Below are 72,089 nucleotides of genomic sequence, written 5' to 3'. Positions count from 1 at the left end.
CTCAATGGGGCAACAGTCTGTTTGCATGGAACAATTTTCATTGTAGTAGGAGAAGCACTGATAAACATGAAGATGTTATTTAATATACTTCAAACCATGTCAGCTGAATAGAGTTCTGTTAACTCAGATGTCATTACTCGCAAAGTAAAGGGGAAGATAGGGTTTTTCTGAAACAAGAGAAGAAGAATAGTAAGGATACATGAGTTTAATTACCTCCATGTCTGTATATATATTTGAGGAATATGTGAAATGATCAAGAGGAATGATACAGCATCTGACAATGATTATGGCTTTGGAGGCATAATGGAAATTCTGACGGGTGGATAGTGAAGTGAAATCTCAGTTCAACTATAAGAAAGAAATCAACAGAAAGATGAGATGTCCTTATTGTCATAACTAAAAACAAGCTCACAGCTATAATCTGACAATACAAGTGGAATATAATACATAAAGCTGAATGTAAAGCTGAATATAATCAGCAATAGGTGTGAAAATTGAAGGCATCTGAAAAGGAGTGCTCAGTATATCACTAGTAAATATTGTGTACGTGTTGTATACCACCGGTGTATCAAAGTATCCAGAGCCACATGGCCATAGCCAAAGCCAAAACAATTTAAATGTCAAGGTAGTTACAAATATGACCAAATCTGAACTGAAGAGTGCATATAAGATATGAGCCACTGTAAGGTGCAACAAATTACACTCTCCATGAAAATGACAAATTTGAAAATAGTAAATAGCTAAGGTCAGTATTGTATAGGGATGAATATCGGCAGTGATAAGGATAAGAGGGAAAGAGAGGGAGAAATAAGTGCAGTCCAACAGAAGGTCATTTAAAACTTACAGATGGGGAAAAAAAGTTTTCTTCCTAGAGGAATTCAGAAGAAAATATTTAGATTTCACAAATATATGAGGAAAAGTGGTTCTTTTTAAATTAACAGGGGATATAAATTGGTAGTAATCTTCACAACATTAGCTATAAAACTTAATTTCCTTGTTTAGACATTAATAAGAAAAAATCACTGAAAATGGAAGTACATTAATTTTAAATTATTCCTTAAAAATAATAAAGAAAACATATACATGAATGAATTTGGGAGGCACTAAAGCCGCCAATATTAGGCTAACTTTGCTAACATTAAGGCCAATGGTAAACCTACAGATGATTTTGACAGAACTGAGGATAGGTCAGTGCTGAATGTTTTTAAAAATTCCCCCCTCAGAGGATAACTGAACCATCAACCACAATTGCTTGGCGAAGAGTAATTCTTGCCAGACAAGTTGTTTTTTTGTTTTGTTTTGTTTTCTTTTCTTTATGGAAAGCATAACAAAATTAGTGAATGATGAGAAAAGTGGGGGAGGATACTGGAGTCTTAGTGGAATGGTCAGCACGGTTCCTCAAGGACTCTTCCGGTTAGCTCAGTTTGGCATGAAGAGCAGCCCTGCTCCACTGACTGCCCAATGGCTGTGATCAAACAAGAGGGAGAATTTTCCCAGAGACATAGCAAGGCATATGGTGGTCTGGCTAGAGGAAAATGGTGACACTTACGGAGCTAGCTAACTTTCTTGAAATTTACTCACACATGGAGATGGACAACACTTCAGCACAGTCCTGCCGTAATGTCAAGGCTTTGTACAGCACCAGCCACGCTCTCAACACTTACCAACAAACACAAAATGATGCTACTACTTAAGAAGGATATCGTGTTGGAGACCGAAAGGCTAGAAATACAAGCAAAACACATATTTACCAGGAGAATATTATTTTACCATCCAGTAATATGAGAATACTTAATCCTATATTTGCTAGGGGTTCATCTTGAATACAATTAAAAAAAAAAACCAACAGCTTTGAAAGCAGTTGTGCTGAGATCATGGGAAGACATAATACTTAGCAAACTGGACATTACATTGGAGTTTCTAAGGCAATATGTCAGCAAAAAAAAAGGAATAATGAAATTCAGTCTTAAGCTCCTAGGCTTTACTGAGAAATAACAATATTTGATAAAGAATAGAGCAATAAAACCCTGTAAGATTATAGGACAATTAAACTTTGTGATACTGCATTGCCAAAAAGATGCATAAGCTGCATAAAGCACAAAGAAAAGAAGAATGATAACCCAAGTAGTGCCATCTAGGCTGCGTTTTACAGAATATGAATTTAAATATGCTAAGCAAACAATTTCATTTCTTTCATACTGGCATGCTCTGGCTTGGACATGTTACAGAAATTATTATGAAGAGATGATTTAACAATGTATTTTGCTTGACATTTTTGTCTTTTTTGTCTAACAAGCTAGCTTAAGATGCTAACTCAGTTAAAAATCCCAATCCCTTGGAATGAAGGAATAGTAAAAACATACTGGAGAATATTATGCTCATGATAGGCTGCAAAGACAAGGCAAAAGATATGGTTAAATAAAAAATTAATAGTTATCTCCTTTTTCTGATGCTGAAATCAGGAAGGGAATTCTCTCATATTTACCCCGAGCTTGAACAAATTCAAATTTCCTAGCATTGTTGACATCTTTTTTGCTGGTGACATGGGCAAAAAGGCAGAAGAATACCACATGCAATAGGAGTTATCCCAAGATGTTATTGGGATGCAAGCTTTTTCCAGCACTTCATGGGGTGAGGGCCTTTACATGACAGTAGCTGGTTCAAGTCACAGTGACAATCTCAGAAAGTGTGTACTGCAGATTTTTATTCACTGTGGTTTAAGTCAGTTGTGTCTATACTGCTTAACCCACCCCTGAGTTTCTCTGTTTGGCAAATATGCTTCCTCGCTCCAGATCAGAGCCAAAGTGTGAGACAACTTATAGAAGCAGTATAGATGGCTGGGGAATTTAGTCTTGCATGCTAGCTTGAGCCATAAACTAACATGGCTGTATAGACCTACCAATAAAGATCAGTATTATGATGTCAGCCAGTTAGTAGCTACAGATGCTGAGCCAAATGACCTCATAGAGGCCTGCATCTTGACACTACAGACACTTATAAATAATTACCAATATGATACAGGACACAAAAACAGTAGCATTTTTCCCATAGACATTTGTGCCTCAGCCAGGAGAGGGATGGCTCAATAACTTCTAAAGGCAAGACCGTTAGATTTAATTTTCCCTTATCCTGTCACCAACCACTAATTAGGAGTATTCCCTGTTCTTGTGATTTTTATCATGGTCATGACATTTGATACTTCTCTGTAAAGCCCCTGTTTTGGAGCCATGTGATTACATCAGACAGAAAGTTTCCAGACCTTAAGGGGTTTTGTTGATTTTAAAAAAAAAAAGAAAAGAAAAGCTATAAACCAAAATGACAAATAGAAAACCTCCAAATTCTTAGGTTTTCAAGCGTCGTTATTTCTGTGGCCTGACATGACTTTAACATCTGAGGTTAACAATATGAAGTTAATGTCGTGTTAAAAAAAAACAAACAACAAAACTGTGTTCCCCAAGGAACCAAAATAAATTGTTCTAACTTTTGGTAACCACCAGCTGAGTTTTGATCTGAACCAGGGACATCTATTTACTTCCAGTCTTTTGTTTTACCTTTCCTCCCTCCCCAAAATATTTCTAATTATCTCTTCTATTAAAATTGTTTGCTTCTTTAAACAGCCCTCAGAATAATTCAGTTTTGTTGATGTTACATGGTATTTTCCATGTAAATAAAAAGAAATGTTCAGTGCAGAAGAAATGTTAAGAAGGGTAGTTTAAAATATTTTATGGTGAGAAATATTTGAAACTTTCCTTGTTGGCTAGGAATGTGCAGTTTCTAAGCCAAGTGTCCATTCTGGATTATGTAGTTAAACTCTCACTAATATAAAAGACATGAAGACTTTTCTTTGGGAGTTCTATGGCCCATCATACTGTTTTCTGAACTGATTGTCATTTTGTTTTGTTACACAATTACTTTCAGTGATTCACCTTTTTAATGAGAGCAGAAGGGAAACAGCAAAGAAAACATTTCTTCAAAATGTTTTCAGAAAGGCCCACTGGAATTTGAAATGGGTTTTATTTGGTGTACTTTGCATAATTTGTTACACTAAATATGAAACAGATTTCAACTGCAGCTGTAATGCATGTGTTATTCAGAAAAGCTCAAGTCTCCCAGAACACAACCATTGGCTTATTCAGAGTTTGTAAAAATTGTAATCTCTGGGCAGAAAGACACTGAGTAAAAACACCATGCAAAAGGGAAACGAAAGAAGCAGTCAGGAGTAGGCACTGTCCACTGAGGATTCACACAACATTTGCTCTCCCTCACCTTTGTTTTTGGCAAACTACATCATTACTTCATGTTAAATGTACTGAGGGAGGGAGCAGCTAATATTTTACCGATCTGTCTCATCAGCATTATTGTTATCACATGGGGACATGTGCAATGAGAGAAACATACATCTTCCCCTGCATAGAGGGTTTCGCTAGTTGTATCCATCAGGGACCAGCCACAACCACTTCTCTGTCATTGCAAACCTCCTCTGCAGCCAAATAAGCCTGTGTCAACTTCAGTTTGAGCTAGTGAAATGGCTTCAATTAGGCGTTACACTTCTCAGGTGCAAATGGTGACTTGCAGTAGGTCTGTTCTGTCTGCCAATGTGGTTTCAATTTACAACTCTAACAACGAAAGTAACTAGAACTTGTGTTGCTGTGTTGATAGCAGCTCCCCAACATTCAGTGCCTGCCTTCTGAAGTGGAGGGTGATCAGTGGTGTCTGCAGGCACCACACTGAGATAGCAATCACAGCTGTTTCATATATATATATATGGCTATCGTAGCAACTAGATCTCAACCGTGAAAACCATAATCACAGATGAGCTGCAAAATTGAAAGAATTCTCTGTTTCTGAGTAAAGATCTAGATTAAATAATAATAAAAGAATAGAAGATTTGTAATTTAGCTTTTAGGAAACGGGAGCTGTTTTTTAACTCGATGTTTTCTTCTCACCTGGAGAATTCAGTAATGAATCAAGATGAGTCTCCTTTGCATTACTGCAATGCAAGCACATAATAGAAGAGGGAGACTCAAGACACTTCTCACTGTTAAGGTGCCTACTATGTCATGTTATAGAAGCCTAACTTTAGTTGCTTATTATTTGGTTTAATGTTGACATCCAAGCAAAACTCTCCCTGTGATTTTCTCTGCAATCCTTCTTGGTCCATTATGGACATCAATGATCCTGTGCATGGGAAGTACATGGGGAAGAAGAGCTCTTTTTCATGTTGTTACCTAGGTGTGACAGAAAGGGGAATAAAAAAGGGGCTTGAAGCTATGCAGAGTGGATATGCTCCATGAAGGTTATAATGTTCAAATGGAGGCAGAGGATGTGGGTAAGGAGACATAAGTGCTAGTTCTGTCAGCACTTTAGAAAATGGGGAAAGTAATCGTGTAATTAAAATCTCATATAATAAGTGGCCAAATTAAAACTATAGGAGGAACTTTGTGGAATCTCTTAACTGTTTTGATCTTCTTTAATGCAGTTTAATATAATTATTATCTAGGTTCAAGAAATGACATATGCTTAAGGAATGACATATGCTACAACTAAAACTCTAACAATGGTTGACTCAAACTTCAGACATGATTTTATAACTGCTTCTTTCCTATGTTTTAAACTGCTATAAAGTTTACTAGTTAAAATCCGCTAAGTATCTTACTCTGAATGGATTTCTGTAAGGTCTATTCTTTGATCTACTACTATGACACAACATGGGATTTAACAGTATTCGAACCTACAGTTTTCACTGAGTAAAACATGAAACTCAGCTGGCTGATCAATTGAAAAAAAAAAATTAAAAAGCTGACCCTCTAGTTTTCACTATGTCTGTGCTAAAAGGAAAGGACATATTTATTTTTGTTGACAAAGTCCACTTTCTGAAGCAAACAGGCATGCAGTTTGAGATGTAAGTCTAAGAGCAAAAGTTTTTTTGGACCTTTGCTATGCCTTTCTCCCTGGTGTTTTGGGGCTAGGTAAGTATTCCACCACCTGAGAAATGTTTAAGTAAGGCCTGATCTTACACCAAAAGAATTCAGTAATAATGCTCCTGATCAAAACCAAAACTTTAATTTCCAAGCCAAACCATTAATTTCCTGAAATGCCTTAATCTCCTCTCCTCCTAGCAGTTGTTCCCCTTTTAACCTTCCTTTATCCTAAAACCATCACAAAGAGTTTCAGTTGGCATTATGGAAAACGAACTAGCCATTGCCAGGTAGGAGCAGCTGAGTTACAAACCAGGATTCAGTCACCTAGATCCTAAGATAGAGGGCCTAATGGAAGGGAGGCATTTGAAATGTTGGGTGTCCAGGAAGAAAATGAGGAAATAGTTCCTGCACATAGCTATCTATACATAGTTTCACTCTTCCCACATCTAGATGACAGACCTTGTCAAATATTAAGAGGGAAGACCTGTGATGGAAGAGATTCAAATACATAAATGAATCTTGCATATTCATTTTCCATTTAAAAATTTCAGGTCTTTGATTCTTATTTGTGATTATTTTTCACATCTTTCAAATGTGAAGTGAAATATCTTTGATCAGTGGGCTTTATAAAAGCATGAATCTGAACTTAGAACATCAGAAGTAGTCTTTGAGTAAGAAAGGATAAGGTGATGAGAAATAAAAGGATTTTATGAGAAACCTAAAGCCAGGCGCTGTCCGTAAGATTATGCTGGTCCCCAGTGTTGTGAAAATAGCAGGGCTCTGATTGGCTAGGGAGATTGAAAGTTTCAGAAAGAGAAAAATAGAAATATTGCTTTTGAAATGCAATTGATAATTTTCTTTCTACCTATAGAGGACAACACAAGGTACTGTAAGGTTTAGAGATTTCCAGTATCAGTATGTTTACATTTGCACACATTATTTTAGTCTGTTCTTCCCTTTGTTTTTAATTAAAACTTACAAGCTGCAGAGGGTAGCTGAGAATTTCATGTATACCATTCCCAAATAGCTTTTAGTGCCCCAGAAGAAATGGCCAAATCTACTTCATTTGATCTGCTCTGTCATTATGGTACAAACATCTGTCACAGATGTTCTGTGCAAAGGAACTGAATGCAGTATGGTGTCTAGGAAGTAGAGAATACAGAGAACTGATTTTAAAGAAATTTAGAACTTAGCTTGTTTCCCCTGACTTGGTACTTGTCTGGAAATTAGGTGAATAATTTAATTAAGTTCCCCATCCAGTTAGTAAAAACAAAGAGGTAACTCTACACAATTATTCATTCCTTCCTAAAGTAGGGTGAGTTACCTGCTGGAAATGCTCAGCTCTTCCCATTGATTAGAGGATTATCAGGAGTAGGTACCTAACATTTAAGTAATGGTAAGTCACAGTATCAAATAGCTCTTGATTACTAATAAACAGAATCATGACCATGATGTGAAGAAATAATGAGCAGATCATATTTTGGTAAAAACAGAATTCTGTCAAAGTCAGTGGCTCTGCTGACTTCAAAATCGCTATGTGCCTTCTGATTTTATTACCGAGTACAAGTATGAGAATCAGGAAGAACGTGTTACAGAATTGGATGTCTTCAGTTATAATGGTATGTCAGGAGTAATTTCGCTTGAAGTCAATGGAAATGCATGAGTGTAAAACCTTGTGGAAGCAAAGAGGAATTAAGGAATGGGATCTGATCCAAAACTCACTGAAATCCCTGTGAACTTTTTCTCTGAATCCACTGAACTTTGGATCAAGCTCCTAGTTCCCTGGATAACAGCAGTCCAGCTGCTTAAGGTTGCCAACATTTCTGCAGTAGTCAGCCATATTCTGCTCCACTGCATCTAGGGTATTGAAAGTAATGCATTGAGGGTATTAAAAATAATGCTCTGATGAATGTATCTATATAAATCAAAGCCACAGTTTCTGTGGACGTTTCCTGTCCCTTTACCACGTAAACAGAGGACTAAATTATATATTAGAGCAACTGTGGTTATGACATATCCTTTTATCTGTCTCTTGTACGTTTCTAACGCTACCTGTTACTATGCAGTAGAAATGATGAGCTGCCCTTCCAACTTAGAGAGCAAAGATTTATACCTTTCTTGTGGTTTGAAGATCCAGGTATCTGTTCACCTCCCCAGGCTTTAACAGTTTATAAACTAAGTTACTAGTAGCTGTATGAATAGAAGTTCTGCCTTTGCTTTGTATTTACATTTAGGATTGATCTCCCCTTTTTGTATCAAATTTATCATTGCTTTATTTAACGAATTTTACTGTAAAGCTTGAAATCCAAAATTTTTAGCCAACTCTTTAAAATTGATGTTGACCTAGTTTGATCTCAATGAACAGGCTAAAATATGCAATAATGCGTAAAGCTGGCAACAATTAAAACATTTCTTTTTTCTCTTAAGGCTTGGAGAATAGCAAACAAGAAGAGCTAGAAATTTCAATGATTTAATGTTGTTTCAATGCTGAATTTAAGTATAAAAGAATCTCTGAGTCTCTTCAGGATGTGCCAACAGGTCAAAGCACTTTCCAGTTGCTCTAACTACTTCTTAATAAAGTGGAACTGTTTGAGGCTTTGACAAGTCCCATGGGTCAGGAAACACATATTAAACAGCCTTAGAGAATTTTGCTCTTTCAGTGTTGAACCAATATTGTATGACACAAAAAGTGGTCCTCCATTCTCTTCTGTGCTATACAGAGATCTCTTTCAATGTCTTTTTTTGAGTGTGAGAGCAGGAGGACATTCCTTTTCTAAATATAAATCCTACCCAGTTCCAAACTGAAGTAAAAAAAAGACCTTCCATCAAGAGGGAGAGTTAAAAGGAGGAAGCAAAGAGAAATAGAAAAGAGCAGGATGACTGAAAGAACAAGGACAAAAAACAAGGGAAGGACAAACTTTGTTTTCTTCTTTTTTTTGCTTTCACTATTATTTTCTCCCTTTTTCTTTCAGTCTCCTGTTGCATTATTTCACCTATTAGCACCTTTTTTCTGTTCTGTAATATCTCTTATTTTTTCTGTTCATTATTACTTATTTTACATAAATGCCTTAAAACATATATGATGTTTTAAATACTTGTTCCTTGAATCCAAAGTCATTGTGTTGTTTTCCTGTGAGAGAAGATATTTTCCAATTTCCTATCACTTCTACCAGGAAAAGGCAGCAGATATCTAATTCACAGGCTGCCATCTGAAGAACTTCATCTCATCTCCAAGCCTCTGTATCACTCGACAGTCATCTCATCTGCCACAGAACATCATCATTTGACCAAACTGTCATATCCAGAGGTAAGGTAAAAACTCAGAGACAGAGAAGTTTACTACCATTTTTACTTCATAAAATTGCTAAGTGAGTTGAAGCATTCCACTTTTTTGCCACAAGTCCCTTATTCTCAACCATTTTATTTAGTTTATTTCAAGATTTTGTATTCTATTTCCCTCTTTTTTCCCCTCTTTTTTCTCTTTTGTTATCAACACCTTTCCACTGTGTTCTAACAAATTTTAACATTTCAATGGATTCTTCTTTCTTTTTAGAAAAAGAATTATCTCCCCATCAATGCTTTCCTATTCCATCTTCTCCAATATCCTCAGGAAATAGCCCAGACATCAGATGAAATGTCTTTAAAGTAATCTTTCTTTGCTGGTCACTAAGAAATTTCTGACCCTAAGTGATTTTTATACACTGTTACATGCCCACTACCATATGGCTGAAGCTATTGCTTTTTTATATATATGTATAATTACATTCGCAGGCCATATAATCACTCCTTTCCCTAAATTCTGCCGCAACAGTTTGTACGTGTAGAGCACTAGAGCCAAATATGTGTCAGAGTGGTTGATCTAGTGTTGTTCAGTTTTAAGATCTGTGAGTAAGTTGTAACATAGAGTAGGGATAGTAAAAAAAAAATCCATTATGTTATTGCTTTTTTTGTTGTTATTGTTCCTGGTAGAAGGGAGAATATTTTCATGTATACAAGTAAGCTTCTTTGCTGAGCTAGCTTTCAAATGGAAGGATTTAAAGAGGAATTCTTACAATAGAAGAATCCTAATAGCAATTGATATGCAGCACTGACACTTTGTATTTCTTCCAATTTTTACCTTTTTGGTATTTGGAATAATTTTATATTGAAAAGCAGCTGATTTGGGCTGATGAAACACTGCCACTGTCATCACTGCTGAAAACTGTCTTCTTTCAAATCCACCTCTTGTCCATTGGATGCAAGCCCTGCTAAATTTTACTGTAAATGAGCCATTTCCGTTGGATAATCATATTTGCCTAAAGACTGGAATTCTATCAGAATGCAATTTTTTCCAATCTATGTACTGTAATACTGATTGATTGTGATAATGTTAGTCTGCTTTTCTGAAGCTATGGGAAGAAAAAACTTTTACACTATGAACATCAGGCATTTCTGTAGTCCATGCCTGAGGCTTGTTATGTGGACAGGAATTTGGCCATTCAAGTTGTGTTTCTGTTACTTTGTACTACTTAAGGCAATAAATGACTCCTGCAATTGATTAAAGGCTAAAGATCAGGGATACATACAATCTACAATGCCATTAATTTTGTGCAAGGCAGAATGCAATGAAGGATATTGACAATTACGTAATAAGATAGTTATATGATGAATGCCTAAAAAGTTTAAGCATCTTTTTCTTGTTAGGCTTTGACGTCCTGTACAGCTTTGCATCAGATTCTAGGGACAGAATGTAGCTTGTTAAGATAAATGAGTGTCAACAATATTACACCTGAATAATCCACTAAGAGCATGGCAGATGGACCTTTAGAGGTATCAATCCACTCTTGTGTCTTCTATGAATGAATCAAACGGCCTGATTATATATTGTGTGAATCAGGAAGTGTTTACACTATCATTCCGTCTAGCTGTCCCTTTATTTGGGCACTCAAGACTATGATTTTTTTTTTTAACAATATGCAATGCCACTGAAATAACACAAGTTATATGAATCCTGAATAACTTGTAAGTTTGTGGTTTCATAACAGAAGCAATTTTGCATTAACTAAGGAATACACAGAAGAATTATATTGGTATCAGTGTTTTGCCCATAAAAATCATGAAGCTATCAGCTTCAGTTAAATAATTGTTGAAGTAATTACATAGGACATTTTAGTCATGTCCCTTCTTGTGACATATCACAGAATTGTGAAATAAATGAACAATAGTATTTCCATTAATTGACATATCACATATTAATTGGGTATGAGACCAGTGTGTTTCAATCAACATCATCAGCACATGCAATAGCTGTTGATATGATAGAGAGGAAACAAATATGAAAAAGATAAAATAAGAACAGAGACACTTTCCTTTTTTATGCACAGTGTTATAACACAGGCACCTAACTTGATCCTATTAATACAATGGTCCTACAAATAGCATGTTGAAACCCTATATGACTTTATCAAATGTACCAACACCTTAGAATGATCAGGTGATTTACTGACTTTTCATATTTTCCCAAATCAACTAATTCTTAGAAATGACTGTTTAGCAAGACATCAGCTGCTGAGTGAGAATCTTATACTTACTTATTGTACTCAAGCCAGAGTCTGTACTAAAGACGTCACTATTTAATGTAACTGTTCTTTATCTTAAAGTCATGACCTCCTCTAAGATTTTCACTGTATGTTTCTCCCGATGTCACAAACAATCACTATTTCACACCTTTTCAAGACTGACTCCCCAGTTCCTGACAGTCTGCCCTTACATCCCCCAAAGCCCGAAGAAAGCTACAAATAGAATCCCAGAAAGCTGTATTTTATTTTGACCTGTTCCTCTTTTCTTTTGGAAAAAATCCTAAAGAACAGACTAGCAAGTGTAATATATTACCTCTGGTGGCTTAGCTGGACAGCAGCAGGGGCTTGTAATAAGGATGTGGTAATACACCACATGGAATCTGTAGACTCATAAAACTTGACCTTATAAATCTCTACGTTTATCAATTCCATACAGCAGCCACTCCCTGTGGTGGAAGTCTCAGACCAATAAACCTGCAGTTGATAACCATACAACTTATCCTCAATTTTTCCCTCCAGGCCAGCTAATCATGCTACATTAATAATGTCTGTAAAAAATTGGAATGTCACTTGAAAATAAAGATACCATCTGATTCTTGTCATTACTTTGCATATAATTAAGATATTAAGCAAAGTAGTTTACAGTGATAGCCAGAAGTCCTAGATTTTTTTTCTTGTTCATATCTCTTTGTCTGAAGTTCCTACTCTCCCACCTGAAAACTGCCTTCCTGTTTGTTTTTTTTTTTTTGTTTTAAATTCACTTAGCTTCCTAAAGTGGATAACTACTTTCTCTGGACAGTAAACACTTGAGAAACATGAAAAGATGTTTCTCCTCCTGCAGGGACCACTGCAGTGCTATGCTATGCAGAGGTGTATCTTGTACATCAGCATCTTCTGGGAGCCTGCTTCATGTAGAGGGGACCTGGATTTAATGCTTAAGACCATAGTCTGAATTTCTTTTGAAAACAGGTCTGTATGCACTAGTGCTTCTGACTGGGTTCTATATTCACCTGTAAAAAGCACCTATACAAACACAGTAATTCCTTCATCTGATTCTCATGCCTATGTCCTCCACATGGCACTTCACACTCTGGATACACTTATGATGTGCAGTGAGAGTGATTTCAGATTAATTTTGGTTTTCAGTAAGAAAACTGATTTAGAGTAAACTCCCGAAACCAGAATGAAACCAAATTTAAGATATCCTGATTTATCTTCTGATGCAGCGTTTTATCTTGGATGGAATGGGTGCATATCTGCACTTGATAGCTGACTCCAAAGAATATTGTAAAATGGTTGTGAAGTGCACTGAGATGAAACAAGCTATAGCAATTTAAAATAAAACTAATAAGAAAGTAGTAAATATAAGTGTTTTCCTTTTTTAAAACGCTGCTTGCCACTGAATGCCTACAAGAACTCCCAACTGCAAGCAAATTAATTAATATTATGCAAGGTAAAGTAAGAGGATTGATCCTAAAAAGTCTAACGTCAGTGCATTACTCCAGAGAAGATAATGGATCCATCAGCCACCAAAACGCACTCAAATCTGCATGTCTGTCTTTGAAGATGAGATCTGAGATCATCAGCAGAGTTTACCTTACTATGTTTTGCAGAAGAATTAAGTTTCTTCTATCAAAACTGTTGCCAGAAATACAAAACTAAGCTAGCTGCATATTTGATCTGCATGTCCTCACAAAGTAGATCACTGGACAATATCCCATATTTCTTGCCCAAGGAGTATGTAGCCAAGGAGAAAACAGAAAAGAATGTTGGCTCTCCACCACTTCCATGCACTTGAAGGAAAGAAAGGAAATATACTGCACCAAACAATAAGGAAATACAGTTTATTTTCTCCTAGGAACAACAGAGGAGAAAGGAGGAATAAAGAATTATTCTTGGAGAATTCTCTTGATGAATTATTCTTGGAGGAATTTCATGTCCAATTATTTGAATGACTAGGATTATGTATGTAAGATACACAACACTTGTCATCATCATAAAATTTTTGCCAGTTGGTTCATACAAAATATGTCTACACAGCATAAGAGAGAGGAGTGAAAAGATCCTTGAAGTACTACTGCCTAAGAAAATAAAAGGACTATCTAGTGCAGGGTATTGCTGGTGGACATGCCAGTTCACCTACACAAAGATTATTCTCTTTAGCAAAGTTCCTGGCAAATTAGGTAAGATTGTTTTTCCACCTGAGCTGGCTTATGCAGAAACAGTACAGGTACCCATGCACTATGCTCACTAGTCTTTCCAGTGCTCAGGTTAACTGTCAGACATCCATCTCTGGCACCTTTGCCTTGCCTTGTGGTCAGACTGAAGGAGCATAATCATTCAAGTATTTAAGGAGTCCTGTTCTTTGGCAGCGATAATTGGCTTTATGCCCTCCTGAATCACACTTTCCTTTCATCTGCACTTCTGCAAAAGTAGTAGTATAAAATGCCACCATTCCCCTGAAAGGGGGTATTAAGACCATGCAGCAGTTTATGCAGGTCCTCAGAAGACTGTATGAGTTTAGACTGCTGAGGCAAATTAGTTCATAGGAAGAAGAAGAGATTTGGCAATGGTTCTTTATTTGAAAAGGCCCATGTCATTGTAGCTGCAGCCTTATTTTCAGACATTCTGACTCTTAGCTTCTGCACTGGAACCCCTCTGGTCCCCTCAACTCCACCAGGGCCTGTCTCCATAGGAAAACCACTGAAATAGTTATGGTAGAATGGCTGCTCAACGGTAGTCTCTTCTAGCAGAAAAGTGATTTAATCCTGGAACAATCACTACTTTTCCAAATAAGAGTCATCATTCTGGAATAAAACCCTTACTCCAGAAGAGGAAGTTCACATGGGGAATTATTTCACTATAAACATTGGTCAATATAACCACATGGGCAAGCTCAAAATGTCACATCTAGAGAAATAAATGCCATCTCTAAAGACTTTGACATTTTTTTCTTGTCATACCATTTATAGTTTGATTCCTGCTTTAAAGGTTTTCTTAGCAGACCTTGTAGAGGGATTGGGACATAACTGTGTATGTTCATACAGTAAATACAATTAAATCCTAGTCAAAAGATTTTATGCTTTTTACAGAGAAACTGATCTACTCTCCACAAGTAAGAAGAAGGAAAAGCTTTTCGTGTGTACCATGATCTTCTGAGTTAGGTGGTGCACATGTGTGAAGCTCTGTTTCTTACAATGGACACCACAAAATATGAGAATTACTCAATGCTGATCAACTTGCAGGGGGGCAAGGAAGCAGGGCTTCCTGGCAGATGGAGCAGCGGGCTGACACTGTGGAAGGAGATTCTATTTCTGGCTCCCTCAGTGACTTGCTGCATAGGGTTTGTGATAACGATCATAATCATCGCCTTTGTAACATACTCAGAGACCTCATGTGGGATGCAGATAACTATCTTTTAAAACAAATTGAGTGGATCTATATAATTTTTATGTTCAGCAAGTCTTGAAGACAATATACATTAAACATTTTTGATTCTGATTATCTTTCAATATGTCTGTAAATTAAATTCCTATTAAATTGCTTCCTGTAATAACAACTGGCAAGTTTTTCAAGATACCTTGAGCCTTCTCAAAGCAGAATAGTTGTTTCATTTATATTTGTGCAATGGAAATTGTAGTGACACTTTACATTCTCCCATAATGTCATCAACTAATAATAACAACAGCAGAATCACTATTTGTACAATCTCTTAGTGATTGGCTATGGTGAATACTACTTGTAAGTAATTTTGCTAATAAAATAAATAGATTTGTAGAAAAAAAATCCCTAATTATTCCTTTCAGGCTTTATTGGCTTCTGTGGCTGGGTGGGGGTGCTAAGTCTTGAGCATAACTCCCTGTTACTGTTGTACAGAACTGTGTTCTAGGTCAGGAGAGCACTTAAATGTCTGTAAAGAGCTGCTTTGGACCCCAGTGAATAGACTAGAAATGTGTGCTTAAAGTTAAACATATACTTAAGAGAACAGCCTCCTAAATAGATGCCAATTCTGAGCAGGTTCATTGGTCTGTAGTTAATATAGAGAAAGGGGAAATATATAATTTCCCTGCATGAAGAGACAAAGTGGGAGAGAGACAAAATTGTTCTGTCCTCCTCACAGGGGAGGAACAAGGTAATAGGAGAAGCACTCAATACCGGTTACAGGCATGGTCATGATGTAGTGGCAGAACAAACACTATGTCTGATGGCTGGCATAGCAGAGCAGATCTCTGCACAGCAGAGGTTCGGCACATCATGGCAAGAGAATAAAGAGATTCTTTCACATCTTCTAGATATTGGAAAGAGTGCAGAGTGGTCCAAAACCGGCCTTTCTATCAGGAAACACACTGGGCTTGCCCTAGAAGGTATCAAATAGTGCTGTTACTGTCTAGCTGATGTGCAAAATCTGCATGTTTTCTTCAAATTTTCTTCTCTTTCTACAAAATATAGAAAAAACCACGTGGGGTTTTTTTTCCTGACAGAGTTCTAAGGGAGGCACATAGGTTTATTTGTTTGTTTTTAGCACCAGGTTACAGAAAACTTGTACCAAAGGAAAAGAGTCTAGGCACAATTCATGAAGGAAAGTTGTTTTTTTTTTTGTGAATGTAAATTCCTAATTTATTCAGCATATTTTTAGACCTTGTATTTTATCCTTTTTTAATTAACTAATTTCTAAGCTTTAAACCTTGTACAAAAATATTTTATTGGAATTTCATTACTATTGTTTTCCTTGGGAAGGCAGCTTATAATCTTCCTGATATTATTGTAAAGCCATCACTAAGCAACATGCTTTGGCATTTGTATAAGCCTTTGTCCACCTTCTTCTCTTCACCCAAATGCACACATTTGCATTTACTGTTAAAATATTATGGATGCTGACACCAGTTTAGCCACAAGACCTGGTGTTAGACTGTCTCTAATTGATTTAATTATTCATAATTGCTCAGCTGGGGCTTATGTGTACTTCAGCATGATTAAGGGAGAACATACAAGTCTGCAGCTAATGATGTGTTCTATCATAATTTACAACCGTGAAGTTGCTAGAACTAAATTGTATAGGCATAGTACATTTCTAATCCTGTTTAGAATGCTTTTTCAGCCCTTGCCAAAAAAAAAAAGGAAGAAAGAAATAACCCAACCACACTTCTGATGTTTTTCATAAATGAGTTTTAAGGAAGGATTGGAACAGCATGCTGTCTTTTGGTTTGTTTAAAATAGAATTATTGATAGAATCAGAAGATCAACAGATCTGAGTCCATTGCATATGTGATTTAATTGCAAAGCATTTCTTTTTGTTGCTTCCTTTCTTAGTGTATTTGCTCATCTCTCCTTTCTACTTGCTCATCTTGTGCTAAATATGATGAAATTGTCTGTGAAAAATGTTGTCATTTGTGATTATTAAAAAATAAAAGTTACTTCTGTCAATATGATGCATGAAAATGATCACACAGTGGTTTCCTTAATTCTCACCAAACATGTTTTCATAATTAGTTCAAGACAAACAATTCTGACAATGCCATGTACATTTTATGAGACAACATCCCTGAATACTGTTACTGAGGGATAGTACCCTTGTCTTTCAACAGTTCCTTACACATGGTGAACACTATTGGGAAAAAACACAATAGCAACAATACTAAAATGAAAATTATTTCCAGTGTAACTGGATAATTTCAGATAGGGCCTCTTTCTTTCTCCCGACTGGAAAAAAAAATAATATTTTTTGGAAGCATATGTGTCAGAAAAGGAAAACGAAAATGTGGATTGCTGTGAAAGAGGAATATTTCTGAGATTTCTGTAGTCTTAACATTGCCAGTATGAAGTTCAGCATTTCTTAAGAGTTCACTCAGACTAGTGCCTTAAGCAAAGAGAGAAAGCACCGCTTACAGGATTATATTCAGTTTAACTTAATGTTAAACCAGACCTGCTGGTGATGCAAGCTAGAAAATGCAGCATCATTGCCCTGATAGCAAAGGCAGTGTGGCTTTGTCTGGAGCAAGTTTCAGTTGCTGCTAACATGGCATTAACTTTCTGTCGTACTTTGTATTTTGGATCCCTCTGAACAAGAAAGTTCCAAAAAAGAAGGTTCTCCCCCAAGTCCTGGTTTCTAACACACGCTTTTTTGGACCTTGGAGAGACATAACATGCAGCATTTAGAACTGCAATGTATTATCAGAAGGATGTAATTACAATTATTTATTTAAGCTGGTTCTGAACCAGGGAATCCTGATATGAAGCTGGAGCCAGTAAAGGCTTGAAAAACTACTGACAATAAGCAATTCTTCATGGAACAAAACTATTACAATAGAGGGTCTTTGATCTTGCCTGTCTCCTGTTGCCAATTGAACTTTGTCACCATGCACTGTCATCCACAAGGGAGCACTTTTGAATTAAGCAGTCTACAGCAATTTAGTCTGTTCCAGCTTTGAAGTGCCAACATCAGTCAGGCCAGTACTAACTTTTTTCATTAAATTTTTTTTGAGTTCTCTTAGGAGTTTAGCAGTCCTGGCATTTAGATAACTAAAGTCAAGAAACCAAGGCACTAAGACATCAAAAGCAAGAGGGGCCCCTAAAATACAAATGTGAACAATCATTAGGCTCTAATGGTGCACTTCATTAATGTCCACTTCAAAGCAAAAGTTTACTGACTTTGGGATTGACTAATTTACACATTGTGGGAAATTGCTGCCAGCCATGCATGTAACCACTAAATGTTTCTGGAATAAATAGAAACGCCCTCTTCCTTCAGAAATCAGGAACTGCAAACTGAGCCTTTAATTGCAAGATGGCCTTTCATTTGAATCGGAATGGAAAACCTGTCTAGCGCATAAATCACTAAAGCTGTGTGTAGTTATCGTACAGACACACAGATGTCAATCAGCATCCTTTTGCAAATTTCTCTCCCTCCCCCACACTCTGCAGCCAAAAACCAGCATAGTCTGGTTTTCTTTTGGATGTGTTCATCTACTTAGAGTCTCCAGAAATTCTCATCTTACTTTGGAACCTAGAGCCTGCTGAAAAGTCAGTCTTTTCTAAGTAAAACCGGTTACTACACCGCTGAGACTGAGATTCTTTGGGAGGAGGGAAGGAGCTGTACTACTTTAACTGTTAGTGGTAACTCTTACATGAGTAAACAAAGTACCACTGTGCTAACAAACTGCATTCACATTCAAAGTTGTACTAGTCCAGCTATATAAATTAAAGAAAAAAACCCAAAACTAACCACCAGAGTTAAAAACATAATTCAGATAATCAAAACAAAAGCTTACCATGCTAAGAAACACCTACAGTACACAAGCTGTCTAATCAAGACCCTCATGCAGAAAAAGTCTAAGATGATGCAGGCCAGTTTGTAAAAGAACTGAGCACATGCAAACTTTCATATGCTGTCAGTAAGGATTCCCTACGTTACAAAATGTGGTTGTGTTTGAATGGAATTGTGATAACTGAGTGAGAGGACGGGAGGCCAGTCACAAGTTAGAGGTCAATAGAAGCCAGGAAAAATTGTGTTCAGCTGACGCTACGGTGAATATAATTTGTCCTTGTCTAAACACTAACCACTAAGAGATGGTAACGTCCTGCCATCTAACTAGATTGCTTCCAATCTTGCTCAAGCACAATCAAATCTTTTATCTAGACAAGCCTCACAGTGGCTGTGAAATCTCAGACCCTTTGAAAAATCAAGATGTTGGCTCTTAGCGCATAAAAGAGCCTAGAAAAATTTTGCTTAAAGTGTATCTGTATAGGATTGCCAGAAATCCACGCTTTAGTGTGAATGCTTAGAAAAAGAAAACTCATGGTTGTGCATTGGGCAAAATATGGAGAGGTGGTTGCCAAAGGTCTTGATGAAAAATAAGGAAAAGAGTTATAAAGTTTCTGCTTTATATTTCAACTAACTTCCTTAATTTTTTGCAATTACCTTCTTGTTGCAACATTTTAATAAAAGTCTGTGCCTTCATGCCTGGTAGGGAAGCTAACTTGCCATGGGCAAGAATGGCAAAAAAAAAAAAAAAAAAAAAAAAAAGGAAAAAAACCCACTTAGCAAACCACAAATTTCAGAGACCTAGTCACATCTGTGTTTTATCAGCTTTTTCCGGATAGTATTACACCAAACAATTGTCTGCAGATCGGTAGACAGCTGAGACTTTAAAGTGCTGAATTACTGAGAAAATGCTAGAGATAAAAAACAGCACATGTATCCTATCAATGTAATGAAACCAACCTGCTGCTAGCGCCATAGTGCCTTAGTTCTAAGTACCCTGTAGAGGAACGGAAGGCTTTCATTTAACTCTTAAGAGGAAAGCAAGGGAAAGAAGAGTAAAGGTCATCTAATACCAGCCTTAATCACAGAACTGAAATACTCTCAGATATGTGAAGGGAGGAATGCTTGGTGTTCAAAATAAAACACCAACTGCAGACAACAAGAGTGTGTCTGATCATACTGGGGGTAGCATTTCCTGTTGGAAATTCCCAAGACTTAGCCTGGTGTCAAGTGGAGTTACAGACATGGAGCATGGCAAAAACTGAAACAAAAAAAGCTGGGTACTCAGGCACTACCACATAAAGGCCAGTTCAATCTAGTAGAAAACTTTCCAACAGAAGGTAGATTCAGTACCTCAGCCAGAAGGTACACTGGAAATGAATAACGGATATTTCCTGAACAAAGCATGGCTATTAAGTATGAGAACTACTGCTCAATGACAGATGTAAAATTTGAAGTTATATTTAGAACTCAAAAAAATACTCCACAATGTACTCTAAGTATAAAGAAAATGGAGAAATGCAGAGATCTGAATAAAACTCTTCAGTCACAAAAAAGTAACTGTTGAATTTCTTTTTTTTTTTTTTTTTTACATTGTGTTAGGATTGCATTGTAGATTAGATGTCAGGTTGCCTTGGCTGAGCATAATACCCAAGTGACTGAGGTGAAAGAACTCATGTACCAGTACTTAAGGGGTAGCTACAAAGAAGGTGGAGACTCCCTTTTTACAAGGAGTCGCATGGAGAGGACAAGGGGGAATGGACACCAGTTGCTGTTGGGGAGATTCTGATTGGACACGAGAGGGAAATTTTTCACAGTGAGGACAGTCACCCATTCGAATAATCTCCCCAGGAAGTGGTTGACTTGGCCACGTTGGAGACTTTTAAGATTTGGCTGGACAGGGTGCTGGGCCATCTTGTCTAGCCTGTGCTCTTCCTAGAAAGGTTGGACCACATGATCCCTGAGGTCCCTTCCAACCTGAGATTCTGTGATTGTGATTCTATTCTCTGACTGTACTCACTGACAGTAGTGATAAACTTCAAGGATTTATTTTTTTTAATTAAAAAAAAAAAAAAGGAAAATCACCAGGACTTTGTGACATTTTGTTAAAGTTCAGATTTTACTCTGGTGACTTCTACTGGAATAAGAGCTAGCCTAAAATGACCACATAACATGGGAGAGAGCTTTATCCTTACTGTTTCGTCTCACAGTTCTGCTATAGCAAAGCCCAGAAATTCCAACAAGAACCAACCTGTTGTATGAGATGCTGTATAACAGAAACTAAATATGCCTCCTTCCACAAAGAAATCTTAAAAAAAAACAAGAGGTGGTGAGTGAGGAAAAAAGCAGATAATTAATATAAACCTTTTTCTATTCATATATATTTCAATCAGGTTTTGGTTAAATGTATGATAGTATTTCTCCATTAGTCCCTCAGGCTCCAAACGACTCTCAATTAGCCATTTAAAGTTAGCTAATTTTTGTCTGGTTTGTGGTAGAACCATAGAAGAGAGACATGAAAGAGGAGCAATATTTACTTTGGGCAAGAAGTTCCTAGCTTTAGGAGTAGTGCAGGGAAAAGCACAAAGGCCACAGAGACGTTTATGAGCAAACAGAAGATGTCAGCTGAAGCAGGCAGCATGGGGAAAGTGTGAGAGATGAGAGTCGATAAACAGAAAAAGTAGAGGGAGGATCTTTTTTTGATTAAAAAGTGACTTTAAAGTCTTTTGCATTAGAACATATTAACATACCATTAATGTCACAAATAGCCATAATGCTCAACACTTGAATTTAATGAATGTTTTCAGATGAACTTCTTTACTGGAACACCCATTTTTTATGTGCATATGAATATTCTAGGAACTGGGCGTACCATGGATACATACTTCAACTGCAGTTCCACATGTGGTGTAAAAGAAATTATGAAGTACAAAGTACTCATTTAATGCATTTCCAGTTAGTCCCATTTTAATTCAGTCTACTGTGCAATCAAGTATAAAAGTGAGAGAAAACTAATATGTACAAAACCTATAAATTCACCTTATTGTCACCTAATTTAATGCATTCTCAGGGGAAATATAGTGAAGAACTGAGTAGTTTGTACTTTATTTTTAAAGCTCCTTAATTAAATGCCCAAATCCCACAAAATGACATGGAAGTATATAAACGGGCTTTTATACAGCAAAATCCTTAGTAAGGATTGGATTATGAGATTGAGATGTCATGCATAAATTAATTCTAATGAATTACTGAACTCTGTCCCTGCTGAATACTCTCTTCTGTAAACCTATAAGGACACTTCTGCAATACTTCATAGGTTACTGTTCATCAACCAAGAGGTAAACAGAACTACTTATAAATTCTATGTCAGATAGATATTCTCTGCTAAGAGAACAGAATATTTAGGTGTATAAAGACTAACCAAATATTGAAAGATGGGAGTAAATTTCAAACAGCTTTATGAATAGAATATGATTGGAGTCACTCTGTGTATTATGGTTTCAGGGGATGTAAGTGATGAAATTAGTCCCATCAATACACAAATATAGAAAATTTTCTTTTGCTTACAAAGCTAAGATTTCAAAAGTTTCCAAGCAATAGCGCATGTCATTCACTTATTGTTCCAATTCCTTTCTTCTTTAATGTTGATTGATTTGAAAAGATTGTCTTTAATTCAAAAGCTGTTTTCATTTTAGTTTTCATCTTTCTGTCATGTTCCAAATGAGATGAAATTGAATTACTCTCAAGTATAAACAAAAGAGTTTTGATTTTCTTATTTGCTTTATCCCCCAAAGACTGCAAAGATTGCATATAAGCATCTTTTTATTTCTCCTACCTCTAGTCTACAGAACACCATGAGTGGATGAAAATTCCCCAATATCAGTCCTTTATTACATTTTGTGCATCAAAATGGTAGCATTTCTTATGCCACAGGAAACATCTATGGCTTACATTTTTATTGCTAAAGTATCTTGCATAACAGATTGTGAGCAATGATACTCTGCACTATGTGATACTTGTATCATTCTGACATGCAGAAGCTGTTCCCTCATTCAATTGCTATAACTCAGCAGTTATCTGTGAAGTAGCTTCAAAGAACAATGTTAAGGTTACTAGGACAAGAAGTTGATACACATTGTCATACCTTTGTCTAGATAGTTTGCTCTTGCAGACTTTTCAGGGCTCTACAGAGGATATAGTTATCACTCATCAATGTTGAATATAAGAAAATATAACAAAAATCTGATTTTTGACTATGTGGTCAAACATGAATGAGATCCTTCTCTACAGGTTACACAGTTGTCCTTCTAAGGGAAAAAATAAGAAGGAAAAATGAAAAGAGGAAGCTTCATGAACGAAATATAGGTGGAGTGAGGTATAAGAAATAAAGTCTTAGGAATTCTTATGTAATCAGTAGGTCATGTCCAGCAAAGGGAAAAAATAGCCATACCAGTGCCTATGCACTTTTCCCAGCTTCATACCAGCCTCCGTGGTGGGAGATGATCAGAACATTTGTACTTGTTACAAAGTAGTAATAACTTTTAATTAACTTTCTTTTGGTGACAGTGCTTTCCTGTATAGTTCTCTGTAACTGCCTCTGTTTTTATGTTTTGCTACCATCCCCACTTAATTTCACTGTCAAGGCTCTCTGCTGAAACTGCCTTGTCATTCTCCAAAGCTATGCCAATCCTAGCATTACATTACCTAGCCACATTGCAGATACTGGCCAACTCGCTTCCATGTTATCGTATTTTCTTTCATCAGTCACATTGGCTGAACACAGTAGTGCTTGGGGCTCCACAGAAAGAAATGCATATAAGTATCTTCTGCCTGACGAAGTCAGACATGGACTTAAGGTAGTTACATTTCCATGTCAGCATGAAAAACACCCCAAGAAAATAAAATGTCTTCAAATAAACCAAATATTTTAGCTGTCCAAAAGATCTGTCTGATCCCCTGTGAACTAATGTAAAGGTGTTGTAGGTCAGCATTTCTGGCTTTATAGCCTTGAAAATACACTTTTCATAGTACTGAAATATCTCATTCTTTCTTCCCTCATATTTAAAGGCAACCTAGGAAAATATGCATCTGCAAATAAGACTCGAGAAGACAGATGGGTCTTTCAAATGTTTAGTGCATACAAAAGCTATTGCAAATTCTCTGATTAGCACTTTTGACTTATGCACAGTGGCTAGATCTCAGCAATTATTTACTGGGATTGGCTCAGTCACCACACTGATGACATGTATTGCTTGTTATTTTAGCAAATTGTTTTTCCTCCAAGCCAATTAATTCTATTCTGATTGAATGGTGTACACTCAGTGTCAAAAGCTTATACAGTCTCGTTTTGTCTTTTCAAATCATGCAGAGGAAAGGAGTTAAAATTGATCTGCAGGATTTTGAAGTTGCTGTATACAATTTTAATTAATTTAATCTATTTTTTTAGTTGACAAACTGCTGACCTAATGGTTTCTCGGTGGAATTAGCTTGATTTTTCCCAGGGGAGGAAATGACCAGAAATGTGTTTGCTTGTTTTCAGCTATTTATGAGATTCATATCTATTGATTTTAGAATACATTCTTGTCCTGAAATACTTTTAAGGTGTAACAGCTAGTACAGAAATCATAGCACAGGTTATTTATTATCAACACACCATGAAGTTAAAAATTATTTTACTGGTATGTTCTCATCACAGAGAACTATATAAATATGTTATCTCCTACTAAAACATAATCCTTGTTAATAGAAATAGAAGAAATTTCTTTTTGATTGAAATGAAGCTAAGAAACAAAAAGAAGTACTCCTTTCACAGGTCAGAGTGCTATTTTATTCTATGACCAGCAAAGTATTACCGGACAAAAAGTTTCTGGAGGTTTGTTCACTGACCTTTTCAAAGACTTGAATGACAGGGAATTATGAGAAGGAATAAAAATGAAGTAGTGGTGACTTAAGTGACATGGGGACATGAAAAGTTACAGGATGCACAAACCCTTGAAAATCAAAAATAACTGTTTGTGTGCTAGAATCCACAAAAAGTGGGCTTTCATATGAGTGGTATTAAATATTTCAAAAATGCAACATCTGTCAAGGGGATTTGTATAAGCACCGGAAACAATGTAATCAGTCCTCTACCCAAGTTTAGGAAGAAAATCTTAAATTAGTAAACAATAGGGATATACTCAGTAAATCTAGTGTAAAATATGCCTTTCTGTCCCTTTACACTCTTTGTAGAAGAGTGATGTTCATTGACATTGTTTTTAATGCAAATATTGTCAATGGAATAGTTGATTTTTACCTTTGTCCTTTCTTCTAAATAATCACACTTTTTTCCAGATTTGCCATAATGTGCCCGATGTGAATGGCAGTATCTTCATGTATCAAAATCACTGAATATATTAGGTGAAAGGGAGAAGACAACATTTTTACCAAAATATTTTGGCAAATAATATTCTTCTGGTCTCTACAAAGTCTTTGACATCATCAGTCAAAAGCTTGGATATTAGATTTGAAGGTTTGATCCTACAAATTTACAACTAAGTTATTTTTAGTATTTCCTTAAAAAAATGAAAAACTGGATTATAGTCTCCATGTATGTAACTAAGGACTGGAGGAATCTGTATCAATATCTAATTTATGATGCCTCTTTACATGTATACAGTGCCAACTCTGTCAGCTATATATTCAAATAAGATACTTGGTAGTTTTCAATAGATACAGATATATTCTTTATGTTTTTAATTTATAATACTGTATTTTTTTAATAAAGAGTTCAATGTTGTTCTTAACTTAGGTGATATCAAAGAAGCTTTCATTGGTTTAATTAATAAATATATAAAATGCTGTTTTCATAAGACTTTGTCTCTTAAGATACTCTCACCACCACAAAATTCAGGATGAAAACAAGATATGCATATTGTAGAAAAGAAGGTAAATGATAATCGAATTTGATAATATATCAAGGATTTATCTTAAAGTAATGGTAGTTACTTTGGAACCCTTCCTGTGAGCAATCTGTTTAAAAATGAACTGGTATTTAACCAAAGATCTGTAGCTGTAGGGAGCTTTCCTGATTTTCTTGCTAATTTCTGCTATTCCTTCTTTCCAGTATCGTGCCTGCTATTTTAATTTCAGCTAAATTGTTACTCAACGTTCTGGTGTTGACTTGATTCTTTGTTTTCACAATTATTTTTCAAACAAACAGCCTTCTGGTTCTTTCTTGAACCTGGATTTGAAATTGTAAATTGGAAGCAATTGACGAATCAAACTCTTGTTTGAATACTCCAAGTATTTGACACTTGGAAGGAGTCAAATATGGACACAAATTTTACAGGTTGTCCCCTTCAATAATTTCATCAGAATTAACTTAAAAAAAACCCACTTGGCTAATCCACAGTACTCACATTTTTGAACCAGAGAGCTTTCAGTGAAATACTTAATTTAAGCACCTGAGCAAATATGGACTCTACAGGGAAAGATGCCTACATTTCCCACTATGCAGCCAGTTCTGCACTGTAAAGTTATTGCTATTACAGCAGAATACAAGGCCCCCTTTTACTTAGTGGACACTAGTTGTGAATTAAAACATTGAAAGTAAGCAGCCTGGCAGTTTCACAGACCTTAACACATCACTCTCCATGACAACATGGAACTCAAAGGAAGGAAGAATATTCCTGGGGGAGAGCTGAGAAGTGCAAAGAATATTTAATTTTTTTTTTAAATCTGGGATGTGGTGTTTGTTTTTGTTAGCTGAAAACTACTGTTTGAAGTCCACTTGTGTTGGTAGATTACTTTATCTACCCTTCCTCAGGGAACAGACACTACACTATCACTTTGTATACACTACACTGATAGTGCCTTTACATTTGAGCATGGAATTGTATGCCATTATGTTGAAGTGCTTTATTTTCCCCTAGATCTCTGAAACACTAGAGTAAACTTGCCTGTAAATGGAGGAGGACCTTGCTTTATTGTTTTTCCTTTTAAACCTTGAGTTTGTGAGTTGAAGGGTTGAAGAGGGTTTTTGATATGCAGAAAATTTAAAGATGCAAGACAGAAAGGGGTAAGACAAAAAGCATTTAAATAACATACAAACCAGCAAAATTTTCTAAATTATCCTGTAAAATATACCTTCACAGAATGCTATAAGAACACCACAGAGAAACCCTCTGTAGGAAAGCTATAAACATGTAAAAAAACTACGTAACATTTTCAGATGCAATGAAGTTGCTTAAGAGCCTAGGTCCCCACAACCATTACTCAAATCTGGGTTCCAAAACCATTGAAATGTCCTTAGAAGTTTTATCTAACAGCAATAACAACCATGTTTCTGTACCCAGCTAACTCCTTTCATAAGGAAGGAACACGATCCTTTTTACAGGATGAAGTGACTCTCAGTGATAGCTTCAATCACACTTTACTCCTGAAGTGTTGGTGTACACCCACAACTACCCATCCTAGTCCCAAAGAAAAAGGTTATTGTACCTGCTATTGATGTTGCCAGACTTTAAATATGAAAGTAGTAATATCAGAATTTCTAATCTCTCACTTCCATCTGGCATACAGGGAGGCTCACATTCTCGCTGCCTCTTCTGCTGGGCTGGCAAGCAGACAGACACTTCTGTGCCCTATGCATAACATTGAAATGGTCTGTGTTTAGCTCAGCTGCAGTTCAGATTCAGGCAGAGAAAAAGGGATCGGGTTATCTGACAGCTTGACATGAATGACACAAGCTGGGTAATAGGAACAACAAGTGGAGAGCAACTCAGGTTTGAGTAAGGTAGTGGAGGAGATTTCTTCCATAGAAAGCAAGACCCTGTGCAGCTACTGTCTTACAGGTGTGCAGAGCCTCAACTCAAGCTCAGGCATCAGGCCCTATATCCCCCTCATCTAGGATGCACAAAGTCTAAGTCAATGGCAGGACATAGACTTGAGAGGATTCATGGCACTTTATGAAAGTCCTAAATTTGCCCAGTCATAAGTGATGAAAAGAATTAAAAACCATACCCCATCTGCTTTCAGTAAGGGACACAGGATTTGAGATTGTGATATGGGAACTCCCATCTCATGTAGGGCATCTAGCAACCACTACATACAGCTACCAAACTTCATCCTCAGGAGTGAAACAGAACATTTTTTTCACTGTTGAAGACAATATAATTTAGAAAAAGATCATAAGAGAATTAGGCAAGCATACACATAAACACCTCTATTTTCACATGAGGTATTTGGGAACTTTGGATACGTGTTACACAATTTAAGCACAGCTTGAACCTGTGATTAAGTTCACACTTACCTGCAGTAATGTCATCATCGTCCCAGAACATTATCTTAGAACAGAGCCCATGTTGTGTCTAAACATGAGCCCATGTGCATACCTGTAATGTGGAGGGACTGCTTCCATGAATGCCGTTTGCTGTTATGGCACTGTTGTCTAGCCGTTGTCAGACAAGTTGACTTGGGACATGACATCAATTGCCAACAGGAAAGATGGTGATTGCAGGTTTCAGCAGACTAAGGTTGCCTGCAAAGTTTGAGAAGGCACCATGAAGACATCCTACATCCTTATGAAGCAGTCAAGAAAGCTGGGTTAAGGAATGTGCAAGCTCTAGCCTGCTCTGTAAACCATACTGCTAAAACATGGCATAGACACTGCTAGCATCTTGTGCTCAGAAGTGTTTAGGAAGGAAACTTTAATAAAGACGATACTTCCAGCAGAGTTCTGACAGCATTATAAAGGAGCACCCTTTTTATTATGTATAACATAACTAACTTTGGTAACATCTGAATTTAATATCAATAATATAATTTAATTTTCATGCCAATAGTAAATTATCAAATATCTCTTTATTACAGTAGATCTCAAAACACCTTAGAAGATAACACTATCCATTTTACAGGTGGAGAAACCGAGCCACACAGTAATTAAAGTAGCATCACCCATAAAGACGGTCATGCAAATTACCCACGCTGCATCCCATCACAGAAAAAACTAAAGCAAGCCTCTCATTTGCTATAGAGCACTGAGTCAGGTATAGAACTTAATTTTCTTTACCTGGTGTATTAGAAACCAAGTCTGAAATCAGATCCAGGTTTCTTCAATAACCAGGTTTCTAGGGGTACTTTAGAACAGGTGTGATTGCTTTAGCAGGATTTTTAAAAAATACAACAAGGCTTCTAAGGCAATAAAAGTGTAAATCAAATATGGGGTAAGCTAAGTATCAGGATGTTGGAAAACTCACTAGAATTTATAGAAAAGTTTTAGGTTTTTTTCTTTTCTTTCTATTACATTTATTTTTTATTTTAATACAGACAGGGTCATTTTAGATCTCATCCGTCTAGAGAATATAGTCTTAGTTCTGAGTGGAATTTATCCCTAGGATTGGGGTAAGAGGAGAGAGGGGACTCCTGAGCCTTTTCAAGGGTTAGCAGCTCTCTAATGGCTTCTCTCCAGCTACCTTTCTGCAGAAATGGGAAAAAAGAGAAAGCAGTGACACAGGGAAGTAAACTTTTCTGTGAGAGAGAAGTCAGGTCTACCTGTTGGAGTTCCTAGAAGCCACTGTCTACTGTTGCAGTGTAAAAACTCCAAGAGTACTAAAATCCTTTTAGAGTGAAGCAATGTACTCAACACAGGTCCAATGGGATAGCTTATATTTATATCTAAGGAAGCAAATTCTGCCTTCCATTGCAACTCACCATATTCATGTACTTCAATGGTACTGGAGGAAAATTAGTGGGAGCTAAATTTGTAGGGTAACATGTCTGCTTGAATGGTAATCTGTTGTGCCAAAATGATCAGATTCCCTGTTATATGATGGAAGCATCCTAGCATGCATCCCTTTAAGACCCTACAGCCCCAAAGGCAGTGATTATTATTCACTCAATCCAGAGATGCCAGTCATCAAATGTAAGCACTGCTCATGATCTTGAGAGAAGTTAATAACATTTCTCCTTGATTTGGGAGATATCCCAGTTCTGGAAATTTCACTATCCTTACTTCAGCTTTATAGGCCTGTCACTAGACTCTGAATGTCAGCCTGAGTAATTTTCCTTCTGCTCTGTTTAGCAGGCTGGCAGTAAATGCTTAGGTTTTTATTCATAGTGATCTACGGCAACAAGAATCTTTTCATCCATTATGATTTCAGGAGGGATTTTTTGTCTGATCATTTCCATGTAAAATGAATGTTTTTTGTTTTTGTTTTCAACATAAATCTATTATTTTGATCACCCTGCCTTTTAAAAATAAAGATTCATTGATCCATATACTTTCTGGGCAGAAAGGTTCACAGTGAATATCTTCTGTGTCAGTCTATACATATAGTCATATAATTATTTTTTTTTTTTCAGAAGCTGGATTAAAGCACTTAAAACCAGAAAAGCTTCTATCATACTAGAGGACTCATAGTAATGTCCATAATCTTCTTGTGTAGGCTGCAGTAAAACATACATAAAATATAAGGTGTGATAAAGTCAACCTAATATTCCTGATCTCATGACTTTCTGGCTGTTCTTTTCTCGTGGAGGATGATAGCTAGCTATCTAATCAAAATGCATAAGCAGTGTCTGTTCCTTCCACCCCCAGACCCATTCATTTTCTACTCAGAATCTCTGCTTGGGGTAGTATAATTGATTTCGACATAATTTACTGCTTACTTGGAAATGCAGCATTGCAGTCTCTGATAAAAACCATATCAAGTCACAGCACTGGTCTAGAGCTTGAAAGGAAGGCAGTGTAATCACTTTCTTACCCTAATGCACCTCCATCTCATTTCTGCTGGGCAAGGAGCTGCAAAGTAATCATTGTTAAATGACGCTGGCTCCAGAGAGGGTCTTTCACTTCTCTGCCTGACCACTTCTCTTTGTCTCTCTGCTTTATTTCATGGGGAGGCAGCAGGGAAACTTTTCATTGTTGGATTGTCATGGAAATAAAAGACTATGATTATAGTTGCCTACCATCAGACATCTACCTCTAGTGCAGAGCAAAGATACTTGTTCCTGGATTACCATGGAAAGAAGTGGTAGTTCACGAGGATGTGGAAGAGCAAGTACTAAAGAGGGAATATTTTGCATTAAAACCTTTGTTATTCCACTCTATCTGCACACTCCCAAATATTTCTTATCACCAACATTACTGTCTGTGTTTGGCAATGAAGTGAGGGGGACCACTGCCTCTTTGTGCTCCCAGCCCCCATACAGAGCCTCAGTACCAGTGCGGCCCGCCTGCAGCAGCTCACAGCCTGGCTGCACAGCATGCACCGCGGCAGCATATGAAGCCAGAGTTGTTTTTAAAAATGGACTAATTACCAATGCTCAGGTGAGTTGAGGGCTGCCATGTGCTTTGTAGGGGATTGGGTGTTGCTGTTCATAGATCCAGTCAGACTCAGCTATACTCTTTGTAAGGACATAAACATCTGTAACTTCATGGAGACCTTCCTCCAGCTCCCTAGCCACCATCTTCTTAGACCCATTTCTTACAGGGGCCAGGCTGCCTAGAAAAGCTTGCTGGAAAACTCTCTCTGATTGGTTATTTTTCTTGCATTCCCCCCCTCTGTGGCGACTGGCAACCAATCAGAGCTGCTGTAACAGATGCGAGCCGCTGCCCTCCCATCACTCTGGCTGATTTCTGAGGGGAGAGAACACTGGGGTTCCCAAACGGCGGCTGGCCCTGCCCCTGCCACATCCTGTCAGCAATGGGTTGGCTCTGCCTCCCCTGCGTAGCACCCACCTGGGCAAAATGTAATCTGATGCATGGGGAAGGAGGTGGAGACCCCTGGGAGGGGCAGAAGTGGTATAGGGAGCAAATGCCACCACAGCTAGACTGGCAGAGGCCTCACTGAGTGCACTGGGTGAACTGGTAGAGAGGCAGGGGATGTGAGGGGGAAAGAACTATTTGATTTCGAGCCTGGATTTCCCCAGACGTGGTATTGTTTGCTGTGATTTATGTATCATTTGCATAAGTGGCTAAATGAGCATGTGGTTACAGCAGTTCAGACTGTCCAATTTCACTGAGTATCAGACAGCCTAGATCCTGGGCTGTAATCATCTATTAATTCTCTGGGGACAACTGGTTAATTATCTTCTACTGGTCACTCCTGCAAAATGGCCAGATATGGCTAGCAGTTTTAGGGAATTGCTCAGTCCTGTCCCTGGCCAGCTGACTCTGTACAGGGTTTTTCTGAATCACTTACATGCCCTCTGTCCTGTGATTATGTTATGAAAACAAAGGACAGAGAAAGAATTTCTTGTTAAAGAAATGATCTTACAACAGCAGATTTTTTTTAAACGGGAACAGTAAACAGGTTTGAAAAGGAAACCTCATTTTGTTTGAAATTAAGATTTATTAAGGAAACAAGTAGGCTTTTGGGATGAGGTTCCAGAGTCACTTTTCAAGCCACAAAATATGTTTTTCTCGACAATTAGAAAAGATCAATTGATATTGACCTTGGTGTTTGTTTTTTTTTTTTGTTTTGTTTTGTTTTTTAAATTGAATGGTAGTAACCACTCAAATAGTTTATAGAAAAAGAATTCTTCCCACAGTACCATCCACTCAAACTCACTAATGGCAGTGATTCTTCACAGCAATTCAGACTATATACTTACCTTTGAGAGCAAGGAGATCTCATCTAAATGAATTACTTAAGACCATTCCTGACAGACACCGAAACCATTAAAGACCAGCATCTGAGTTGGAGGTCTGTGTGGGGAAAGTTGTGCAGCAATAAGCAAGGCTGTCATGTCTGATGGCCAGGAGCATGCATATTGTACCAGTGGTACTGTGTCTGATTGATGTGGTGCCCTTGGTAAATACCTGAATGAAAGCAATGGGAGTTTCTCACCTTTCAGTAAATCATTTAGAAACAACTGCATTTCACAATTTGATATCCAAACTTTAATTGAGAAGGAGCTACATCTGACTGTAGACAGGTAAGCATCCATGCCAGCTGGCTTTTAGATGTTGACAATCCAATTCAGAGCAGCTTTATTCTTTGATGTTGTAAAATGGTTTACTTTTACTTTGGCAACAAAGTAAAGGTCGGGATTTAGCCCGAGCTACTACCATAGAAAGAGACAAGAACCATGAAAACAGTGTTTACAGGGCATGAAAGAGTAAAATAGTAGGTACTATATAGTAGGTAATCTATTTTTAAAAAGAAAAATAAAAAAGAAAATAGTTAAACAAAGATTTGTTACAGCTGGCAATACAGAAGACAAGGCACTTTACTTAAAAAAGATTTTCTGGTACCCACTGAAAGTTAAGTTCATGTCTATGCAGCCTTTTCTACATTTAAGACATAACTCAAAATCTTTGCATGTAGTACTGTGGCATAGGAAAACTTTGACTATTTAAATAAAAAGAGATAATAAATATTTTTCCTAGCTTCAGTTAGTGCAGTAGTCTACTCATAGATGGGGAAAAAAACTCTAAACAACCTGACAGGCTATTGACAAGCCCACAGAAGCCAGGAAGTCAAGATTGAAACTCTTCTCAGTTTACTCTATGATCAACGTAGCACCTCAAATGTTGGATACAATCATCTGCTCTCTTAATTCACCTTGGAGACATGTCAAATGCGTGCCAAAGAAGAGCAATGTGAATTCAAGATGAGATTTTAGCCCTGATTATGCAGTCTTCAAAAAATATCCTAAAGTTGGCAGAATTGCCACTTAATTTCAGTACCTGAAAATAGCTTGCTTATTTTGCTTTCTTTTGGTGTTGTTTCCTTAAATTGCTGCCTTTTCTGCATATTTAATGTAGAAGCTCAGGGTGCGTGTTTTTATTTATTTTAATATAAACTTGAATTCTTGCATTTGTCTAATATATTCTAATGTTTTTAGGTATTTTTTTTTGTTCTGAGACCTTAAAAGCACTAAGTGATGGAAAAATCTATGTTTAGAAAACTAATAAAAGGGAGACTTGTGTTTTAGGGGGTGGAGTGGAGGTGGCAAACAAAAGGATACCTGTCAAACAGTACACAGGAGTTCAATGAGTTGGACTATGCTCTTTTGTATGCTCAGGTTCTAGCCTGGAGTTACTCATGTGCTTGATATTAAGCACATGCATAAGTCTGTGCACGACTGGAACCTATTATTACCATGTTGACATACATTTGTTAAGGGTTTGATTCTGCGAACATTTCTATTGGCAACACAGGGAGATGCAGTAAGGTCCTGTAATTCAGGAAGTTATTACTCTGCATGAGTAAGACGGAAGAGATTTTGGGGAGCTGCTAATACACTAAACTTCAGAGACTATTCCCAGTAAACCACATTTTAAATACATTTCCTTGGCCATGTTTATTTCTAAAATACCTAAAAGACATCAATCAAGTTGTAGAATAAAGAGCTATATAAGTATCCAGTCCTGAGAACAAAACCATTTAAAAATATTTATTAATGGTTATTTATATATTTAAGTCCAGTTCCTATAAAATCTCAGTAGTGTGAATAAGTGGTTAAAAAACTGTTCCTTATTTATTGGTCTTCCAGCTATAAATATGTATTTGGCCTCTGGATTTTTTTGATAGCTTTAAAATATTTTTTGTCTGGATTGAGGCCTAGTAACCGAAATTTTGTCCAGAGCAAGAGTTTTGAGAAACAGAGATTTCCTAACATATCTCCACTGTGGCAGCTGCTGTTATTTCACTGATAACATTCTGGTAATTTAAAATAACTTCTACCAGGAGCATGAACCCATACTTGTCCACTTTGCCTTGGGACTTGAGTGTTTTTTCCTGGAATGTTTGAACTATGTGCTCAGGCAATTCTAACCTCCTTATTTAAATGCAAATGTTTCCGTTGCGGGGGAAGCACCACATTCTGTTTACACATCCATTACCCTTGGAGAATTTAATGTGCCGTTTCCATCACAATTAGATTTCTAATAGCTGAACTTGGATTTCTTTGGGCTCAAAATTGTACAACTTGGATTTATGAACTGAAGACTACAAAGACTTTATTCTTAGTAGCTCCTCATTTCAATAAAATGTTGTATGGCAACGTAATTAAATATGATGGATGAAAGTGATGGAGTCAGTTTTCTTAGGCAGTGCATGCTCTGCAATGAAGCCTGATGCAGGGACAGGACACTGCTTCCATGTCCTCCTCCCATTCTCCTCTTTCTCCTAACTTAGCTCTGTCTGAGCTAGCCTGCTGGATGTAAGCAGTGTAGCATAAAGTTAGAAAGAAAATAGCTTTTCAGAAAGCCTGTGAAGAAAAATTCCAGGTTAGACACCCTTTGCTTGACAGCATATGGTCTGTTTATAGAAGTTATCCTCACCCATGAACTTGGGAAAGTGGGTATTGTCAGTGCCTGCAATTGAGATTATATCTGTCCCTTCCTTTGAGCTCCGAGTGTGGTGATGAAGTGGAACCTTAACTTTATCCCTCCCCACACCACTTCCCCACGGAATTCCTGACAAATGCAACCCTGTACCAGTATCTTCTCAAGCCTGTGATTAACACATAATTTCTGACATGAATTGTCTTTCTTGAGATTAAGGGCTCTTACTAGGACAAATAAATCAGTCATTAAAGCTAAAGAAAAACCTAACTCAGTGTCAGTTTGCTTTCTGATTCTCAGCCAGGTAAGTATTATATGTTAGACTATTCCTGCCAGAAAAGTTTTATGCAGGGAAGACTGTGCCTCTTTGCAACCCTACCTGTTTCACATTCACCAAACTGTAATTAATATGATCATTATATCATTCTTGCTCAACACCTTGTTGTTAGAAAGGTAAGGAGATGGCCATGATCTCTTGCTGCTTCTTTGCAGGAGCAGTTTCTTAATATTTTTTGCTTGGGAGGCAGGACAAATTTGAGTCACTCTTTTGTCCCCGCTTTGTTTGCCGTATCCATCTGGTCATTGTGCTGGGAATGCTAATGTAGACAGATTGCTCATGGGAAAGAAACTTAATTCCTTAGATGGCTGCACAAGACAGAACTAGAGAAAACCTTTATAACATTAAGTTGCATGGACAAATTATTTTCTGTCATGATCTGTTTGTAGAAACATCTCACACTGGCCAAGAAATATTATTTAGAGAAGGATAGTAGCTTGGCCTATAATCTACTTCAGTTATCCTTGGCCCCACTCTTCTGCAGTTTTGTTTCTTATTGATAACAACTACATAGCATAACGTCTCAGGAGTCTAAGTTAAGGGCACATGATTGTGTCAGCCTTGGACTCTGTATGAGGAATATTTAGAGCAGACATTGGGCCCCAATTATCATGGAATGGATCTTTCCTCCATACACAAATGGGTGTGCTTGCTGCTTTGTTTTATATCTGTTGAACAACATCTGATGAACCTAAGATTCTAGCCTAACTGTGTCTTTGCTGGTTTACTGAATCTCTACTATTCAATACATAGAAGCAAAGCCACTGAAGAAAGAGTGATCTTCTTTAAGACTTTTTGTTTTTAATTCTAGGATCTATAAATTTGGTACACAACAGCACTGAAATGGATTCAGAGCTTTCAGAGCAGAGTTGCCTCATTTCTGGCAAGCTTAAACATATCTGGCCAAGAAGCTCAGGCCTATATCAGCCACCAGCCACAGGTGCTTCTTAGGCTTTGATGTTTTTCTTTAGTTCATGGGCAATTGTGGCTATAAATTGGTTTTAAATGCTAAGATGCCTAGCTCAGCCACCTCCTGCCTAAAGTGAGTTGAGAATTCACAAATTCAGAAGCTTGACAGTAAATCTTGAAGTATCTGATCTGGTAAATATGCTCAATGAGTAATACTGGTGTTAAATACAAAGCTGTCCAGAACACAACAGCCACAATTTTTATTCAAAAACACTGGCATGGGGAGAATATTGATCTCCACTTTTATGTAATAGTCCTGTGGCTTGGGTCTTCCTTATAAGTCAACTACACAGGACTTTGACCATTCTGAGGCTGTCCTTGGTTCAAACATTTGTGTTAATGTTTCACTGCCTCCTGATAGTTAGAAAATACTGAGAAAAGGCCCAGCACCAAGTATTACCAATTTTTCAGCGTGCTTTCACCACTGCTACAGAGTTACATTTTCTGTTTCTTTCTTTGACCATAGGAGTTTTATGTACCTTCCTGCTTAGTTCCCACCTTCACCAGGAAGCAGCAGAAGGTGTACTCATCCCAAACTTACCTGTAGCTGTGAGATAAACATAGTATACTTAGCTCAGGCATAGCTGTATCTTGTTACTGGTTTTACCTGCTTCCTGACAAAGCTGTCCAACTGCAAGGGTATTATATAGGTAGATAAGAGTCTTTCCCATGTTTTCTAAGAAATAAGCAACCAATCATCCAGACTCATGGGGATGATTTATACACTTTTTATCCACCAAGTCCATCAGACTTTGGCTAGCCACGTAATTAATGTCCTTAAATTTAGGACAGATTTCTCACAGCACGGTCTATCATTTTCTACTGGTGTGTTAGCTGTCAGGTGCTATGAATCTCCTTCTTTGGTATCTAACTTTATTTGTGAGTAGTTTATTAACTCTGTTCAAGAATTAAGGTAATGCTAAAAGTGTTAATCTCCATAAGTGAAGGCCCCTAACTTTCACTCTGACAACACCTACCTCCATTTAAATGTAGGCTTTGCAATAGATGCTCACAGAGCATCAATAGTTCGGTGCCCTGCTACTCTCTCTCAGTGTTCTTGCTGTTTAACTGGAAATCCTGGGATCTTAACCCCTGAAGTTTTAAGGAAATGCAGCTGAAATGTAAAATTGTTGGGAACTATGGTCTGAACATAAGCATATGAGACATGAACATGAGAATTAAAATATATTTTTTTGTTTCCTCTGTGTTTCTTTGTATTTCCAACCTTCTGTTGTTCGCAAAGTGAAATAGAGAATAGGACTTGGTTTCTGTTCCACCAGTCCTTTCAAATACAAAATTCCAGAGATTTAGTAGAAGCAGGTTTTAAAAATTTTATCCTCTTTAACTCATGACTATAGCAATAACTTACTCACTAAAATATTATGACTAGATATTTGTTAAATTCTCTAAATAATTAGTGATGAAAAATGGATGCCTACTAACCACTAGTGCAGTTCAAGTACATGGCATAAATTTGTTTCCCATTTTTGTTCCAGATTTCCACCCTGTTACCTTCACTTGTAGAATGTCAAGTAGTGTTGCCTCCTGGCAGATCTTGTGCAGCACAGTGTAGCGCATTGCTATCTTGCAGCTCATCCTTTTTCACTAGTATTGGTTCAATGCTTATAAAATACAGCACAGACTGATGTCAAACACATGATTTGCATTTTGTCAGGCACCCTCTTTTAAGAAACCTGAATAGTTCAAGGGAAATTCCAAAGTCCAGATCTTGGTAATCAGCTGAACTTTTCTTGAGATTCTAATTTAAATTACAGAAAGTATAACAATATCGGGTATATGCAGTTACAGAGTGTTTAACTGGAAGCTATCTGAGGGTTTACTTACTAGTTATCAAACAACATGTTAATCAGTTGTAAGAGGCAAGGTCTTATTTAAAAAAAATATTTACTAAAATTAATGGTCACAGTAAGGTTGGGACTGTGGTATTATATTACCTCAGTAATATATAAGATTAAAGGATGATTAGCATTTACCTTTATATTGCCTTCTGAAACTATTGTTACAAAAAATGCCTTTATTATAAAACATCTCTCCAAGAAACTTAAATTTGAGGCTCTGCTGAGGTCCAGCCAAGCCAGTGTCAAATTCCAAACCATGCCTACTCCTACTCAGTGGTTACATATAGCAGTCAGCTTCCACTGTTAAAGAACTACTTTATGAATTATTTGCAGGTAGAATGATAATGTTGACTTATAGGGTTTTATGAGTAGCAACATATTCCATGTAATGCTTAATCTATGGCTTTTTTCTTTTTCCAAGTATAAGAACCTAGCTCCAGAGGACAGCAAATTCTGTTGTGAGTATGAAGACTGCCTCTTACTTCAAGCTGATAGAATCTCTTGTTTATTATTTCAGAGGCCTGTGATCTTGGTTAACTGCAGAGTGATTCTCTGTAGAAAGATAAACAATGTGCCACTATCTTCTTTGACAGACACATACTCCAATCCAGTGATCATCAGTGAAACCAGTAGCAGACCACCCCAGCAAGTGGAAATTCCCCCCTTACTCTTTACAGTTGTCAAGTTCCTATAGCTGGGCTCAGCTCAGAAACATTACTCTCAGTTTACGGATTAGCAAAATATTTTACTCTTGTGTGGGGAGAATATCCAAGCAGCAACTTGCTGAAATCACAGGGCTTCACTTCATTTCCTCATGTAACATGTATGATATAAATGCTGTGGAAGTTCACATTTACAAAAAAATCAGAAGGTAAACTCCTCATATTTTATCAAATTTCTAATGTAGCATGCAGTCACAATTTTGTCCCTACTATTTTTTTGGTACATCCATCAGCCACATGACACTATTTGTAATTCCTCTCCTGGATAAAGAATCAACATAGCATCAGGTTAGCATCAGTACTATTACTGTTCTTTAAACATAGCAGTTAGCCAAAGTGCAGAGCTTCACAAACTGTTTTCATTAGGGGGAGTGATAATTGAGTCTGGCATCTCTGATGCAATCCTGCTCATTTACAGTGTACAAAGCACTGTTTCCCTAAGCACAGAAGAAATCAAAGAAGAGACAAATTCTTCACAGATAGCTCCAAACCTCTTTAATTCAGCCTCTGGCTAAAAAGTTCTCATATTTTTGCACTGCTTTTGTGGTTACATCTGGTGTATTCTTCTTGCCTTTTCTCTCATCTTCTCTGGCCAATCTGTTCTGAGTCTCACACCTTTTCAATGTATCTCCATATAACATTATTCTTCCCACATATGTGCTTGCAAACATCTTTGCATTGCCTTTTGACCTGTGTTTGTACTTAAGGTACAGATAGCAGTAATTTTAACTCCTTGCTTCTAAAAATGAGCTTAGTGACTTTCTTCAGCTGTATAAAATGAAGGGAATTTGGCACCCTAAAATTCATTGAGGTTAAATTCAATACCTATCAAATTATAAGGCAGGTAAGAAACGCTAGCTTTTGAGTATTATGGAACAATTTGGTAGCTTTGTGCAAGAAGGTTAGTGATGACTGTTGGCTAGGGATGTGCAGGAAGCCTTCTAAAGCCCCGCGAAGATGTCTGAAGTGATCAGATCTGCAGGTGTGTGATTAGTTTCAGGGCACTCTTCTAGATTCTAAAGCCTGTGTTTAAAACCCCTGTAGTTTAAAAGCTGTGGTCTTTATCCCAATTTTTGCAGACAACTCCAAAAAAAGTTTGAATGGTATTTGAAATATTATTTCTTGAGGCAGTAACCAAGTCTAGGTAAGTTTAATCACCATTACTCAACATCCAAAATGTGAACTCTGATTCATATTCTGGTTTTCTTTTTCCTTCCACTGGCATAACATTTTACAACAGGGAGTCATATGAGGGTGGGAAAACATATTTGGAAACATAAAGCCAATCTAGATCCAAAAGATGCAAATCAGTGTGTTCTGCCCTTGTTGTGAAGGGGCAGTTTCTGGAGAGTGTTGAAACGTTCCGCATTATGGTGCGGGTCAATAAAACCAAAACATTTGAAGTTAAACTTTCTTCCAATTCCATGATTTATTTCTCAGAAATGATTTCTAGCTGTGTTATTTTCTTTATATTTTATTTGACCACAGTTGTTCAGCTTGTCCTTGTATAAATACTTTGTGGATTTGGATCTGCCTTTTATCGTACAAATCTTAATATGCTTCCAGAGAAATACATAGATTTGTATTTAATAGGGTTAGAAATGTTAACCCACTCATGCAGCCACGTATGTACAGTACTTGTGCATATATAGCGGTGCAAGGATATTTTGCAAAGAAACAGAACCGTTTTAGAGGAATTTTATCATAAATTAAAGAAAAAAATTATCAAAAACATACAGATTCCTTTCAAAGATCCTATGAAAGACTTATTTTGCAAACTCCTTGTTGAAGGTCACCCCAGGGACTACTGTCCTTTTCACAATCACCACAGTGGGCTGCAGAAGCAATTGAATGACTGATAGACAGATGGACTAATTTGCAGAGTATTGTGTGAGTTTTTAAGGCCATAGCTCCCTAATCCAAAAGATTCCAAATAAAAGAAAAGGGCAGTATCACGTGACCCGGCCACAAGTATTCTCTTAGCCAAAGCAAATTTACATCCTATAGACCATCTAGGCTTGGCCTCAGGGTGACCTTGATGTTTACAGATGAGAAAAAAATCCAGTGATACGGTAAATATAACTAGGGGACAAAGGATGTGGAACAAAGAAACCTAATCGACTAAAATATATATATTTTAACAGACACTCACAACAAATCTTGACTACATTCCCATTCTGCAAAGATCCTGAATGTCACTCTTTTTCTCTTCTCTAACTAGGCTGGTGGCTAGCTATCTTCTGTTGGGATCACTTTGCTTGTTTTTATTCTTTTCCTCTAAGAGATGTGTACATAGATTTTTCAAGTCTGAATACATCCTCTCATTCTGAAACCTTTTTTCTGAGTATCTCTACCTCTGTTCCTAACATCTGATCACTGGGATCCTGTCTAATTCTAACTGAGAAGTCACTTCCCTTGAAGACTTTCCAGTCATTGACTTTATGATGACAAACTTATTAACAAACTACTTGATGTTTATACCCGAGTTTCGCAAAGTTCTTTGTTATCAATTCGAAATTTAGTATAATTTGAAATTGAAAACCTGGATGAGATTCTTGGTTTAGATTCCATTAAATCCAAACCAATTCATGCTGTATGAAAACATGTAGATGTAGTAGTTCTTATAAAGCTACACAGCCACTTCCACAATTTGTGTTTGTACCAAAAACTGAAGGTTTGTGAAGGTCTTTCCTTCTGTCACAGAGATCTTTGTTCTGTGTTTTACTCATGTATATCAGCCAAAAGAAACTTCACCAAACTGAGAGAAATACTGGTCTTTCAATGATTAGGGCTGAGATAGCCATCCAACAACCTATGAGGCAGATATTTTATTCCTCACTGTCTTCTTTCCTGAAGGCCTCTTAGGCTTAGGCAGGAAGTGAGTAAGTGATTGTGATTAAATGTTAAAACTGTTTTATTCCCGACACAGTTTTTCATGCCTGCATCCTACACACATGGCAAGAAGTATAATCTGACAAACTGCAGCCACACCATTATGTGTTGGGCCCAGATCAAGCCACACAGTAATCTTTGAATGTGCAGTGGTTTACACGGAGTGAAGAGCGCCTGAGCAATACAGATGTGCTCAGTTACAACAGTCTGTGTTTTGATCATCTCAGGGAGGCATCCGTGGACATAAGACAGGTGATGGCGTGGCTGATACAGAAGTATGCCTTTGTTGTTGCTTGATGACAGGGACAAATATGAGTCCTGCAATAAAGTCAGAGACATGTGGGCTATTTAATGTCCAAGCATCTGATGGGAGACATGCATGCGGCCTTGGATTTGGAGGCTGGCATAGTGATTCCTGCTGTACCACAGACCCCTTGTTATGATATGAGACACCCAACTTAGCGCCACTGCACTTCAGTTCTATGATTTTTAAACAGATTCTTGCAGATTGTAATAACAGGTGTTGTCCAAATAGTTTTAATAGAAGTCACTGAAAACATGTAGAAGAGAATAAAGAATTAGGTCCTGTGTTTTAAATCTTCAGAGACAGCATTTCATTCCCCACAGGTAACTGATGAAGTCTGAGAAGTCCTTTAGGCTGTGAGAAGTAACTGAATGAAAAAGCAAAGATTATGTTACTGCCCTTCATTGAGTGACCATACTTGCCATTTCCAATTTGTATTAAAAAATGCTTGTGATAACCTACTGCTTTTGGATAGGTAATGTGCAGTTATTCCCAGCCTATGTATTCCATAAGGTATTTACTACCGTTTCTTTTCAATACATCCCTCTGCACAATGGATGTCGTGTTTGATGCTTCGATGTTACACTTTCAAACTACCCAGAAATTGCAGCTGTTACAGTGTCTGGTTTTTAAGAGCAGCTTCACACAAAGTATGCTGCTACTACTTGCTGTGATCTCTATCAGCTCTCAAGTTTTAAAGTCTGTGTTTTTCCAGTAAAGCCTGGTGTGACTTTTACTTGGGCTGCTCATATACACCAAGTGCCTAATCCTCTGAAGGTTTTTTTGTGCCTAACTCCCTTTGAAATCACAGGAACTTAGAAATACTTTTGAGGATCTGGGCCAATTTTTTTTTATCAAAGTGTCCATGAATAGGATTTTTAAAGGTACAAGAAGGAATTAGGAGTGTAAGTCTAATTGAAAACCATGAATCTTGGGCTTTTAACTCTCTTAGGTTACTCCTTAGGATAGAATTTCTGAAAGATTTGAGTGTTTGGCAGTTTGTAATAATTTATTTAAGTTATTAAATTTATTAAGAAGCTGCTGGGTGTTCAGCACATATGAAACTCAGACCATTGCATAGGTACCTAAAAGAATTTCCCTCTATAACTGATGTTCCAGGTGTCTCTTCTAACATGACACCTTGATTTATGAATAACTACTTCTATAAAACAGTGCACCTTGAACTACAGGCTTCAAAAACTTGGTTAATCCTCTCTCCAGCAAGTGATTTCTCAATTTTTTGGAGGAATATAATGCAGATGCCAATGGTAAAAGAAGTGCTTAATAAGAAGGGGAAAAACTATAACTATATAAATGTATATAAATGGCATGTAGCTAATGGGAGAACACTCTAGGCAAATGGGTCCTGATTTTAGAACTTGTATTTACTGGATTCAAAGATCATCAGAATAATACTTCCTCAGGGCTTTTCTCTTGGTACTGAATAGATTAGAAACAGGATGAAGGGGAAAGAATGCCTTGAATAGTAAGGGAGATTTCTCTGAGATCTTTGATGAATTTTAGTGCTTAAAATCTAAGGCAGATGTCAGACAGGACTACCAACATGAGAGAGAAGGTTTTGGGAAGGAGACGGCCCTCTACTCACATCACAAAATTGGATCACTACTGGCAGCCACAAATTCTGACATCATTTGCAAATTCTTGAGCTCTAAATTTCACTGTTCAAGAAGCCTTTCTTCTTTCACCTACTGACTCTCATTAGCTCACTGCCCATGTTGCTTGGTAGTCCTTGCAACAGTTATATTGCTTTATTTTATATCTTGGCTTATTGTGTTATTCAACACTTGCTAATTAATTTTCCTGACAGCTCATTGTCTGGCCAGCTCTCACCTTCTTACTGAGCCATTGATAATACCCTTATATTACTTTTCTGTCAGACTCACTACTTCAGTTCTGACTAACTCCCTTGACTACTCTATCTCTTTCTACTCTTCTGTCTTCTGCAATGTTCTTCTTTTTCATTAAATGAGTGGCTTATTTTTTTTGTACCATCCACCAGAATTCTTTTTCCCTTCCTGTCAACTTTTTGATTCTGCAGTCTCATCCTTTTATGTGGTTTCTATTACTATTCCTGTAGTAAACACTCAAAAACCTGTTTTTCTGTTTATGTCTGTTATTTCCGCCAATATCTTCTAGCACCTTTCATCTATACTGAGCCTATCTGTCTGTCCATTTAAATATGATATATTAAAACCAGACACCTGTAAAGTTGTTAAGGCTGTCAGAATGTCAAGGGTTTTTCTTTTCCTTTTTCCTCCTTTTTGTCACAGATGATGACTACTGTATTATAGTTGTCACTATAAAAATAGATGTCAACTGTGATTCCACTTCCTTTCTGGAAAGCCATTCTTGACTTCAGTTTTTGATCTTTCCCATATCAAAAACCTTGCTATGTTCTCTGAATTCTTGACTTTTCTTCTTCCAAGTCAAGCAGAAGTACCTGACAAGTGTAATCTTCTCATCTATGTCTTCCTTGGTGTCCAAATCATGCTTACATATCTGTCCAGATAGCTTCTTTATAACTATAAATATATTTACCATGACATTCTGATCATATTGTCTCTCTCTTTGAATCCTTCTTCTCCTCCAATATGTTACATGCAACTTTATTACACCAGTTAATGATCAGCACTGTTGGCAACTCAGCCCCCTCTCAGTATTGCATGTGCTTCTTTTCTTCCATACCATGATTTATGCACAGAACATGTTGAACTGCTCCCTAAAGCCACTGGTTCCTCAGAACTTGCTTCTTCTGGCAGGATCGTAGGGAAACTGATGAGTGGCAACTGAAGAAATCCTTGGAAGAGACTTAAGAAGAGACTTATTTTACTCATGCTACTCCCCATTAGTTATTCTAGCTAATTGTTGAATCCTGCCTTGATAGCTATTGGGATCTTTGGCACAAGGTCTTTCATCTTGGCATGATGGGTATCCTTCTCCTGAATAATAAACACAGAAACTGTCATGATATAAACCCTCCCTTTTTCCTTAAAATATGGGCTCCTCTGTCAGAATTGTAAGTATGCTGCCCAAAAGTCATTCACTTCACTTCATTGGAAAGGAAGAATGTTCAGCAACAACAGGCTTTAAATTATGGCAAGTCCAAGCTAATATTCAAATTAACGTTCTAACTATAGGACCTTTGCAGGACATTTTGAAGAAATGGATAATGGATGTCACTGCTTTTGTTTCTTATGCATACAAGTAGTGCAATCCTTGAATTAAGCCTTTAGAAAGGAGATAAAATTTTCCTAATCAGCAAAATCTAGCTTTAGTTCTTACACATTTAGGTCATTAATCTACAAATGAATTGTGCTTTTGAGTGTGAGATCAAAGGAATTGAAAGAATGGAAGATTCTGAAACTTTGAGGGAAAAAGTTCATCCCAGATTTTTTTCTCCAGAATGAAACATTCTTTAAATACCGCAAGTTAATAAAAAGTTTATTATATTATATCCTGCAATATGATAACAGGAAAACAAAACCTTTGCTTCATTCTAGTAGGAAATTTTGCCTACTTCAATGAATTCCCACAAAGAATTGTAATGTATTCAAGAAAAGATATCAGATGTAAAAAGTGCCATCAGCAAATCTTTGTCCAATCTTACCACAACTTATTTCTTGGCTAGTTACTCAAAACTGTGTATTATATATAGCAATTGTCTAAACCATACTTTTTCTTTCCTTTTTTCCTGTTTTGCATATGTAATTCTGATGTAATTCAGTACACTTCAGTGAAGTTATTCCCCACTAGATTAACCCACATACTCAAATTATATTTCTCAGTTTCCAATATAAACACCCTGCTTTGCAGCCCATACATCTCTGGGTAGTATTTAGCTGAACATGGAATCCCACTGATGCCAATACAAGTAAAACCCACTGAAAAGGTATATGGATGGCAGAATCAAGACCTCATAAGGTTGAAGACAACTACAGAGTTAACTAATCCCTATGCTTGCTCACTACAGAGATTTAGAATCCTCCTGAGCAATCCCTCCATATTGTAATATGCAATTCATTATAGAGACTCAAAGTGGGATTATTTTCAAGCCTTTCTTTTTCTTTAGACCTAACAGGATTTGAATTTGCATTCCATTTCTCACTCATATCTTTCCTGCTTTCTTTCAGATTTCGCCATTTGTTCTCCTTCACAAATGGATCTTTGGGCTAACATTTTGTATGTGGGATGGGTCACCATGTTAAAAAGATTATCTCACCATGGAGTCTATCGTCATTTAGCAACAACAGCACTTATATTTTTCTCAGGTTGCCTTTTTCTCTTAATCATTATTAGCTGCCTGAGATTTATATCTTCTTCATCCAGAGATAAAATCAATTAGTTGAAAAATCTTTAGCTTGTTAGCTATAGTCAAAAAAATAACTGTGAGTTTGGATGTGTATAATTGTATTTTCCAGTTCAGCGAGCATGTGCACAGGAAAACAGCCACAACCCCCAGCAGGGAACAGTCAGCTGGTCCCAGCCTATTCACAGCTCTTGGTGCTAGCCAGCTTTCAAAGAGGGAGGTGTGGGCCCTAAGGAGCCCAAAGGATTTTCCCGATCCTCTTGGGTAATTTACACCAATCTTAAACATGTATGTTTGTCTGAAGTCTCTTTTATCAGCGTGGTAATCCCATTACTGACAAATGAAGATGTAATCACAGTTTATTCAAATTGTTTGAAAGCTTTATCCCCTTCTGAGAGAAAGGAGAAAGTACAATTGGCTGCAACTGACTTCTTAAACTCCTACTGGGACACTAGCAAAGCAAAAATGATTTTAAAAAAGCATCAGCACTTGGATATAGCATGAAAAATATAGCCTACAGGGTCCCTGAAGAAAGGATTCTTCTCTTGCTTATGGAATTTACATTATACGCAGCACTGTTACTACTAATTTAATTCAAGAAAAGTGAGAGAATAGTGTTCTCTCCTTGATTTGTCCTACTAAAGTGATATTTCCTACTAATGCCATCTCTGCTTAACTCCACCAGTAGTTGTGAGGATAGGGATGCTGGCTGAACTGTGTCTCCATCACCAGGGTAACCATCTGCTAATATGCAGAGATCCTCCCTTTTATGAAATGTACACCAGTAACCAGACAAGTATGGAGAAAAAGCTAGAGTATGTAACATTTTGCATTTTCCAGGGGAAAATTAACTATTGCAATATTTTTCCCTCAGCCTCATCTGTAGCAAAGGGAAACAGAAACATAGACCCAGGGAAAAGTCCTGGTGCAGAAGTGAAGCCTTGAGCACTAACAGCACCATTGAAATCTTTAAGGTGATGAGGTGCCAGAGAAGATCCACAGGAGGTCCTAGGAACCCCTTGTTAAAACTTCTTCATGCGTGGAACAGCTTCCTTGTCTCGGGTATGATCCATTCAGACTGCTCTGATATAAAGGTTATAAAAATAATCTGAAAATTATATCTCCCTCTTCCTCCTCCCAAATCACACTAATGAACAGTTGTAATTTTATGACTAACTGTATGCCCAGATAGCCTAAAAAATTAAAATGCAGATAAAAATGTTTAGATTATTTTAGCTTCTGAACAAGAAAAAAATCTGTAACATTTCAAATGCCAAATATAATCTTAACTTTAAAGAGATTGTATATAATGCAAATTCCTTTATTAGGCAGATGTCTTTCACATGAGTATCTTGACTTCATGATGAAATCTGATCTCACTGATAAACAGAATATCAAGTTCTGCAGTTTTCCGTACAGGGCAGTGCTGCATGAAGTGATGATTGCTTTACATTTCCATTAGCTAAGATAAATCCCTTAGGTAAACTGATCTTGCTCTCAGAAATCATCATTTTTATTTCTTTATATTACCACAGTTCCCCAACCTAGACTAGGAATAAATCACATGAGTATATAATAAGTAAAACATTTTGCTTTGAAGAACATGATTTCTAAATAGACTGAAATTGGGAAGAGGGACTTGGAGCAACTAGCCTGACACCATACAGCAAGTTAGTTTTGCAGCTGGGAGTAGTCTTTACTTTCACAGCTCCATAGGATCATTTTCAGTTAATAAAATCCAGCACTTCCAGTGTAGTGGTACTTGTTTCTTTCCTTTTGCTGAGCCTATTCCTAGTCTAGGCTGGGGAACTGTGGTAATATAAAGTCCAACTTCTATTTTGTTTTGCTTTCTTTTGGTTGGGTTCTCTGTTTCTTTTGAGGGTGCGTGAAATGTGAATACTTTCAACTGGTATTTGGAATACCAAACACCATCTGATTGGTTATCATATGATGAAAACAGAAAGTCATTAAAACCAGCCGCTTGTGCTAAAGAGATGACTTTAATCCTTAATGAAGTTGCTCTCTGAGGATCTAGTTCATACTATCGAAGTGCTGCCTCTTGCTCATTATTTAGTAACATCTCCAAGAATACTGGTAGAAATGATCTGGTGAGGAGGTTTTTGTGAGTCACTATCTACAATTTAAATTGCACTTCATGATGAACCCGATAGAGTAATTTGTTTTTATTTATATTAGAAAAATAACCTCTGTATGCTGGATGTGTCCAACTAAACAAAAACATGAGCACTTCCTATCCATTTTTTTGCTGGATGCATCATGTTAGACCATGTTTTGGCCCTGTGTACATTTTCCTGCTCTGAGAGCAAGAAAGGATATTTCCAAATTCTCTTTTTCAACTGGGAGTTCCTTTCTAAAGCTGTTGAATTTGTGGGTTGAGAGACAAAGCAGAGATCCAGCAGTGAGAGGTACAGAACACTGAGACTATGAAGATGAAGCCGTGCCATATCATGGGAGATCTCATCATGAGCAAGCCAGACCTTCAAGAAAGCTCTGACAATTCTGCTGAGCTCCGTTGCAGCCTTTGCAGCTGTCAAACATGAGCCTTGCACAGTATTAAACAACACAGGCAGAAGACAGGGCACAACTGGTCAGTGCACTGAGCTGTCAAACTGAATGTGAGGAGATGTGCAAGAAGCAACTTGGGCTCCATCTGGGTTTTGGAGATGCTTCCAAAGCCTGCTGCATTCTTTCAGTGGCCTTTGGATTTACTGTACTTGTACTTCAGCATCAGCATAATTTCTTATACTTTCATTAAACAACTTCTTTCAGCTTTTTAGCTTGAGGAATCATTATGTGTCCTGATCTTATTATAAATAGATAGTATGGTCCATGTTACTGATCATGTCTTGAACAGCAGACTCCATTGCAGGTTTATGTTGATCTATGATGAGTGTTACAGATCCTTTCTTTTTTGTGGTGAGGCCCATTTGACTTCGTAGTGAGATGGTACTCCCCCATAAATGAATTATAGTGAGATCTAAACAGCAGGAAAATCCAACCTAGAGTCAGAGTAATGACTTTGTAATATTTGTGTATTATGCTGCCAGGAAATAATAACAGATATCCACTCTTTCACTCTGTGATTCTAATATTGGCTCCCTGATGTCTAATAATCAGCTGGTGAGTTAAGGCTCTCCCCAAAGTACATTTTAGGAATTCCAAGTAAAGCCTTACAGTCTGTCCTTTTATCATGTGCACACAAAAAATCAATACCTTTCATATTCTTTAATTTAGTGCTGATCCATAATTTGGTAATATATCACAAAGCATTTTTTATTTTTGTTTTCAAACAGAACATGTCTTTTCCACCACATAAAAATTTTCATTAAAATGTATGGTTTGGAAAAATATTTTATGTGTTTTGGACTCAAACACATGTTTTTCTGAAAGAGGTTCACTTTGGTGAAAAAGTTTCATTTAAAAATCTATCTTTTTTTTTATATTGGTGAAAGAGGAAAGTAAGAAAGAATTTGTATCCAGTATGAAAGGATTTCCAAATTTAAAAATGGTACTTTGAAGATAAACTCTTTTTTTGTTGAAAGCACTTACTAATTTTAAAATTTAAAAAATCATATTTATATGCAAGATATTTGCCAAAGTGAAACTCTTACAGAATTGTGTTTATTTAATATTTATTTTGGGAAAAGAAAATTATGAAAGTCTGAAAATACTGAAACGTACCATTTCAACAGCTCTTGAGCAAAGATATGAAATGTTTTGATCATGTAAATACTTTACTTCTCTTTTAGTACCGTATTATACATCTGAAAAGTCAAAATTAAAATGAACAAAATTACTTGAAAATAAAGTTTTGACCAATGTAAATATTTTTCTGGCATTTTCTTTTATGCATTTTGTTTTCATTTGGAAGACTTTCTGTCCAATCACAAAGTGAATGTACTGAAGACTTCATGAAATAAAAATTTTAGCTTCTCCTCAATTGTAATATTTATCTTTTCCTGGTAACACAAAGCTCAGAGGTCTGACAAAGCCTGCATGTCCAATCAGGATAGTGCAGTTACGGCATTTCAGTTTTGTAGTTGATAACATACAGGCTACAACAGCTATCAATATATCTCCATTCGCTCTGCCTGTAATGATTGTATTTAGGGACCCAGACATGTAGAAATTCTCTAATGAAAAAGCTCATTAATGTAACAAGTCGCATGAAAGTTGAATATTCTTCCATTTATAAGTAATCATCTTATAGCTTTAGAGAAAAAGCCTATTTTTAGCTGTTGGGCCAAGCTTGAGGATAATCTCTACAGCTGCGTACAGTTATGATTATTATCAGGTTTATCATTGCTTCAAAAGTTTATGATGGGCATCCAATTAGCTTTAAAATGGTAAAGCTTATCGTAAGTATTGAGAAACATGCTGACCTGTAGGCTATGGGATAATGTGCTCTAGCTGTATAGTAGATCCTAAACTAATCAGGTTTTGCAATATTGGATTATTGTTTCCCCTATGAACTATGCCACAGAATAAGAAAGTGTCCTAAACAGCGCAATGCCTATTTCCTAAATTAATATTTTTAGTTTCTTACAAATTGTTACTTTTTAAATATTTACTAGAAGAATAGAGAATCTGTAATAGTCTCCATGGTTAGAAAGTTCTTCATACTCAGATCTAACAGTCACCCTGAGTGAACACCAGCATGTATCTAAATGCTTGCTTGCTCAAAACTAGGATGCAGAAGAGCCATGTGTTGCCAATCCCCAAGCCTTCAAAGCAGAGAAGAGCTCAGGTACAACTTTCTGGTTCTGGTACATAAGTGTCTTTTGTTTTAAGGCTCCTCAAAAGTTTTCCCTAGTCCTTTACATATGCCTTATATCGTCCCTTGAAAATAACAGCACATTTGCTTCTTCAGTCTAGGCAGTAGAGCTAAACTAATCTAAGTACTTACGAAAATTAATAATACAGCTGTCATTTTGCTGAAGTTTTCTGAAAGGACGTGAAACAGACTACCTGGTGTGTGCCGGGGAATTTGGAATCTGCAAAGAGTGTGGGATCATTGCTGACAGTCTGACATTCCTGATTTGAGTGGGTAAACGCCAAGTCCAGTTTTTCCTTCCTGTTTCTTATGAAAGGACACATATGGCTGCAACCTCACTGCTTTTGGCCATGAGCTCCTCAAATGTTTTATAGTATTCACAATCGCATTTGGTCTTTAGAATAAGTATGGGGATAAAAACAGGTAAAAACACATTGTTGACTAGTTCCATTGGTGAACACATTGGGTAGTCCTCATTCTTCTGAGCAATGAATTCTACGGCAATGCTGTGTTCCTAAATATGTCTACAAATGAGATTGTGCAGCAGTTTTTGCAAGGATATGAATCTGTTCCAATATTTTAGCTATATTTCACTTCCTGTATTTTATGAAACAGATAAGGAGGGGACAGTAAAAGAATCTAGAATGATACAGTTGAAGTAACAGCTAGGAAAATGGTCTGTACAGAAGCATCTTTGAAATATAGGTGTAGGATAGACCTTTCTCTAGTCAAGAGGAAAGTATATAACTATTTGAGTATTGGAGATAAAACTGCTATGGAATGGTATAGTTATGTTACACGCTCTGTAAGAAAAAAGAAAAATTTATATGGATTATACTTCAGCAAGAAATCTGGAAGCTATCATGATTTAATAATGTAAAAGAAAAACTTGACACTGTGACCCAAAGGCCAAGAGTTTACATTGACCTAAGGAAAAAAGTCACCTTTTCTTTCCCCCCCTCCTGCAAATGCAGACTTACTGATTCTCCTGGGATAAAGCCAATGGCTCTATCTTCACCTCCCTCTCTTTCCCATCTAGGCCTGTGTCTTACGCATTCACAACGCAGCACCACTGCCTCTTCCCTACTCTGCAACTTCTTATACAAGATAGGGTTGATTGGCCACATCTGCCAGCCAGCTGTGTCTGCTGCGTGAGATCACTGAGCAGGGGAGAAGCCACAGCATCATGTTCAAAACAGAATCCCATCCTGAAGCACTCCTTACCACAGCACATCGCTGAGGCCTCTGCTATGTCCTTGCATCTGCTGTAACAGGTATGCCCCCTGGTACATCATCCAGTACACCATTGGCTCACGCACGAGGATAGAAGAAATGTCAAGTGCAAGTCTAATTAGTGCAAGGCTGAGACACTAAAATCAGGAATTGGGAAGAACTGCCCAGCTTCCAGTGGATTGCAGCTTACAGTGAAGATTCTGCAGCATCTATCTTGAATAGAAGGTTAGGAGTAGTTTGAAAAGTGTAGGAGGTTTTACTGGCATTTACTGTCACCTAAACCTAGTGAAGGCTTTGTAGCCTCTAAATTTTAGGTGTTTGGTGCCCAAGATGGAGTCTAGATTCCATGTAAGCTGCCTGTAAAGTCTCTGGGAGAGTTAGGCACCTCCTACTTTAGTCATCAGACTGAAGATATGTTCTCTCTGCCATTAACTGGCTCTGGGTGGTACGTGTCACTTCAATCCAGGAGCTGCACAGCCACTTCAGCATGGCACAGTGCTTGAACTAATATAGCTTCTAGACAGCATCTGGCTCAAATCCAGCCATCTCACAGAGCAGGCAAAGTAAGTTCACATCTGCCTGCAGCCAGTTGTGTGGCTCAACCTCTGAATGGATGGTACACTAAAGGAAAATTATGAGGTGAGGGAGAAGGGAGAAGATGTTATTTTCACCCTTCTCTGCAGCGTAAATACTATACTAAGTATATGAATTTTACTAAGCGTAAAATTCTATGCTTGCATCTATAGAGAGGTGATTAAAGATCCACTTTTCAAAAATCAGTCCTGAGATAAGAGCTTGTTTTGGTTCAGAAGGCCCAGGCTTCTGTTCTAAAATGTGGCCAAATAAAGAAACACAAGTACCCCTCTGTTGATCTCTGCTGCAATCAGCAAAGGGTACAAGATTAATGGGCCTGGAAATCAAGCACAAAAGGAATCCTTACCCTGTAATAATGGTTTGGGCACTCAGCAGGGATTAGAGAGACACAGGTTCAGTGTTTGATGTTGTATAGTACTTGTATTCCTGGCTGAGTACTCATACCACTAGGCTGTTACACAAGGCAGAGGAGAGGAGGGGTGGGAGCAGAAATCACCTATCCTCATTTATTTTGTCTTTAAATGAAATTATTCTCTTGATGTCTGGTTCATCTGCTGTGAGAATATCTAAGAAAGTGGGCCCTGCAACCAGAATTTATAAATCTGACAATCAGTGAATTTAGCAATGTCAAAATGCAGCAATAATTATTTAGGAATATGAATTTATTGGCAGGCACCTCAGTCCTTGTTCTTTCCTGATTTAGGTACCTAAGTCTTTCATTGGAACTTTTTTTTTTAAATTATCGCTCCAAATTAGTTAAGCGGTAGAAATTAAGTTTCTGACCAATTCATTTGGAAGACTGTGTTCATTAAAACATTGGTCAAACTTCAAATACTGTATCCCATAAAAAGCAGTAGAATCTTTTAGGCAATGAAATTAAAAGGAATCAGCTATTGAATAATTTCTTTCAGAGGCTTCAAAGAAGGTAAGAAGGGGTTTTGGGCTTTGCATTTGTTAAACACTATGGGTTGAATTCCTTCTTTGTACTGAGTGGCGTAAATCAGGAGCAGTTCCAATGAAATCAATAGTTATACAATTGTAGAATTGGTTGGTGATCACAGTCTGGCTGAGTAGACCTATGGCATTAATCAGTTTTAAAGATCTGGTCCCTAAGTACTTAATTTCTAGGAAACAGCACAATGTGACATTACAAGGATCCTATTTAGAGACACACACTCTGCAGATCAAAGCAGGAACTACTGGAAATGCTTTCTGAAGGTATGTGTAACCATAAAATGTTTTGAGTGGCTGCCAGTATTTTGTAATCAGTGTTGTAAAGTTTTGTGATACTCTTGATGTCTGCAGATGTTATGTGGCCCGTGGCACAGAGCTGATGTTCTGAATTACCAATTATATACCTAATGGAGCCCTGAGAACTAAATCCTGCCCTCCTTTGGGTACTGGGTCAGTCTTTAAATGCTAGCAAAGGACTGATGCTATAAATAAAACTCTGTCTCCATAGCGACAGGCAGTTCAGTGCTCAGCTTTCAACACTTTAAAAAGGTAATTACTGTCTTTTTTCTTTATATTTTTCTATTCTTGGTTTATAACAGCAGTAATAACCTCCTGAGTTGGGCATTTCCTGGCAATTAATGACTGACAGTGTTAAGAACACTTGGCTTTACCTCAAGCCTTCAAATCCTCCAGCCAGTCATTAACTGCCAGGAAATGCCCTTCCCCATAGTCATTATTGCTTAATTATGTAAACCTGGATTAGAAATTTAATTAGATTACTTTAACGTTCTCTGATTCTCTCATTTTCTTCCCCCATGTCCCAGGTGTCAATATTTGCCACAGTTGTTAGCTGCCATGGCTGATGTTTACTCCATAATAGTGCCAACATAACAAACGCTACACAGAATCTCTGTGAAACAAGACTGATTCTGTTTTTAGCCCTTGGTTGACAGAATTTTTCGGCATACCTGTTTATAAAGAATATATTAGATTAGGTTGAAAGGACCATCCAAGCAACCTCCTTTCTGGTACTACTTGTAGGTTGTGACCGAGAAGAGTTCTCACAGGGAACTGACTGACTTGCCAGTCTGATGAATGAAGGAAAGCTTGTGATGGAGAGCTCTGAAATCTCTGTCTTAGCTTCCAGACACCAGCTGTACCTGCTTCCAGCAAGAGTATTCCAGGTATTGCTACATTTTGTCCCATTTATCTTAAAAGCCCAGGTGGACAACTGCTGTATGCAAATTCTTGAACAGGTTAGTTGCTCTAGCCTGTTTCTAACCAGACAACACCTGAAGCTGCTTTCATAGATTTGTTTCCTTTATCTGGACTTTGGGGAAAGGTTTATCTAAATAATAGCTAATGCATCATCCAAAGAAGGGTGCCAAATAAAGCTGTTTCTCCCTATTTAACATGCCGTTTTGTTTATCAGTTGTTCTTAAAGATCTCCTTGCGTAGCACAGCTACTGTAATACTGAGCCCATCCCACTACAGTCAAACAAGCTGGCTTCTGGGAAGGGAGTCCCTCCATTGCTTCTGTGCCACTGATCCATAAGGATACCTGCAGCACATTATTATGACCATCAATGTCTTATAAGTACATTAATAAAATCACCTGTGATTCCTTCTGTTTTTTAGTCCCAGAAGCTTTATTTGGTCACTAAACAAAACAAGCAATGAACATGTACCATTCTTTTATGTTTGAATAAACTAATAGCCAACCCCTAAAATTCATACTTGTGATTCTGGAAGATCTCCTCCTAAATTGTTAATTTGTTTCTGACTTCTGTGCAGGCTGTATGGCACCACTTGATGACTTAGTGTCTCTGACACTCCATACAACTATAACTACTTACATACTTCATAAAGTACTTCACTGTTAATTGTTTTAACGTACAAAGGGCATATAATCTGGATCAAAGGGCACTTTCTATGAAGTCTTATGCATTGTAGCACTGGTTAAAAATATTACTTCTTGACATATAGGTCATGTTCTAATAAACAGAGAAGCAGCAATAATGTGGACATGAAAAGTAATTATTGTATTACTAAATAATCTCTTTAATTTAAAGTCCTTTTAAAAAAGCACACTATGCCTGGTTGTAGCTTCCATCAATCCCCAATAAAAACAAAAGCACAAGTGTCTTTTGAAAGGTCTTTAGTTTTAAGCATTCCATTCATTTCTACTGTGTATTTTAAAAGAAACAGAACCAAAATCCCCACACAAATGCAAAGCTCCAAAACCCAATGCAAAGCAATATTCATTTTTAAAAGCCTTTCCTCTTTTTTAAGAGTTTACAATTTTATAGAAATAACCCATTGAAATCCATATCCATTAGAAAGGTAAACTATGGATGGTCGAGCCAAAGTATTTATATATTACTTTAATTGAGCTATTAAAGTATAATATTTCTTTTTCTGTAACATATTATACTAACAGAGGTATGTACATTTGTATCATGTAACTTTTTTGCTGGTAATTAACTAACTAAATGAAGCTGAGACTAGCCTGTTGTGCAGGTGGAGGCCTCCCTCCCCAGTAAAAGAGGTGGACAAGGTAACTGATTTCCACCTGCCTTTTTAAAGGTGCACAGAAAGTGAAAAAGGCAGCATAGGGTGGAGTTCCAGTCTGTTGCTCCCATTCTAGTGGGAAAACAGTTACAGAAAGCTGAATACTTGCTGTTTGTGGTGGTCTTGTTTTTTTTTTTTTCTTCTCTGCACACTCCTGCTTTTCTCTGTACCTGCTCTGCATAGCTGTCAAGCTGTGCTCAGGAAGAACCCCGTTCATTTCCATAGCATTGCAGTTGCACAAAGCCAGGGGCTCCCAACCCAGCTACTTCTGGAAAAGCAATACAGAAAATCAAAGTGGCTTTAAGGCAGCTTTTAAGGAATTCACCTATGATCAAGGTGAATTGGTTCAATCTATATTATTAATTTAAAATGTATGGTAGAATTAAAGGAGCATTCCCTCCTTTCCTAAAATAGTGTAAATGAGAGGATGGAGCCAAAATCTGGAACATGATACACCTTGGTTCACATCTTGACTCTGCTCCTGATCTGAGGCTTCATTTTTGTGCCTCAGTTTCCCAAATATATATTTACACTTGTTTCCTGTGTGACAGTGATGTTGATATATACTGACAAAAAGCAGTGACTTTTTGTCACTTTAAATAAACCCTTTTTGGGTTTATTTTATTAAGCCTTCAAGGGGGTCAGTCCAATCTTTAACACGCTATAGACAGTCAGTTATTTTGATGATTTACATCAAGGATTTGAATTTAATTGCAGAAATCTCATCAGCTCAGTGGAGGGAATGAGAAGGCAGAAAAAATCCATTTTACACACTGGAAGAGGTAGATCCTCCTCTGTTAAGAAGCTTCATAATCTACAACAGCTGAATGGCTGATGCCTCAGAAATACAAGTTTAAAAAACTATTAACTTCTTGCAACAGTGTATACTGCAATTCGATAGTTTGCTAAAGCATCAACATAAAAATGTGAAGTAACACTTCCTCTTATTTGCTTCTATATACTATATCTTAGTTATCAAAGAAAACACAAAACCATGTACTTTAAATATTGTATTTTGTGAAGTTCGAGTGGCTACAAGTATTCAGTGAACAGGAGGAAACTTAACAGTTAATACTAACAGGTCATTGCCAAGCATATCAGAATAGACAAATTCAATTGCTAATGAGATTGCTAGTCTAACTTGCCACTTCAGAATTTAGAGTGAAGAGTAAAGGTTAGGAAAAAAAGAAAAATCTCTGAAAAGTATTACAGAAAATGAAGATTTCTTGATGAATAACATTTACAGAAAGAAGTAACAAATATTTAGAAAGAGTATGGTGAAAGACTGCTTTTCCTCCTGTCCTCCCAGGACAGGTTTTGAGCTCAATGAGAGCAAAGAGCTGTTGATTTAGCAAGGATTACAAGACTGATCCTCACATTAGATGACAGAATTTATCCACCTCAGGATTCACTTCAGACTCTCTTTTTGCAAGGCTCGGCGATGAATCAAAAGGCTATTAATGCCTGTGATTTATATAATCTTTTACCTCTCTTGTGTTGCAAAAAAATGCATTCCGCTGACTATTTAAGCATTTCTTTGCACAGAGAAGTATTGTCAGCCTAACTAATATTGCTTCAGCTGAGTTGATGTTGCTCCAATTAAGTGTATTCATGCTGTTGTGTCGATGTCCACGCATCATTATACTATAATCTTTTCATTGCAGACAAAGTATCTGAGCCTTGCTGATATTGTTTGGAGTTCATTGTGTTGTGGATAGTTTTTATGATATACTGTGGGATACCTCTCGGTGTCTGAAGGAGTTGCAATGGTCATTTTCTAATCTAAATTCCCTTGGAATATTATTCCGTTTCTAAATTGTTCTTCACTTGCATGGCCGAAACATAGAAGATTACAATGCTTGTCCTTTGTCTAACAGGAAAACAAGCTGCTTCATGAGAAGGCTGCAGTGTTCCTGGATAGCCTTATTTTTCAATCAGTCTATAGATTCTGATAGTTTTGGGGAGAAGATTTACAGCTGGGTAAAATGAAGTAATCCATGATGTGAGACTGTCTTTATGTTGTAATCTAGCTGAAAAATCACAGAGGAGAAGTTATCCTGTACAAAGCCCCTAGTAGACTTTAAGGGGTAGTGCTGTCACATTTTAAATTTTTGTGCAGCCCTCATTTCTTTGATGTTTGGTGTCCTCCACTGACAAGCCCAGATGCAGCCACAATGCTTGTGCAGGTTTCATAGCCTCTGCATCAAGTAACCTAGAGTATGTGTTCCCCATATGTGGAGCTAACCAGGGAGCAGCAAGGGACCTGGGACAGCTGACAGCTTCTTTATCTGTATTAATAAATTTCTGCCTTATATACTGCAGGAAAAAAATGGACAAATATTTAATGGGGTCTTAGTATTTCTTTAAATGGAATAACAGTTTGAGAAATTTTTTTATTACTTTCACTAGGTAAGAGTGGAAAGATTTCCATAACATTTTCAGTGTGTTTTTCATCATGGTTTTATGGAAATGTTATTGGGTTTGTAGTTTTAGGGTTTTTTGAAAACACTTCTAATTCTTGAAAAGCAATTAACGGTCACTGACTTTATAGTTTAAGCATCAACTTAAATCGTCACAAAAGATTTGGAATAATATTGACCTCTGTGTTTCTGAAATAAAAGAAGGCTTCCTATTTGTTGCCCTTTTCAGCATGAAGGAAGTTTTCTGTAAAATGTGAGTCATGTAGAGAATGAATGGTACGTTGCACGAGGCCCGTGCATAGGAACCAAACTCAGTGTGAAGGAGCAGCATGTAAGCAGGGCTGTATGTTCTGAAAGGCAGGCAGTAAGGGATACGAGTAATGTCATGAATGGTGAAGGAGTGGGAATGAGCCAGCTGATTAAACTGATAGGAGCCAAACAGTGCTGTGGAGCCTTTGATGAGTGTCAGAGGTCATCTCCATACAGTTCCCCCAAGTCCCCAGGACACACAACCTTGCTGACCTAGTCACTAGATCAGACAAGAGCATTGAGACTTCATCAGCAAACAACCTAACAGATTTAGATAACTGATAGACTACTAAGCAAATGCTGTAAAAAGGAGTGAAGGAGAAGCAGCTTGTCAGAAGGAAAAATTGCGGGAGAGAGGGAAAGAAATTGTTCAGAAAATGTCCACTTCTGTGTCTGAACAGCAGTACTGGGATGTATGAGAAACTCAGGGCATACATCATGGACATAAAGGTACCAAAACTCCTGCAAATTGGTAAAGTCTGTATTCATGTTAATTCTTCATCTGCTAAAGAATTTATGGAATTTTAGCTATTTCTTTGGCTGTCTGGGGGGTTTCAGTATTTACATACCATTTTAAAATGAATGACATATCAACCTAAAAATATAGTCAGCTGCACCATAGGCACTCTTCCACCCTTTTATCCTTATTTTGTAGGGCTGGTTTGCTTTGCATTTCGCAGCATGGTGCAAAAGAGACAAAGTCTACCTCCAAACAGATGTTATGCAGAGATACTAGCTTAGATTGCTAAAGCAGTATAGCTGTATTAGTATAGCGCTGTCAGAATGCTTAGTTATTTTGAACCCAAAATAACACTGATGTGGCTACACTGTTTCTTGGTATGATGTTTATGCAGAGCATAAACACTCCATGAGACTTCAGAATCCTCAGATTCTGTGCCTTCCCAAGTGTCTGTGCAACAGTCAATGCAATGTTCACCTGTTTGTCCTGGTTCTGATATGACTGCAATAATAAAGATATCTGATCTCAAAAGCTCACTATAGCCAAAAAGTGATAAAAAGCAATGACAACTTCTTATTTGTGTTTTAGGAGCCACCTGATATATTCTCCTGAGGTATACTGTGTATAAGTAAAGGTGTCAAGGGCTATGTGAGACATCCTAGCACACTTGAGACATTCACATGAGGCTGGCAGATATGACATGGGACCTGTGCACAACCCACATCCTTCTGGAAGGGTGACTGAAGGCCAGAAAAAATGCCCTATGTCATTTCAGGTTATATTAGGAGCCTGTTTTGGGTAATCTATTCACTGGGGAAGGAAGGTTGCCTGTGTCTTCTCTTCAGTATTGCATTGCCAGCACAACAGAGAGTAGAAGATCCACTCAGGTGGCATGAACTACCTCTCTCTCCCCTGTGAGCTGACATGCCGCAAACCAGATGTGAGCTGGAAGACATTTAGACAGGTTTAGGTCTTGCTGAAAGGTAGCGTAATGTTGAGAAGCAGAACTTATTTGCTTAGGCGCAGAAGTGAGCTAATGCATCTAGATGGCTTCCAGAGTACAGCTGGCTCACTGGCAAGTCTAGCTGGCAATTGTTTGCACATGGCAATGTGGGCAGACCCTAAGAGGAAAAGATCAGTCCAGGCTCTGTTCCACCTTGTGTGTTGCCATCAGAACTGTTCAGAGTTCGCATGTGATCATGACTGTGATCATGAGCAAGCCAGGAGGCACTGGACTTGCAAAAACTGAGCTGGAGTTCTAAGGGTCTGTAGCAAGGACGTAGAAGTTGTTTATAAACTGAGAATGCTGAAACAGGTATGTGGAAAGAAAATGAATGGGATCCTTTTTAGATTTGTTCTTTGTATTATAAGACAAGATATAAGAGGAAAATTTGAAAAGTGTTATGACTGCAATTAAATTATACAGATGAGATATAGAAGTTACCCTGCACAGTCCTTCCATTCACCATCACAGATAAAGTAATTCTTCAGAAGTGTATGTGGTGAGTTTAGTTAAAGAAATTCTCTTAGAGACATGATTGACTATTTTTAAGCTGAACACTCACAGTAACAATTACCTGTGTTCTCAATGTCCATGAGCCTCAATAAACAGCCCATGGATTTATGTCTTAGTGAGAACCAACCTATTAGTTTCAGCCATAAATCTCATGTGCCTTGTGTGCAAAGTGAATTTTAATAAAAATCATATAAGGAGCCAGACTTGCTAGGCAGGGTTTCACATGGCTGCCAACATTTGAAAACAATTAATAGAGACCTTCTGGGGGAGGGTAAGTAGAACCATGTCTTTAGCTCCTGTTGAAATACAGTGGACTTGGTGAACTTGTGTGAAGGACAGAATAAAGAAGGTTTTTTCTATTAAAAAAATTAAAAAAGAAATTAAGTCCATCACTTCTAAATAAGGGCAGAAGGAATGGAAAGGGTCATTGCTCTGAGTTTGCAATCTCATCCTCTCCAACACCCTGCTGCCAGGGAAATGGCAATAAGTATCTTAAAATTAAGCAGCAAAATAAAATAAATATACATCTGTGCTCCCTGGTCTGAAAATAGATTCTGGCCCCTAATGAATAGAGGTAACATATGTGTTCAGTTTCAAAACCCTTGCCTTTGGTGCTCCTTCTGCACACCCTGTCTGAGCATACAGAACATGTTGTGTCAAACAGAGTCCAAAAGACAAAGCTGGGAGTCACTGCTCATTTTTATTCTGCTGGCCATATTAGTTTTATAAGCAAATAGTTCAGGCGTAGAAAAATAAATATGAAAAGATCAAAGACAAAAGGTTAGGTCCTGAGTTTCAGTTGCTTTGTACCACCTCCACGGTGCTGAGAGTGGAAAGGTTGCTCTAAAGGGGAGGCCAAGGGTTTCTGTAACATGTAAAGAGCCTCCCAGGGTCTTGGTGTTGTGTCTGCCCAGTCCATATAAGACTAGTTCAGCTGGTGCAGATTAACCGAGCTCACAGGCTATAATATACTGCTACAATATCCTGAGGAATGGATGGCTTATCACCAGGCTGGTAAAGAACCTCAGGATTGAAAGGTACTGTTTATAGCAAGTTTCAACAAATACAGCTGAAGGCAGATCCACTTCATGTCTAATACCAATAAATATGTAGGCTTGGTCCAGGTAGGGAACTCTGGCAGTGATAAGGTGATCGTTACGCTCTACCTGACTGCTTTTAAGAAATACATTACATATTTTGAGTTACAGAAATGGCATGTACCAGTAAGTATGCATCTGTGCTGCTACTCACATATATTTAAATCTAGGTTGGGATTGTTATAATAAAATTAATACTGTAATTGCAGATAGAGTCTATCTCTTCCCTTTGGAAGTTCTTGATGAAAGAAAGTGATTGGCACTGCTTTTATGGCCAATTCTCTTAAGCAGTCAAGGTGTGGATTCCATTATCCACTGCTGTGCAGATATACGTTACATGAAAACACTGAAGCTTGAGTAAATTATTCGGGAGTAAAAAGCTTGAATCTAAACAGATTGAATTTGAGCCAGCTGTACAATATACAAACATGAAGAGCTAAGTCCAGCTAGCATGTCTCTGTGGCTGCAGGTATTGTTAGTCAGTCAAAAAGTGCCCTGAGTTTAGATAGTCTCACTCAGAACAGAGGAAGAAAGATCAAGTTCTTTTCCTCCCCCAGCTAATTCTGTGATACTTTCCTATTCTTTTAGTAGTGTAATAGGATATTTGGTTGAGTTTGATATTTTCAAATAGTTGCAAAACAGATGTAATTAAGCTCAAACTGGACTGCAGTACTGCATATTGGTGGATATGAGGAAGACAGTGGGAGCAGAATGGCCAAAAGCACTGAGAAAGCTTGAGGAACAGAGTTGAGAATTGAAGTCCATTTGTGCCTCAGTCCAGGGTTTGCTTAGTATTGTAACACACTTTAAGACTATTAAAAGTAAAATCCAATCAAAAAAGCAGGAGGTGTCTTTCCATCTACTTCTGTGGTCTTTTGGACTTGAGAATCTTTTGCTATCTGGCAGTAAATGCTCAGGTATAAGCTGTAGTTTCAACCTTCCTTTTCTTGCCTCTGGAGATCCTATGGAGACTGCTCAAGTTACCCAAGAGGATTGTGATAGTATATTGTTTTCTTGGCCTTAACTTTGTGTAATTACACACAGGTAATCCTGGTTTATTTCTGTTATCCCTTAATTGAGCTATAAGATTTTTTTAAGCTTAAAAAATGCCACAGGCTTTTTAAGGGCTCTAAATTAAAATGCAACAAACTGAAAAAGAACCCTCCCCAGTTAATGCTATTCACCGATAATCTGCCAAATTTAATTGTAAAAGAAGTGTGGGTTTGTTTAATTACAAAATCCCGAAGAGATCCTTCAAAACAATTCTATGGATTTTATTTTCTTTTTTTCTTTTCAGCTGCCCTGGAGTGCTGTGTCTCTATTTTCTCACACTCAGCCTGAGGTATGCTTTTATGATTAAAGTATCAAAACCTTGCAAACAGAGGTTCATAACAGAAATCCCAATAGATCTTTAGCTGCATGGGTGGGCGCAGCTCTACCAATTGCATCTTTAAAAGTCTTATTCACCCTATCAGTGCTGTAACAGTGGCACCTGTTAGCAGTGCTGCTGCAGTCTCTCACTGTTTCCATTATAAACCCCTCTTTTCATGAGTTCACTTCTTGGCTAATAAAAGTTTTCTCACAGCTGAAACTTGGCTGAAAGTGGCTTTGCCTGGGAACAATTATTATTAATATTTTTAATATAAATTTCCTTTTAAAAATCTTTCTGTTATTTTTAAATTAAAAAAGAGAGAGGTTTACAGGGTTCAGATGCCTATTCCATGCATGTATGACCAGATCTGGTGGCCCTATTTACAGTAAGATGCCAGACAGAAATTAGGGGATCTGATTGTCCTGTGGGTGACATGGAACAAAACTAACGGAACTGCTGTCAGTAGCTTTGTGACAGTTTTGTGTGCAGTGAACTGCTGAAGAAAGGGGTGATGACAAACTGCAAACTGTACAGAAGGTCTGCTGCTTCTGTCTACTTGGATGACAAGTACTACTTGGATGACTCTGCACTAGCAAGAGCGCAGACCTTAGGCCAGGGTTTTTGGAAATAAGTATATCCAGGAATTTAAGGTTAAGCAAAGGAAAACCACAATGTCAATAGGTTCTCCCTCTCAGAACGGAGTCATGCACACTAAGTTGCTAGAAGAGGGTAACTTAAAGCAGCCTGGAGTGTAACCTTTGGAAGCATTGCCCACCAGGTGCACCTGAGCTTTCACTGAATGGGTAATATCAAGCAGGGCCAAGGACAAAGTGCGTCCTGCCATCTTATCACATATTACTCAGGGTTTGCTGACCTGTTTTTCCCCTGCTGTTCCCACGTATTCTTATCAGAAGCTGAGTATCCAGAAGCCCTCTTCTCCCACCAGCGCACTGATTTCCTCTCCTCCCCCTGCCGCCCAGCTCAGGACGCACACAGCCCAGCTCCCCGGCTCCCCAGTTCCTTAGCTCCGTGGCTCCCCAGCTGTGCATGCCAGTGACAAAGCTCCTGTGTCTGGCATTTCTCATACCCTTGTTGAGGGAAGGTGTGTTCTCTTCCCCTTCCAAAAAGCTGGGCAGGAGGGGGTTGTCATATTCAATTGAGGACTGATATAGAGTGTGTATTTGGGAAAACAGTATCTCCTCCCTCTCTCCCAAATAATTCTGAGCTAGAGTATATACATGGTGCTGAAATATTTAGCAATATTGATGAGCTCTTTGTTCCAGACAGGAAGCCATATGTAAATTAGAAGATTCTTACAAATCCACAAGGGCAAGATCCCTACAAAGGAATTTCGGACAATCATACTTTGCTGAAAGTAGAAAATAATCCCAATTTGAACTGGAGTATGTGAAGAAAATCTCTGACACTGCCTTCTCATTATATACAGGATTTGGGCAGTAAACAGGCCTTGTGAGGATGTGGGGGAATTTTATCCTCTATCTATTTCTTTTTAATTAGAAAGAAACGAAGTATCAAGTGACTGAAGACCAAAGCAGCAGCCTCACGCTTCTGCAGCAGTGAGCGTAACCATTTTATATACAGTATTTCAGTTTATACATTTTCTGGTACGGAGCTAGCAGGCATGCCTTCAGCTCTGCCCCATCCTTCCCTGGTGCAGGTACATCGTCAGACGCAGCAGGAGCTCTTGCTGGGCAGAGGCAGGGGTGGGCATTCGGGTGCTTGGGCAGGGGGTGTGAAGCACCCCATATACATACCGTACGCTTGCTGTGGCCAGGGGTCTCTGGCCTGCCAGCAGCCATCCTAGCTGCTGGCCAGAGAGCTGCTCTCCGTTTCTGTCTGTGGTTTGTTTATACCATGGGGATTATGTGGGGCTAAACTGCTCAGGTGAGAGGTGGAGTACAGACTTCAGATCCCTTCCAGCCCTCAGTAAGGGTGGATATTTGAAATGAGTTCTCAGACCCAAAGCACAAGTTAGCTCTCCCTGCCCAACTGGAGTTATCCTACTTGTTGTTTAAGAACGAGAGGGTGAATAACTCTCTTACAAGGCAATGAGAATGCTTTTCCAGCAACTAGGATACCCAGTCTCTCCTCAGATGTCAGGTTAAGTACATACTCTAACACAGCTTAGCATTCTGGGCCTCAGGATCCTGTGCATCTGGGCGAGGAGAGGTCTTAGAGCACGCAAGAAATCAAGTTCTCCCAGCACCACCTCACATCTGAACTATGGACCTACAGCACCACGACTTTCCCCTCAGTGGTGGTGGTGTGAAACTCACCCGTCATTCCTTTGCTTTTCTTGGTCACCCCTGAAATGCTGTGCATTGAGTGCAGCCACTTAGCAAAGAAGGAAACTCAGTTTTCCTGTTTTTCATCTTGGCGAGGAAGAAGGTAGGTGCCACCTGAATTTTTCATCCAATCTTCTTTCCCATCCTCCTCCTTCCCCCTCCCTGTTCACTGTAAACTGAAAAAAGACCGAAGCAAACCCTGCTGCAGCAGTCTGGGCTCAGCTCCCATGTGCCCTCTCAAATAAGCTGTTCCTCTGCCTTGGTTTCCCTGTTGCTAAAAAGATTATGTGTGTCGTAGAAGAAATTGTAGTCTACATCGAGAGGAATTTGCTGATTTTTGCTAGCTGGTGTCCTGGTCCTGTGTGTAAAATGTAAGTAGTGTTTTACCATTTTCCTAAAGGAAAGGGATTGAATCCTATGATGCTGCCTAGAAGAAGAATCAGCATTTTAGCAAATCTTTAACAAATGGAGTCCTGTTCCTCTTACCCAGACACCTCTCCTGTTCCAGTGTTACAGGCATGGACTTCCTCAGACGTGCCTCTGATTTACAGCTCAGTCTGCGGAGGGAGAGCAATCTGGCCCAGAGACTTCAGATTATGCTATTTTTAACCACCAACAATTAGATGTTATGCAGTTAACTAACAACAGGGTGGAAAAAAACTAAGAGGAATTGTAAATATATCCTAATAATTGTATTGCAGCATAGGATTTATAATTACTAAATGTGTGATAACTGCTTCCTAAATGCCCATGCTCTTTAAACAACCTAATTTATAATTTAAAAAGCTGACAACTCTTAAAGTGTTTTATTTTATCTTGTCTGAAATAATTGAAGAGTAAGTTATTGAAAACCTTTATTTTTCATTAGCCTTAAATTCAGCTACAATTAATGTGCCCAATTTGATTATAAACTGCACAAATTAAACAATAAAGAGCTGTCTAATGAGAAATTAATTATGAGGAACAGAAGAGGAGCTGGGCTGGATAAAAGCAATAAGTTATGGCCTATGGCAGGATGTGTCAGGTTTTAAAGGAGACAAAGGGCTTTTTCCTCAATGTGTGCCAGTGCTGATAGGGCTCATCACAGATCAGTAGATCCAGAAGCCATAACAGCATGGTAATTGAAACTGCCAAAATCAATAGTGCTGACAACCTTAATTAAATTAAATATGTCTCTGATGAGCTCAAACAGCATGGCAGCGGACCACTTGACCCTTTCTCGGAGCCCTGCTTGATAGAGTGCAGCATGCAGCATGATGGATTTCACCCTCGAGGACCACTGGAGCCCTCGCGCTACTGTAGAAAATTGCTCCAAGAGTGATGGTCTCTCCAGCGCAACTGTAGCTTTGACTCCAAAGTGCAGCCTGGAGTTTGTCGCCTGCTCTGGTTTTTGCTTTGCCTGGAAGGGGCTACTTTGCTGAGCGCAGCCCGGGGAACTTTGTCATTGTGTCAGCTTTCCACCCTCCTCCCAGCAAAAATAACAGTTTTGTTTGCTAAACAGGCAAACGACTTCCATCACAGCTGGCTGGCTGAGAAGCATTTCTGACTGTCTTATTACAAGCAGTGTAGCTGGGAGATCAGCTTGGAATTGGGTCTAATTCAGGCTAGGTTTTTAGGTTTTGCCTTTTTAAAATAAAAAGGGATTGGGGTGAGACACCCTAAAATTAGCTGAGAGATCATCATGGGATTATAAGAGGGAAAAAAAAAGAGCTGTAAATGGACAGGAGACAAAGAAAAATTCTTGTTGCTTAAACCACAGGGCTGGAATCTCAGTTCAGCTGTACAGTCAGCAGTTGTTTTTCTCGCTAGGAAATTGCATGAGTAAATATTTCTGCAGAATGCTGTTCTCTTGACCATGTAGTGCTGACTTCCTAAACAACAAGAAATAATTGCACCTCTAAGTTTTCAAAATGTTTATGTCAGCATTAACAAAGTGTTCCTTCATTATAAGCCTGTCAAAGATCAGAGGCTTAGATTATTGAAGTAGATTCCTTTCGAATACTGAAGTTGTTGCTGTGACGACTGGGGGAGAGAAGAGATTGTTGGAGGTGGACAAACTGTGGGTTTTCCATACCAAAAGGGTTTAAATAATCTGCCTCCCTGTTTAGAAAAATACCTCAATCACAGTAAACACCCTCCAGCTAAGCACAGAGGTCTCAGAAAGGTAAAATGTAACATTGCGTCTAAAAACCTATGGGTTTAAATCATGCTGTTGAGCATCATATATATATAAATTAGGCTAATCTTAAAGAAGTGTGATCCAGATACTGTAATCCTGTTCCATGTATAACGTTTTATGAAAGACACCTATTCAATATATTTTGGAGCATTGCTATTCTGCTAGGAGCTTGGGCAGAAATTTATGACACTGGAAAAATTATACGAAAGATGATGTCCTTGAATCACGAGCAGGCCCTCCCTCGTAGTGCAGTTTATGGCATTGCTAATTTAAATATGGTTCTGTGTCAGGCAAGCTGTTTTATAGCAGTCTCTTTAATCCAGCCTTGAAAACTTTGTAATCCAGTGCATAAGAGAGCAGTTTGCAGGGAGTAGGAGGAGAGGCCGCATTTGGATTTCGGAAATGCCTCAGCCCAACTGTTCCTTTTTACATTTTCCTTTTCCTTTTTCCTTCCCCTCCTCCTTCCTCTTCTTCACATTCCCCTTCCAATTCCTCCTCCCCTTCCCCTTCCTTTCCCCTTTCCTTTCTTTTCCTTTGAGTTAAACTGAAAATAAAAATAACCTTTTTATGCTCTAAGTGCTGTGTATTGTTTTCGTTATTATTAGTGGAGAGTTATAACACTGTAGGGGTCAGATAGATGCCAAACTCCCCATAAAAATCTGTAGCAGCCGGTGTAATCTCTGCCATCGAAAACTACTCGCCTTTTAGTGGCAGCATCAAATAATAACAAATTATTAGTAAAATAATAGTAAAAAGATATTAGTAACAGTGTCCGCAGTAACCAATGCCTTTACCCTCACTTCTCAAAGGCAGGAAGAAGAGCCTTTCTGCCTGTGATGATGCTGTCTACATTGCTGGGTTATGAAGGGAGAAAATTGCTTCTAGAGCAAAAGGGACTTCCCAGAGGGTGAAATGGAGCAGAAAGTTCTCATATATAGTGCGAGAGCTGTGACTGCAGCTCTAGAAGAACAGCAGAGTGGAAAACAGATTTTTTTCCAGTGGCATCACAGCTGAGGGGCTGCTCACCCTCCACAGAGTGCCAACTTTAGGCCCAAAAGCCATTGAAGCCCAGATCCTGCTTGGGTATCTCCTTCAACTTCCATGGCAGCGCTGGGTTTTGGCCAGCTGACTGGTTATCTGCCGGAAGCACGTGCTGCCGGCCTCATCCAATCGCTTAGGGCTCTCACCATTTTCTGTCTTCTTGTTTAACTTTTACCGCCTTTTTCTCATTGCATCTGTGCCCCAGTAGATGCTTTTGCCCCACCACACTGTGCGGTGGGTGTAAGGTAACTGACCCCTTCCTTTGCTAACAAGGGTGCTGGTGGGATGCACACAGGCAGTGGAGTGAAGGGGAGCAAATGCAGCCAGCACAACCCCTTGTCTTCTCAGCATTACCAGTGTTAGAAGCCAGTAGAGTTTCACTGCCTGAAAAACAACTTACCAGGGCAGAACACTTGGAATACGCTGCTTTTGGCACACCGACATAACGCATGGGAGGAGAGCGAGGAGCCGCACTCACTGGTGGCTTTTAACCAAGTCCCTCTGCAAGGGGACAGGTTCTCTGAGGCTTGGTGGAAAGCACTGAAGGAGTGTGTTCCGTGACCCAACACAATGCGCCCCCATTGCACTGGAGGCCCCCATGTCGCCGAGCAATCTCAGCCACCCCTTCCTCTGGACACTGTGAGAAGCCCAGTGCTTTGGACACAACGAGAGTATCTTAAGCAGGGAGAGGAGGCTGCTGGATATTTCTGGAAGGACTTGTGAAGTTAGTGGAAGTCTCAGTGCTCAGATCAGAGAATGGTGTCAATTTTGCATTTTTCTGGAAGGTCTGAGCTGACAAAACAGGAATTTAAAAGCTTCATCCTTGAGGTTTTGTGCTTTTCATTTCTTGTGACCAGTACATCTGTAGCAAGCCAGGCATTCAAAGCTCACTCTTGTCGGGAAAACAGTTCAGAATGAGTGATTCTTAATCTGCTTATTCAAGATAGAGATACGCTCTGGAGCCAAACTTTTCTGAGTGTTCTGTTATTTTTGGCCAACCATACTATGTCTCCCTAATCTTGAAGAACCCAAAGTATTTACTTGTTGCCAAAGAAACACTTCATGTTTAGGAGAGATCTAATTAGCAACAGACACCTCCATCATTCAGTTTTCAACCCTCCGTTCTGTCCCGTGGCAGCTGACCTCCGAGTGACCACAGAGGGTGGCCCTTGCCACCAGGATCAAAATACATAAACCACCTAACTGAAAGCAAAAAAGTAGAGCAGCAGCATAAAGGTTTTGAATTGAATCTCGGTTTGCGTATTCTATTAATAATTTGGCCTTTATCTCCTGCATTGTTCTCAGTACTCTGAAGCTTCTGATTAATCTCAAGTGATGTGTCTGAGCTAGTCTTGTGTCACCAGCCTTTGCAGTGAGGAAGAAAACCGAGATAGCAAGACAGATAGCTCCGAAGGAGCAATTTGTATAAGGAGGAGAGCAGCTCTGATCATGTCATAGCGCTACTACCAGTAACAAGTAGAAAAGATTCTCATTTTCACAAAAGAGCCTTGGCTTGAATAGCTGTAGAGAGTAAAAGCCATGCAAAATAATTTCCAAGAAGTACCGTTTCAAGGAAAAAAGGACTAAGATAACTCTGAAAAAGGTGCATGGAAAACCTTTTACACAGCATATATAGGGATGGATTTCCTGGCTGGTTAAAAGACAAGACACTGTGAGGACTGTAGATCCAGGTCATGCCACCAAAGCAAGTGCAGGTGTATTGCTGCATATCCCCTTTCACAAATACCCTGGCTGCAGCTGCCCTTACCAAAGTCACTTCACGGTCCCAAAAACTCTTCTCTGCTTTGACACCAGCAAAACCTGAGCAATGGCTGGCAACTGGTGTTTCAGCTGCTGCTTACTGTCCTGATTTCAATCAGCCCATATTGGCTGTTCTATTTGTCTTACCCGTGAGCCTGCAATCTAAGCATATATGTTTTATGTTCTACTTGTACAGGACCAAGTTCCTGAATTATTGACCTTCAAATCAGAGCTTTCTATTTTCAGTGTTTGAATGTATTCAAGTTTGGGGTACAGCTCCATGGAAAGTGAACACTTATGTACTGGGCCCAATCATCAAATATAATGACCCAATAAGATTCCACTCCTAGCAAAAGTTGGCTTGAAGAACAGTTTTAGGTGCTGACGGAAAATCATGTGGTTAGAAGGGTAATCTTGCAGTCTTACACAGCTGAAAAAGGTGCTAGCACATCCCATGCAAGGTAAGTCGTCAGGCTGAATCCATTTTAAATATGGTCACAACTCCTTTGCGCAGTTCTAATATTTTTCTTGTGTTCCAACTTTATTAAAAATTAATACCACTGGACCAGAAACTTTTAAGCAATTCTAAGGCTGTTGAAGGCAACATTAGGGACTGCCCATTTGAGAAGTTAGTCTCTACTTAACACCTTCCTAGCTACAAATGGAGCGAGAAGTCCATCATCATCCAAGCCATGTATGTTACACGCGCTCTGGGGAATGTGGTGATTTTCAGGTTTGGTGTTTTTTATAAAATTTCCAGTCTTTCACAAACCACAGCTGTTACCAGCTTAACAAAGCTGGTATTACCTAAAGCTGTTAGCACCTTAAAATGTTTTTTAGTACTTTCCATTTCCCACCAGGTTGTCACAAGGTACCAAATGAAGAAGGAAACAAGACAGATACGAGTCCTGTAGATATTCAGGGTATAGGAGACTCTTTGCTCAGCTTCCTGAAATCTTGAAAATTGCAGTAGGCAGAAAAGGCAGGATCATGGAGTGAATTAAAAATGCACCACTGCAAATAGTCCCTGGCCAAGGACTGGCTTCCTGCTGGCC

The sequence above is a fragment of the Phalacrocorax carbo genome, chromosome 4 (genome assembly GCF_963921805.1).
Source record: "Phalacrocorax carbo chromosome 4, bPhaCar2.1, whole genome shotgun sequence".
Lineage (NCBI taxonomy): Eukaryota > Metazoa > Chordata > Aves > Suliformes > Phalacrocoracidae > Phalacrocorax > Phalacrocorax carbo.
The sequence above is the reverse complement of the archived record's forward strand: the minus strand, read 5'-3'. Positions refer to the sequence as shown.